Source organism: Colobus angolensis, unplaced genomic scaffold, assembly GCF_000951035.1.
Source record: "Colobus angolensis palliatus isolate OR3802 unplaced genomic scaffold, Cang.pa_1.0 Scaffold58, whole genome shotgun sequence".
Taxonomy (NCBI): Eukaryota; Metazoa; Chordata; class Mammalia; order Primates; family Cercopithecidae; genus Colobus; species Colobus angolensis.
Window position 1 is genome coordinate 6,004,484 of NW_012119376.1, and position 72,089 is coordinate 6,076,572.

General features: G+C 40.5%; 1 protein-coding gene across 1 annotated transcript; it reads right to left on the reverse strand.

Moving 5' to 3' along the window:
- Window positions 1–30,599: 30,599 nt before the first annotated feature.
- Window positions 30,600–58,262, reverse strand: HECA (headcase homolog (Drosophila)). Its single transcript, XM_011962175.1, has 4 exons — window positions 58,166–58,262; window positions 44,135–45,175; window positions 36,868–37,022; window positions 30,600–34,476 (listed from the first exon to the last, which is right to left on the reverse strand). Exons 1-4 carry the CDS (start codon window positions 58,260–58,262, stop codon window positions 34,312–34,314), a joined length of 1,458 nt encoding a protein of 485 aa, XP_011817565.1. The 3' UTR covers window positions 30,600–34,311.
- Between the last annotated feature and the right edge of the window lie 13,827 nt (window positions 58,263–72,089).

Below are 72,089 nucleotides of genomic sequence, written 5' to 3' on the forward strand. Positions count from 1 at the left end.
GCAGTGTTTTGTAGTTTTCCTTGTAGACATCTTTCACCTCCTTAATTAGGTATATTCCTAAGTTTTTGTTCGTTTGTTTGTTTTTACAGTTATTGTAAAAGAGGTTGAGTTCTTGATTTGATTCTCAGCTTGGTCATTGTTGGTGTATAGCAGGGTTACTGATTCGTGTACATTAATTTTGTATCCTGAAATATTGCTGAATTCATTTACCAGTTCTAGGAGCTTTTTGAATGAGTCTTTACGGTTTTCTAGATATATGATCATGTCATCAGCAAACAGCTACAGTTTGACTTCCTCTTTACTGATTTGAATGTCCTTTATTTCTTTCTCTTGTCTAACTGCTCTGGCTAGGACTTCCAGTACTATGTTGAATAGAAGTGGTGAAAGGTGGCATCCTTGTCTTGTTCCAGTTCTCAAGGGGAATGCTTTCAACTTTTCCCCATTCAGTATAATGTTGGCTGTGGGTTGTCATATATGGCTTTTATTACCTTTAGCTATGTCCCTTCTATGGCAATTTTGCTGAAGGTTTTTATAATAAAGCGATGCTGGATTTTGTCAAATGTTTTTTCTGTGTCTATTGAGATGATCATATGATTTTTGTTTTTAATGATGTTTATGTGATATATCACATGTACTGACTTGTATATGTTAAACCATCCCTGTATCCTGGGTATGAAACCCGTATGAAACCCACTCGATCGTGGTGGATTATCTTTTTGGAAAGGCTGTTGAATTTGGTTAGCTAGTATTTTGTTGAAGATTTTTGCATCTATGTTCATCACAGATATTGGTCTGTAGTTTTCTTTTTCTTGTGATGTCCTTTCCTGGTTTTGGTATTAGGGTGATATCAGCTTTATAGAAAGATTTAGGAAGGATTCCCTCTTTCTCTATCTTTTGGAATAGTTTCAGAATTGACACTAATTATTTTTTAGATGTCCGGTAGAATTCAGCAGTGAATCCATCTGGTACTGTACTTTTTTGTTGGTAATTTTTTAAATTACTGATTCAATCTCATTGCTTGTTATTTGTCTGTTTAGAGTTTCCATTTTCTTTTCTGATTTAATCTAGAAGGGTTGTATATTTTCAGGAATTTATCCATCTCTAGATTTCCTAGTTTGTGTGTATAAAGGTGTTCATAGTAGTCTTGAATGATCTTTTGTATTTCTGTGGTATTCATTGTAATATCTCCAATTTCTCTCTCCCTCTTTCTTTTTTTTTTTTTTTTGAGAGTGAGTCTCACTCTGTCACCCAGGCTGGAGTGCAGTGGTGCAATGTCGGCTCACTGCAACCTCTGCCTCCCAGGCTCAAGCAATTCTTGTACCTCAGCCTCCCAACTAGCTGGGATTACAGGTGTGCACCACCATGCCCAGCTAATTTTTCTGCTTTTAGTAGAAACAGGGTTTTGCCATGTTGGCCAGGCTGGTCTCGAATTGCTGGCCTCAAGCGATCTGCCCACCTCAGCCTCCCAAAGTGCTGGGATTACAAGCATGAGCCACTGCACCTGGCCCTGTTTCATTTCTAATTGAACTGGTTTGGATCTTCTCTCTTCTTTTCTTGGTTAGTCTCACTAATGGGCTATCAATTTTGCTGATCTTTTCAAAGAAACAACTTTTTGTTTCATTTATCATTTGTTGTTCTTTTTGTTTCCATTTTATTTCAGTCTGCTATGATCTTTGCTATTTATTTTCTTCTGCTGGGCTTGTATTTAGTTTGTTCTTGTTTCTCTAGTTACTTGAGGTGTGACATTGGGTTGCCTATTTGTGCTCTTTCAGACTTTTTGATGTAGACGTTTAATGCTATGAACTTTCCTCTTAGCACTGCTTTTGCTGTATCCCAGAGGTTTTGATAAGTTGTGTCACTATTATTCATTTCAAAGAATTGTTTAATTTCCATCTTGATTTCATTATTAACCCAAAGATCATTCAAGGGCAGATGATTTCATTTCCATGTATTTGTATAGTTTTGAGGGTTCCTTTTGGAGTTAACTTCCAGTTTTATTCCATTGCGGTCTGAGAAGGTCCTTGATATGATTTTGATTTACTTAAATGTATTAAGACTTGTTTTGTGGCCTATCATATGGTTTATCTTGGAGAAAATTCCATGTGCTGATGAGAATAATGCATATTCTGCAGTTATTGGGTAGAATTTTCTATAAATATCTGTTAGGTCCATTTATTCTAGGGTGTAGTTTAAGTCTATTTTTTCTCTGATGACTTTCTGTCTTCATGATCTGCCTAGTGCTGTCAGTGGAATACTGAAGTCCTGCACTACTATTGTGTTGCTATCTATCTCATTTCTTAGGTCTCGTAGTAATTATTTTATAAATTTGGGAGCTCCAGTGTTAGGTGCATATATATTTAGGTGCATATGTAATATCTTCCTGTTGGACTAATCCTTCTGTCATTATATAATGTCCTTGTCTATTTTTACTGTTGTTGGTTTAAAGTCTGTTTTGTCTAAGAATAGCTACTCCTGCTTGCTTTTGGTTTCCATTTATGTGGAATATCTTTTTCCACCCCTTTATCTTAAGTTTATGTGAGGTCTTATGTGTTAGGTAAGTCTCTTGAAGACAGCAGACACTTGGTTGGTAGGTTTTAAAAAAATCCATTCTGCCATTCTGTATCCTTTTTTTTTTTTTTTTTTTTTTTTTTCTGAGACAGAGTCTCACTCTGTCGCCCAGGCCCAGGCTGGGGTGCAGTGGTGCGATCTTGGCTCACTACAACCTCCACCTCCACCTTTTGGGTTCAAGCAGTTCTCCTGCCTCAGCCTCCCAAGTAGCTGGGACTACAGGCATGTGCCACCATGCCTGGCTAATTTTTTGTATTTTTAGTAGAGATGGGGTTTTACCATGTTAGCTAGGATGGTGTCAATCTCCTGACTTCGTGATCTGCCCGCCTCGGCCTCCCAAAGTGCTGGGATTACGAGCTTGAGCCACCGCGCCTGACCCATTCTGTATCTTTTAAGTGGAGTATTTAGGCCATTTACATTCAATGTTAGTATTGAGATGTGAGGTACTGTTCTATTCATCATGTTAGTTGTTGCCTAAATACCTTGTTTTTTATCATTGTGTTATTATTTTATAGGCCCTATGAGAGTTATGCTTTAAGAATGCTCTGTTTTGCTGTATTTTCAGGTTTTGTTTCAAGGCTTAGAACTCCTTTTAGCATTTCTTGTAGTCCTGGTTTGGTAGTGGCAAATTCTCTAAGCATTTGTTTGTCTGAAAAATACTTTATCTGTCCTTCATTTATGAAGCTTAGTTTTGCTGGATACAAAATTCTTGGCTGACAATTACTTTGTTTCAGGAAGTTAAAAATAGGATCCCAATCCCTTCTGACTTGTAAGGTTTCTGCTGAGGAATCTGCTGTTAGTCTGATAAGTTTTCCTTTATAGGTTACCTGATGCTTTTGTCTCATAGCTCTTTAGATTCTTTCCTTCATCTTGACTTTAGATAACCTGATGACTGTGTACCTTGGTGATGATCTTCTGGTGATGAATTTTCCAGGAGAGCTTCTTATAGTTGGATGTCTAGATTCCTAGCAAGGCCAGGGAAGTTTTTCTCAGTTATTCCCTCAAATAGGTTTTCCAAACGTATAGATTTCTTCCTTCAGAACACCAAATATTCTTAGGTTTGGAGATTTTACATAATCCCGATTTCTTGGAGACTTTGTTCGTTTTTTATCTTTTCTCTTTTCTTTGTCTTTGTCTAATCAGGTTAATTCAAAAGCCTTTTCTTCAAGCTCTGAAATTCTTTCTTCTACTTGTTCTAGCCTATTGTAGAAACTTTCCACTGCATTTTGTATTTCGCTAAATATGTCTTTCATTCCCAGAAGTTCTGATTGTATTTTTCTCTATGATATCTATTTATCTGGAAAATTTTTCATCCATATCCTGGATTGGTTTTTAAATTTCTTTAAGTAGCCTGTAATCCCAGCACTTTGGGTGGCTGAGGCAGGTGGATTACTTGAGGTCAGGAGTTTGAGACCAGCCTGGCCAACATGGTGTAACCCCGTCTCTACTAAAAATAGAAAATTAGCCAGGTGTGGTGGTGCATGCCTGTAATCCCAGTTACTCAGGAGTCTGAGGCAAGAGAATCTCTTGAAACCACAGGGCTGCCAAGAGCTGCTGTAATGCCCTGAGTTGGTTGGCCTCTAGCCAGGAGGTGGTGCTTGCAAGAGAGCACCAGATCTGGCAGTAACAGTGGGATTTGAACTTGCCCTAAGTTGGCCAGGGGAAGTATTCTGGTTTCTCAGGCAATGGGTTCCCAAGAGTTTATGTCCTTTTTGTTAAACTGTCAGGGCAGGTAGAGAAATACCATCAGGTGACAGCAGGGTTAGGCAGATCTGAGCTCAGACTCTCCTTGGCAGGGCTTGCCATAGCCACTGTGGGGATGGGGGGTGGTTCTCAGGCCACTGGGGTAATGTTCCATAGGGGAGTACAACTGACTCTGGTGTACAGTAGAGTTTACAAGGGGAGTGGAGAATAGCTGGGTGAATGATAGGCCTCACCCAGCTCCCATGCAGTTGGCGAGGCTGTTCTCAATCCTGCAGTGCCCTGGCCAACATGGTGTAACCCTGGGTTTAGATCCAGGCAGCCTGCACACAGAACCTCAGACCTGCCCCAGGCTCTAAGCTTCTGCACTGAGAAAGCAAGCAGGGCTTTTAGGCTTTTAGGCTTCGCCCCTCCCACTTACCCACAATGCCAGGTGCCTAACTCCTGTGCTTGTGTCTGCAGCACACTTCCCACTTGCCCCCCCCCCATTCTAATCAAAGGAGTTCATGCCCACTCAAAATCATAACACAAAATTCAGTTGGGAGCTTCTTTCACCCTGTGACACCTCCCTGGGTTCACTGGCTGCCTTCCCCAAAAGCCCCTATGAGATATACTCAGGGATTGCTTCCCTGGGCTTGAGCTGGAGAATGGGAGTGCTGCAGAATGGGAGTGCCTCCATCCAGAAGAATATAACAATTAGGACATTAGGCTGGGAGCAGTGGCTCATGCCTGTAGTCCCAGTACTTTGTGGGGGTGAGACAGGTGGATCACGAGGTCAGGAGTTCAACACCGGCCTGGCCAACATGGTGAAGCCCCATCTCTACTAAAAATGCAAAAATTAGCCAGGCGTGGTAGCCCTAGCAGGCACCTGTAATCCCAGCTACTTGGGAAGATGAGGCAGGAAAACTGCTTGAACCCAGGAAGCGGAGGTTGCAGTGAGCTGAGATCGTGCCACTGCACCTCAGCCTGGGCAACAGAACAAGACTCCATCTAGAAAAAAAAAATAGGACATTAACGGAAACTTCATTTCAGCAAGCTGTCTAACATGTCAGAGAATAGAGAGATGCACTTCAAGTTTAGAGAAGCACAGTTTGCTCTAAACCAAGGCTTTAAATAGGAATTTTTTTAAAAAAATTCACATGTATACCAGAACACCAATGGTTTTTTTTTTTCCTCTTGCCCCAATTTCAACTCAAGCCCCAAGACTAAGTATAAGTGCTAAGGTACCTCATATTCTAGAGTGGAACTGGACTGTCTTTGCAGAAATTTTAGGAAGTGGCCTCAAATCACCATCACTGGTCTGTCAACCACCTTTAGCTTATATTTGAGAAAACATGAATGATGAAGAGGGGAAACACTGATGGGTATGGATGAATTTTAAGACAATTGTTAGACTGCTGAGCAATTTCTCTCTTCCTTTGACAGGGTGTATAGTATGAGAAGACTTAAGAGATGGGTAGTGAAAAACTAAAAAGCATCCAGAGAGGTAGGGGGAAAAAAAGCCAGAAGAGTACATTGTCATGGAAACCAGGGAAGAAAGTGTTTCAAGAAAAAGGGAGTAGGCAGCTTTATCAAGTGCTGCTGAGAGGTTAAGCTAAGAAATGAAAGCATTTATTGTATTTAGCAATTACGGGACACTGGCTTCCTTGATTAGAGCAATTTTCCCCAGCATGGTAAGGGTGGAAGTGAGATTGCAGTAGGTGAAGCGCTAATGAGAGAAAATCCAGACAATTCTTTGAATTAGGCTGTGAAAGGAGAGAGAAAGGCTAGTAACTGAAGGTACATGTAAATTCCAGGGAATAACTTTTAGGATTTAAAATTAAGAGTATATTTATCCAAATGAAAGAAAATATGTATAGCGAAGAGATATCTGCACTCTCATGTTTATTGCATCATTATTCATAATAGACATATTGTCATAATAGACAATACATGGAATCAACCTAAGTGTCCATTAACAGATGACTGGATAAAGAAAATGTGGTATTTATATACAAATAATGGAATACTATTCAGTCATAAAAAAGAATGAAATCCAGTCATTCACAGCAACATGAATGAGATTAGAAGATATTAAGTGAAATGAGCCAGGCACAGAAAGATAAATACTGTGTGTTCTCACTCATATGTGGGAGCTTAAAAAGTTCTGCTCATAGAAGTAGAGAATAGAATGATAGTTACTAGAAGCTGGGAAAGCAGGGAGGGAGGATAGGGAGAGGTGGTTTACAGATACAAAATTATAGCTGGAAAGAAGGAATGAGTTCTAGTGTTCTATACCACTATAAGGTGGTTAGCTAACAATAATCTCTTGTATATTTTCAAACAACTAGAAGAGAGGATTTTGAATGTTCTTAACACAAAGAAATGATAAATGTCAGAGGTGATGGATATGCTAATTACCCTGAATTGATGATTATACATTGTATACATGTATCAAAATATCACGCTGTACTTTATAAATATGTACAATTATTACAAGTCAATTTTAAAATATTTACTAGAAAAATAAGAGTATAAAGCACTCAAGGAAAATTAACCTGCAATGTCGTACGTACTACACAGAGACAATATCCTATAGCATAGTGAAAGCTGCAGGTCTTGAAGAGCTGTATGTACATACATGTAACCTTTTAATACTTTTTAAAACAAAGATCAAAGTTTATTTGTTTAGGTCCCATTACACAACCAAAATAAAAATAAAATATAAAAGAAACCAAATGATTGAAGTTTGAAATTCCTAAAATGGCCAATTTGTACAATAGTGGAAAATTTGATCAAGGGTTCTGAGAAGTCCAGGACTTTTTCAGCTAAACCAGAGATCACATGATTTGCATCACTGAAATGGTTCTGGGTAGTCCAATAGAAAAGAATGTATAACCATGTATACATGTATATGATCTATGCCAATTATATGCCTGATAAAGTCAGTCTGGGACAGGTTTCTGAGCTGTACTATGTAACTAGATACAACTGAGAAACTTTCAAATGGAAATTTCATATGGCATCATTTCAATCAAAAGAAATAATAAAACTAAGAATATGTATCACTGTTAGAGGAGAAAGCAGTGTGTGGGTACTGTGGTAGGTGACTGACCATAGCATGCTAGGAAGGTAATATTATAACGAGTAGGAAGCAGTTGATTTTCCCCAGTGCTTTCAGCTTTGAGGCCAGTCTAAGGCCTTTCTCCAGCATGTTTATCACAAAGTGTTTGAGTCAGCCAGTGTGAGCAGGGTAATGGTTTCTGTCTTCCATTTCTTTTTTCACGCAGCCAAATAAAAACACAGACAAACCAACCAACCAAGCACTGCCGAGCTAGTAAAGAGGGAACTGTGGAGGAACAGGACTGAGAGAATCTCTGATACAGCAGCGGAAATAGGTAAAAGGTACTAGCATTAGAGAAGTGTCAAAAGACAAAAATCTCAACAAATTTAGTTAAATGATTTAATTGACATTTATTTGCAATTCATGAACTGGGCAGCATCTCACCTAGAAATAGGCACTATGCTGGGGGCATGTTGGAGCAGTCAGTTTTTGTAAGGTAGCTTGAGCAGGAACAAAACAACAATGTAGTACAGAGAGTGGATTGGTTAACATCAAGTTATAAGGGTTAAAGCAGAGGGGATTTCCTTATCATGCCGGCTAACACTGGCCTACTCCAGGATTTGTCTATCATCTCTCCTGATTTTTTGGAAGGTCAGATTACCAATTTAGTTTCAGTTTGGTGATATGGAGCTTCAGCGTGAGTGACTCCATTTTGATTCCATGTGTTCTATTGGGGCCTAATGCAGGAGCTCAGTCCAGAACACTGGCCTCCATCAATTTCACTTCACAGGAGATTGGACAACTCTTTAAAGATAAGAAAGATGGAATAAAGTTCCAGATATTGTGAAGTTTGGTAATTTGGTAGCAAGAAGTTGAAGAATTTTTAAATTTATTTCAATGTAAAGTAAAAGGCAAGCTTATCTCCTGTGAATGAGGAGGAAGGGCTGGTGGGTTGGGTTTAAAGAGAATAGAGAAGAGATTTAAATATAAAAGCTGCCAGGAAGAATAGGGGAGGAAAAATGATTAAAAGAGCATGAGAGTGCAGATCTATTGAGACTGGATAGAGACCAGGAAGGTAAAATGACCCAGATGCACGGTGTGGGGTATTCTCCAGCAGCTGCCCAGGCCATGACTAGGCTCAGAGAAGGTAACCCAAAGTTGTTGTTTTGTCACTACAGTCACAAGGGGTAACAAGAAAAATATTGACAAGATGGGAATTGAAACACTAGGTCATGAAATTTAGGCTGGAATGGGGTATCAGTCCCTCAATAAATCTTTGTTAACAGGGAAATGAAAGAAAATTGGAAACTAGAAACCTAATGGAGACATCCCACCAACCTAATCCCTGAGCCCTACTGATTTTACATCCCAAATCTCTGTCCATTCTCTCCACCTCTCTCCACTTCCACCCTCACTACATGGTCACCAGCATCTCTTACCTCGTGACTCATCTCCCGGCATCCATCATTGATCACAGCATCCCAAAATTACTTATTAAACACCTAAATCTTTATTGTTTTTCCCTGCTCAATATCCTTCCATGGTGTGCCAAGACAGGGTCCTCGCTAAATGCGGAGGTCCTTTGACCACACTACATATGGCATGGTCTTTTATTTCTCTCACACTACAGGCACTCTTATTGCCATGCTCCAGGTAGCAAATGTCCCTCTTAAAATATATAGCCCAGATCCTAGACACCAAGACAGGATTAAACATGCAGTGGTGTTATTAGGGGAGAGGCCTGTGAGAGAAAATAGAGAGAGAAACAGAAGACACTGGAAGAGCTGTCGGTACACAATGCAGATCTGACCCCAAGTGTAGAAGAGAGGGAAGGAAGGTAGGGAGCCTGAGGAAAACCTGGTGAGGCTGCAGGGGAGTCCTCAGCTAAGGATAGCCTTCAAAGGAGTCCCGTGTCTTTCAGGAATGGGCTTGCCTTGATCATCTGGCTGTGCTCAGCTACTGGCTGGAGCTACCTGTGAAAGCCTCAGAGCAAACACACTGATAGATTTCAGAGCACTGTTGCTGGGCCCCGGTATGATTTTGCTTCCTGTCATTGGAGGTCTGTGAGGCCCATTCTTGGAGCCACAAGAAATCACTTCCCATTAAGGTCTTAAAATTGAGTCTTAAATTCTTAAAAAAGCATCATGAACCCTATAACTTTTAGTCTCCACCCACCACTCCAGCCTTACCGCACCCCAAGTTTTTACTGCTCCAGTCATACCAGGCTTCTTTCAATTCTAGAAATGCACCATGCTCAGTCTCCCCAATCAAAGCCTTTATTAATTCAGCATCTCTTACCAGCAAAACTCACTCTGATCCCATCTCCACCTATGCCTGGCTATATTTTTACTGAGCCTTTGCTCATATCTTTGCTTAGATGCCATCTCCCCAACTCCTCTGCCTATCTCCCCCAGCCTGGGTTCAATGCACTATTATGTGTAGCGGTGAGTTCTTCTCCTTTTTAGATGAGTCACTCGAGCAATGGTCTATCTGGCACCTGACTTTCCTACCAGATGAGGTGGCTCCACAGCAGCCGAGCCTGTCTGCTCATTCACCACTGGACCCCAGGGCCAAACCCAGGGTGATGCTCAAGAAATGTTCAATAACACATTTGACTGACTGGTAAACGGACATCAGGTAGAAGGCAGCTGTTAGCAAGAAACTGGTAGAGTCGCAGGTTTAGAATGCTAGATAAGCTTGAAGCTTAGGAGAAAAAACTTAGTGAAAAACCTACAACAGGAAGATTAGAAAGGAAAATCTTAAAAAATAATTTAGTTTGCAAAAAAAATTAAGCCAAAGATCTTACTAACAATGTGATCATTTTGCTGAACTGCGTGTGAATCTAGGATCTAAATATAGATATTTTTCTAACAACATGGGCCCTGTAGGCTATAGCAGTCAGGATTAAATTTAGCTGCATACAGCAGGAAACCTAAATATGAACCTTTATCGGTTGGGGATCCCAGCATGAAAGAGATAGCACATTGACATTTTGTGCTGGATGATTTTTTTTTTGAAAAAAAAAAAAAAGAAAGAAACAGATGGCATATTCGAAAGAGTTTAGCTGAAACAAAGTTTAAAGAAGCCAGTATTTATAGAGGTGTGGACAGGGTTAAGGAAACAAAAAGAAATGATGACACTTCCTGGGGTTAACAGCAGTGGGAGGCCATTACCACCCCTAGGCTAAGGGGATGGTGTGAATGGTGCCCATCAAGAGCTGCAGCCTGGGAGGAGGGGCTGCTGAGTGGGTGCTATGGCCATAGAGGAAAAGAGCCTCTGCTAGACCCAAGACAATACAAGCAGGGAGTGGGGAAAATAATCCTTCCCTTCTCCTGCATTGATTTCCTGCCATGCGCCTCAGTTGGCCAAACCCAGTTGGAAGCCAGAGAGCAATGGAGCCTCCTAGGGCACAGATTATGGAAGAGAGAGTGGAGGAGGGATCTTGGGGAGAGGGCTGCAAAAGGAAAATCATCAATTCAACAGCTTATCTGTCTCGCGTCATAGCAATCTGGAGGTAGGCACTCCTGGCCTGAGATGCTGGCTCCACGGTCCTCAGGAGCCCAGACTTCCTTCCTTATAGTCACCTCCCATTCCAAGATGACTTCAGGAGCTCCTGACCTCTCACTATTTTTCCAGGAAGCAAGAAGAAGAAAGGGGAGAAGTGGTACCTTCCAGTTGAGTAGGGCCTCTGTAAGAAGTTCCCTGGCAGCCCTACCCAGGACTTCCTTATGAATTTAGTATTTTGTCTGGGCATGTTGCTTCCCAGAACAAAATCCCGGTTTATTACTTTAAAAAAACAAAAACAAAAAAGGTACAATGGATATTGAGTAGGCCCTCCTAAAACAATGCTTGAGGAAACATTGCCAGAAATAGTTTTACGGAAAGATGGTGGGAGTTTTCTCAGGGATTTTTTTGTTTGTTTGTTTATGCTGCCTCTTATACCAACTGATATGGTTTAAATGTTTGTCCCCTCCAAAACTCATGTTGAAATTTACTTGGCCAGTATAACAGTATTCACAGGTGACATTAGGCCATAAGAGTTATGGCCTCATGAGTGGGATTCATGCCATATAAAAGGAGAGTTCAGCCCACTTTTACATCTTGGTCCTTCTGCCTTCTGCCACGTGAGAATCCAGGCTTCCTCCCCTCCAGAGAATGCAGCATGCAGGGCACCATCTTGGAAAAAGAGAAAGGCTTCACCAGACACCGAACTTGCTGGAGCCTTGACCTTAGACTTCTCAGCCTCCAGAAATATGAGTCAATAAATTTCTGTTCATTATGAATTATGCAGTCTCAGGTATTCTGTGATAGCAGCACAAACAGACTAAGACGCTGACTTAATAACCTAATATGTGTTTGGATCCCTCAGATTCCTGATTCCTCTGATAACTTTCCTAGACTACAGAGACCTTTTTCTTTACATCTTCTTAGTCACATAATTGTCAAGGAATATTTGTCACTCAATGATTGATTGATTTCTGTAACTGATTATAGTGTATCATACCTCCAACTAGTGAAAGATGAAAAGTCTTCATTCACTTACTCAAGAAATATTTATTGAGTGCTTACTAGGTGCCAGGTACTACTCTAGATGCTGGGAATACAGCAGTGAACAAATAAACAAAAATCTCTGTCTACATGGAGCTTGCATTCTACTGAGGAAAACACACAACAACTATGATACATGAATACAATATACAGGATGTTAGTTGGTCATAAGTGCCTTGGACAAAAATAAAACCAGTAAGGGAAATAGGAGGTTAGGCGGCAGCTGCAATTTTCAATAGTCAGAAAAGACCTAATTGAGAAAAACACATCTCAGTAAAACTCTCTAAGTGCATGATCTAGAGATAACTGAAGGGAGAGTAGAACAGGAAAGAGAATAGTAAGGGTGGTTTCCTAAAGGGATATAATAGGCAGAATAATAACCCCCACCCCCAAAGATGTCCATCCCCTAATCCCTAGAACCTGTGAATATGTTAGGTTATAGGCAAAGATTAATGAAAGTTGCAGACAGAATCAAGGTTGCTAGTCAACTGACCTTAAAATAAGGGAATTATTCTGGATTATTGGGTGGGCCCGATATACTCACAAAGGTCCTCAAAAGTGAACATGGCTTGAATTCATTTATTTGTTTTCAGAATTGGAATTAAGAAAATAACCAAAGATAGTATAGAACTCAGTGTTTTTGATGTCTTAGAAACTGCTATCTTGGCTGAAGTTTTAATTTACCTTTTAATTGAATATAAGGGACATTGCAATAAGGTTTCCTATAAGTTCTATATATTTATTAAGGTTTAAAAAGATCTGGACCGGGTGCAGTGGCTCATACGTGTAATCCCAGCATTTTGGGAGGCCGAGGCAGGTGGATTGCCTGAGGTCAGGAGTTAGAGACCAGCCTGGCCAACATAGTGAAATCTCATCTCTACTAAAAATACAAAAAATTAGCTGGACGTGGTGGCGGGTGCCTGTAATCCCAGCTACTAGGGAGGCTGAGGCAGGAGAATCGCTTGAACCCGGGAGGCGGAGGTTGCAGTGAGCCAAGATCACACCATTGTACTCCAGCCTGGGCAACAGGAGATGGAGAGCAAAACTCCACCTCAAAAAAAAAAAAAAAGATCTGGAGATACAGTAGCTATGACTTCCTTTATTATTATAAAAATAGTATGATAAGGATTAACGACAATAGCAATAATCATTACTGCTACTACTATTTTCTTTCTTTTTTTTTTTTTTTTAAGACGGAGTCTTGCTCTGTCGCCCAGGCTGGAGTGCAGTAGCACGATCTCAGCTCACTGCAAGCTCTGCCTCCCAGGTTCACGCCATTCTCCTGCCTCAGCCTCCTGAGTAGCTGGGACTACAGGTGCCCACCACTATGCCTGGCTAATTTTTTGTGTTTTTAAGTAGAGATGGGGTTTCACCGTGTTAGCTAGGGTGGTCTCGATCTCCTGACCTCGTGATCCACCCACCTCGGCCTCCCAAAGTGCTGGGATTATAGATGTGAGCCACCGCCCGGCCTGCTACTACTATTTTCGAAACTCTTATGTGTCAAGCACTCTTAGTTTTTGTTTCAAATATGTTTTAATGTATCTCTAATCCATGGAAGACTTATTATATGGCTTAATTGGAGCATTTAAGATTACTGCAGCCTGTATGGTAGATTCCTTTCCTTTTTTTCTTATCTCAGCCTTTCCTCCCCAAAGAAAATATTTGCTGCTGACAACTATTATGTCTTACCTGTGCATTTTCAATGTTAGTTTTGAGGTCTGGTGTCATTCATAGTAGAGTGGTTAGGGACCATCAGCAATTTCCTAGAATAGTATTCTTTCTGTTGGATTCTTTAGGAGATCCCATCTGGTAGATTTTTGGAGAACATGATGGAAAAATGTCCTCTTTAGTTCATCTCAGCAGACATATTTGGGGAAAACAGGAAAACAAGTAGAAGAACAAAAGGAAAATTGACCAATTCCTCAATATAACCATTATTGAAGGAAATAACTAGGGTTAGCATGCAAAGTAATCATTGGGCTTTTAGTATCCAATATTTTCTCAACCATACAACTACAATTATGGCATCAGCTTGAAGTTTATCATTTGTGATCACTTTGTTTACATTAGGTTGTCTTCACTTTTTAATGTGATAGAATTATTTTTCAATACAATTTTGTAAAGATGGACCTCATGTAAATCTGTCACGGTTTTTCTGGTTCTTTTGAAATTTTTCACAATATTTGGATGAAGGTATCTCTTGAACCTTATTCAAATGTACTGCACATATTCTGGATAATTCCATGTTAGACACTCTAGCTATGCACAGGCTTCTCAGACTTCACATCGATATCACATATAGGAAATAAAAATATGTGACACATTGGGGTACATTTTGAGGAATTTTAGGGATATCTTACATGGGCCTAGGTGAAAATAATCATTGTGTTTTCTTTACATTATGTAACTATCATAAAACTACCAAGTGAAAGGAATGATAATAAATGTTGTTTCTATAAAACTTGCAAAATGTTTTAAATTTTTTAAAAAGTAGACATGGGAGACAGAAAATGAGGTTAGAGTGCTGCAATGTGAGAAGGACTCAATATACCCTTGCTGGCATTCAAGATGGGGGAAGGGGCCATGAACCAAGAAACATAGATGACTTCCAGGCATTGGAAAGGGCAAGGAAACAAATTCTCCCTGAAGGCCCTTTAGAAAGGAATGAAGCCCAGCTAATGCTGTGATTTTAGCACAGCAAGACCTGGCCTGTGTCAGCCTTCTGACTACAGAACTGTAAGATAATAAGTTTGTGTTGTTTTAAGCCACTGTGTTTGTGGTAATTTGTTACAGCAGTGAGAGAAAACAAATACAAGTGGCAACACGCCTGGTATGTTAGAAGAATAGCAGGGAGACCTCACTGAGACAGAGCAAGCAAGGGAAAGAGTAGTAACACTTCCCTAAGAGTTTACAGAAGTAACTGGGGGCTGGAAGATGTAGATTCTTGTTGGCCATTTCAAGGATTTTGACTTTTACTCTGAAAGGAAAACATTATGCAGTTTTGCAGACAGGGCTGTTGCGATGGAAATGCATTGAGAGGCCAAGGCAGAAGCAGTTGGATCAAATGAAAGTCTATTGCAATAAGATAAGCAAGAGACAATGACTCGTATCAAGCAGTAGTGCTGAGTTGTGTGAGGTGGTTGAATTCTAAACATATTTTGGTGATTGAATTGACAGGATTTTCTACAAGTTTGGGTATGGAATACAAAAAAAGAAGAATTTAGGATGATTCCAAAAGTTCTGTTCTAAGCAATTGGAGTTGTCAGTAATTGAAATGGGGGAGAATGTAGAAGGAGCAAGTTTGGAGAGAAAGATCAAGAACTCAGTGTTAGACCTACTAAGTCTGAAATGTCTAATAAATATTCTGTGAGACTGTATTGTTATTGAAAATCATTCACTCCCTTTCCAGTTGATGGAGTATACTCCTGTCTCATTGACTTTGGTCTTGGCCATGTGACATGCTTTGACCAATAGAATGTGAGAAGATGGGCTAGGCACGGTGGCTCACACCTGTAATCCCAGCATTTTGGGAGGCTGAGGCAGGCGGGTGATGAGGACAAGAGATATAGACCATCCTGGCCAACATGGTGAAACCCCGTCTCTACTAAAAATATAAAAATTAGCCAGGCGTGGTGGCATGCACCTGTAATCCCAGCTACTCAGGAGGCTGAGGCAGGAGAATTGCTTGAACCCAGGAGGCGGAGGTTGCAGTGAGCCGAGATCACACCACTGTACTCCAGCCTGGTGACAGAGCAAAACTCCATCTTACAAAAAAAAAAAAAAAAGTGAGAAGATGTGACATATGCCATGTTTAGAAGCATCAAAAACTTCCACTTGCCCTCTCGTTCCTGCTCTCTGGTGCAACAGAATAGCACAGACCAGATACAGATAGTGCCTTTGGCCTGGGGTCCTAGAATAAAAAGATTGGCAAAGAGATCCACTTATGAAATGGAGAAAAGGTAAACCCAATCCACAGCATGGAGCTGAGACGCAGCTGAGCTGAAAACCCATGAGCAAGAAATAGATGTTTGTTTCAGCCACTGACATTTGAAGGTTGTTTTCAAACTAATACAGTCTAGACTTTAAAGGAGAACTCTAGGCTTAATATATCAATTTAGGAGTCTTCACTATACAGTTGTGATTTAAGCTGTGAGACAGACTGAGATCACCAAGACAATGACTGACAAAAGGAGAGGGTCAAAGACCAGGCACTGGAGTATTCCATTGTTGAGACTGGGAGAGGAAGAAGGACCACTTAAGGGGGACCTGAGAAGGAGCTAGCCAGTAAGTTAGGAGGAGCAACACATGGAGTCCTAAAAGAGGAAGTTATTGTATTAAAAGCTTTTAAGAATTTAAGTATGATGAGGACTGAGAAATGACCACAAGTTTTAACACATGGAGGTAACCAGTCATCTTCACAGAAGGTTTTTGGTTTTGTTTTTTTTTTTTTTTGACACGGAGTCTCCCTGTGTTGCCCAGGCTGGAGTGCAGTGGCGCAATCTCGGCTCACTGCAACCTCCGCCTACCGGATTCAAGTGATTCTCCTGCCTCAGCCTCCCAAGTAGCTGGGAATACTGTCGCCCGCCACCACGCCCAGCTAAGTTTTTGTATTTTTTTCAGTAGAGACGGGTTTTCACCGTGTTAGCCAGGATGGTCTTGATCTCCTGACCTCATGATCCGCCTGCCTCGGCCTCCCAAATGCTGGGATTACAGGCTTGAGCCACCGTGCCCAACCCACAACAGTAGTTTTAATGGAGTGATCAAGTAAAAACAATCACTCTTTGTGATCATATTCACTCATTAATTCATGCATTCAATGACTATTTCTTGAGCATCTCCTATGTGACAAGCACTATTCTAGATACTTGGTATCTATCAGTGAAATAGACTCCCCCAAATCAAACAAATACTCATGTCCTTAACAGGCTTAGATTTCAGTGGGAAGAGACACACAATAAACAATAAGCATGCTAAATGTGACAGAAGGTTATACGTGTCATTGAAAAGGAGCCCAAAGGGTCGCAATTTAAATAGTGTGGTCAGGGTAGGCTTCATAAGAAGGTGACATTTAATTAATAGCTTTAAAGAGCTGGCTTCTTGATCCAAGACTGTATTCAAGGATTTTATTTCCCTTGATGCGCTCAGTTTACAGTCTTCAGCTGGCATTAAGCCATCAAGTATGTCTGTAAGACTTGTGGCTCCAGAGGGTTCTCAAATTGTTAACTTGTTGAATAAATAAATCAGAAGTAAAAAACCAAGATTCAGCCTCCACTTATTTCACTGTTATACTTAGAATAATCCAATTAGTACTGTGATCTATGAGAACCACTCAACAAAGAAAAATCATCATGGATTAAGTTCAATGAAGGTTCATAAGGGATTATCAACTCAAAAAAAGCCATTAATATTAGGTTATTAAAAAATGAATTAACTGTATGCTTAACTGCTCACAGAAGAGGATAAATTGAGCAGGGATGTTAGGAACTCCAGCTTTGGGAAGTTACTTTCACTTGACACAGACCTGAATTAGCCTTGTGTTTCTTAGGAGGCCAGGTGTGCCCTTTTCCATTCTGTCTCACGTCCCTGTGGTTGCTTATTTAAGGCCATTGATGTCTGAATGAACTCAACACAACTCCCGGAGTCTCCCAGGTACACCACCCCACACCCCGGGTAACCAAAAATGAATAAGTAACAAATATTCCATACATTGTTTCTAATTTTAATTCATGTATTGAAATATGTGAAACAGTGTTAAGGGCTAATCATTCGGAACCCACTCATTAAGGTTTTCACAGCAGAGAGGAAAGATTTTGGTGAAAAAAATCTAGCCTAGCACTGCCCAATAGAACTTTCTCCAGTAGTTGAAACGTTGTATAATGGCTGCAGTCCAATATGGTAGCCACTAGCCACATGTGACTACGGAGAACTTGAAATATCATTAGTGCAATTGATAAACTGGATTTTTAATTAAAAAAATTAAACTTCATTTGAATGGCAGTATGTGGCTAGGCAGCTGTACTGAATGACACAGCTCTAGAGGTCTTGATTCTAAGCAGTTCTTGTATCTGTCCCCCTTTCTATACAGTACAGGGATTGGGAAACAGGATTTTTAAGGTGCCTTCTTTTTCTGCCGTTTTCTAACTTTTTAATCTTCACTACTTAAATAATCCCACACAGGAGCACTGCTATGGTCTGAATGTTTGTGCCTCCTCCTCCTCCAAATTCATATGTTGAAACTCTAAGCCCCAAGGTGATGGCTTTAAGAGGTGGGACCTTCAACACCTGTGAAAAGAAGAGAAAAACAAGCAAAAAACAACAGAAGGGGTGGGGCCTTTTGGGAGGCCATTAGATTATCAGGATTCTGATCTAATCAGAATGAGTTTGGTGCCCTTAGAAGTCCAAGTATGCTTTGTTCACACCTTTGCCATGTGAGGACACAGCTAGAAGACATCATCTATAAGAAACAGGCCCTTGGCCAGGCGCGGTGGCTCACTCCTGTAATCCCAGCACTTTGGGAGGCCAAGGTTAGCAGATCACAAGGTCAGGAGTTCCAGACCAGCCTAGCCAATATGGCGAAACCCCGTCTCTACTAAAAATACCAAAAATTAGCCAGGTGTGGTGATGGGCACCTGTAATCCCAGCTACTTGGGAGGCTGAGGCAGGAGAATGGCTTGAACACCGGGAGGCGGAGGTTGCAGTGAGCCGAGATCGCGCCACTGCACTCCAGCCTGGGCAACACAGCAAGACTCGTCTCAAAAAAGAAAGAAAAAAGAAACAGGCCCTCACCAGACACCAAATCTGTTGGTACCTTGATCTTAGACTCCCCAACCTCTATAACTGTAAATAAAACATTTCTGTTGTTTATAAGTTACCCAGTCTAAGGTATTGTTATAGCAGCCTGAACAGACTAAGAATCACTTTTATTATAAATGTGTAAGATATGAAGTCAGTTCTTATGATCCAGGTATTTTCTTTACTGTTAATATTTTGACATTTGGTTTTCTGAAAGGAATCCCCAGGGAAGTAGCCACCAAAAACACAAAACTAGGAAAGAAAATTATCGGAATTCCCCACGGCTGCCAGCACATTTGTTTGACAGACAGCTAATGGACACAGCCCTATAGTAGGCATTATGGATAGAAGTTGTCAAAGACATAGTCCCTGCCCTAGAGGAGAGCCTACTTGGAGTGATATTTACATGGAATCCCATCACGTGATTTCCACAGTACAACAGCTAGCAATATCTCTGTATGCCCCATCTGAGTGACTTCATGCTCGACAAGATCAACCTTGCTAAATGCTGACATAGATCCTATAAAACTCTGTTTTCATCTGGCTCTGACCTCTCTCTCCACAAACCCCCACAGCTGCAAAGACAATATTATCTTTGAAGAGGTGAAAGCTTACTTCCTTGGCCCAAACTGGAAATCTGACCTGGAAGTTTGTATTTTCAAAAAGAGCACATCTCTACAAGTTGAGAACTCCATTTATTTCATACCTTTCTTATATGCTTTCTTTTGGGTTTAATAATAAATTCTGAAATCCTCAGACTCATAATTAATATCTTGTTAATTAAAATTATATGTAAACCAAGAAAACTAAGTGCCAAATTACTTGCTCTAACCTCAATATAGAGGCAGTTCTAATAATAAAAAACATGAATTTGACTATTTTAAATGTTCTTCTTAGATAAAATCATCACTTTTGAATTTTAATGCTTAGCAGTTTTGAATAAAGCTTTCTCATGTAGCTTAATTAGCTAGATGTTTTCTTAAAACTTTCAATTAATGCAAATCCAAACATGCAACATGAAAAACATCAAAAGAGAAATCATAAACTTTCTGGCAACAGAATATGCCTGTCACCTCCTTTACAATGCTTTGACCCTGAAAGCTATAATAAAACATTAGTGCTTCTTACACTACGCATCATATGATTGCTTACTGTTAAAACCCCAGTTATGAAGAACCACAGGTTATATCCCACCTACATAGAATACCAGGCTAAAGAACTCTGGGCCGGGAGCGGTGGCTCACGCCTGTAATCCCAGCACTTTGGGAGGCTGAGGTGGGTGGGTCACTTGGGGTCAGGAGTTCAAGGCCAGCCTGGTCAACATGGTGAAACTCTGTCGCTACTAAAAATACAAAAAATTACAGGCACACGCCTGTAATCTCAGCTACTCAGGAGGCTGAGACAGAAGAATCACTTGAAGCCTAGAGGCAGAAGTTGCAGTGAGTCGAGATTGTGCCATTGCATTCCAGCCTGGCCAACCGAGCAAGACTTCGTCTTAAAAAAAAAAAAAAAAAAAAAAAATGAAATCTGGAAAACAATTGAGATTCCAACACAATTTTTCAAAAAACTCTTGCTTCCCTGCGTACATACAAAGTGCTACATATGCATTAATAAATCTAACAAAAATGTAAATGAGCGACGTTAGGAGTGAAATTTCTCTTTCAGAAATTTTTCAGTTTCAATAAAATTCTTAATATAAAAATGCAAACCTTCTAAGTCAAATGCTTTGTCAGAATTTCAATTAGATTTTTAAAAAATAATCTACATTTAAAATTTCATATTAGGGTAGATCACAGATGAACCAGCAATTCTCAGCAAGAACTATTTTAGGTGTCTATACCACCAGGAGTCTTGTCATCTCTCCTGGAACACCACCACCACTTCAAAATTAGAATTTGGGGCCCCGTGCAGTGGCTCACACCTGTAATCCCAGCACTTTGAGAAGCCAAGATGGGCAGATCACCTGAGGCCAAGAGTTAGAGACCAGCCTGGCCAACATGGTGAAACCTTTTCTCTACTAAAAATACAAAAATTAGCCGAGTGTGGTGGCACATGCCTGTAATCCCAGCTACTCAGGAGCCTGAAGCAGGGAGAATTGCTTGAAACCAGGAGGCAGAGCTTGCAGTGAGCTGAGATTGTGCCACTGCACTCCAGCCTGGGTGACAGAACTAGACTCTGTCTCAAAAAAAAAAAAAAATTGGCTCTTTTTTTTTTTTTTATTATACTTTAAGTTCTAGGGTACGTGTGCGTAACGTGCAGCTTTGTTACATATGTATACTTGTGCCATGTTGGTGTGCTGCACCCATCAACTCGTCAGCACCCATCAATTCGTCATTTATATCAGGTATAACTCCCAATGCACTCCCTCCCCCCTCCCCCTTCCCCATGATAGGCCCCGATGTGTGATGTTCCCCTTCCCGAGTCCAAGTGATCTCATTGTTCAGTTCCCACCTATGAGTGAGAACATGCGGTGTTTGGTTTTCTGGTCTTGTGATAGTTTGCTAAGAATGATGGTTTCCAGCTGCATCCATGTCCCTATAAAGGATGCAAACTCATCCTTTTTTATGGCTGCATAATATCCCATGGTGTATATGTGCCACATTTTCTTAATCCAGTCTGTCACAGATGGACATTTGGGTTGATTCCAAGTCTTTGCTATTGTGAATAGTGCCGCAATAAACATACGTGTGCATGTGTCTTTATAGCAGCATGATTTATAATCCTTTGGGTATATACCCAGTAGTGGGATGGCTGGGTCATATGGTACATCTAGATCTAGATCCTTGAGGAATCGCCATACTGTTTTCCATAGTGGTTGAACTAGTTTACAATCCCACCAACAGTGTAAAAGTGTTCCTATTTCTCCACATCCTCTCCAGCACCTGTTGTTTCCTGACTTTTCAATGATTGCCATTCTAACTGGTGGGCTCACGTTTTTTAAAGAGGTTCATAGGTATCGAAAATGATCAGATTTCTGAACAAATGATCATGGCACCTTTTAGCCTCTGGACATAACATGTGTTCATGTGCTTAATAAATGCTGAATTGAATAGCATTTAGCATGTCACGTGAAAAGACTAAATTTGGTAGGACAGCTTTTTGTTGTTGTTGTTGTTGAGATAGAGTCTTGCTCTGTTGCCCAGGCTGGAGTGCAGTGGCACGATCTTGGCTCACTGCAACCTCTACCTCCCAGGCTCAAGCGATTCTCCTACCTCAGCCTCCCGAGTAGCTGGGATTACAGGAGTATGCCACCACGCCCAGCTAATTTTTGTATTTTTAGTAGAGACGGGATTTCGGCATGGTGGCCAGGCTGGTCTTGAACTCCTGACCTTAGGTGGTCCGCCCACCTTGGCCTCCCAAAGTGCTGGGATTACAGGCGTGAGCCACCACACCCGGCCTGAGACAACTCTTTATCACCAAAGATCAAAGGTGTCTTAATCATTCCTCATGCCTATTTCTTAGTGAATAGTTTATAAATTATTTTAGATGAATAATTCATTAGACTTCCCTATGAATATCAGAAATAAGGTATTTGCGTTTTCATGCTGTAGCAGAAAACATGATCCAAAGGCTAAGTGATTTGCTTGAGTATGTGAATCACAATTCAAACCCAGACTTCCTGTCTGAGTCCAGCACTGTTGCCATGCATCGCACTGGCCCTGGTTGGCTGAATGAGTTCAGATGCCTGTCAGGGTTTAGCAGCCCTGCAGCATTTCAGCAGGTGTGTCTTGCAACTGAGAGCTCTTGTCTCAGTCCATTCAGACTGCTACAATAGGATACTTTTGAATGGATAACTTAAACACAGTAGAAATTTGTTGATCACAGTTCTGGAACCTGGGAAGTCCACGCTCAAGGTGCTGGCAGATTCGAGGTCTGGTGAGGTGCATCGTCCTCATAGGTGCACCTTCTAGCTGTGTCCTCACATAGTGGAAGGTGCAAACAAGCTCCTTTGGGTCTTTTTCAGAAGGGCATTAATTCCAGTCATAAGGGTTTGGCCCTCATGATCTAATCACCTCCAAAAGGTCCCACCTCCTAACATGATCACCTTTTGGGTATTTCAACATAAGAATTTGGGGGAGACAGAAACATTGACTCTAACACTGCCCAAGACACATAAGACCAGGATAATGCTAGAAGGCATTGATAATGCTAGAAGGCATGATCCTGGCCAGCACAGAATGACCATAATCTGCTTCCATCGCATTCCATGCATTATTGTTGGTGACATTCACTGCACTAACTCAGGAGTTTGGATGCCATAGTTTACAGGCATACTTCAGATGAAAAAAAAACAAACCAGTATAACTGATGCGCAGCTTAAATGGATCATTTTTCCAACCAAAGAAGAAATAGGTTTTTGAGCACAGGTCTCAGTCTGAAGCTGACCCAAGTAGGGAAAAACAAATATGGATTTCACAAAATTTCTATTCTTCCTTATTAAGACAGATTTTATCTACCTACCAGTTGCACAACCTTCTCAACCCTCTTCTCATCTCACTGCCTCACTGAGGCCTGGTTTTATCTCCCTTTTTGTCAACACACCCATCGATTTGAGCGACATAAAGCAGCTCTCAGAAGCTGCTGTATCCATGACACAGGGTCTGCAATTCCTCCACTGCTATTGGAGAACTCTTCAGGAGCCTCTTAGTAAGAAGGCCCCTGGGAAGCTTTCTTAGGGGTTACCAACTGGTTGGTGATGGAAAAGGCCATCTAACATTGAGCCATTTTCCTCATCCGTAAAATAAAAGTGTTGAGTCAGACAATCTTGCCCTAACATAAGAATGCTTCCAGAAATAACATAAATGATCCTAATATGGAACATCTTTGGCACTTACTCCATGCCAGTGACTGCACTAAACACTTTATTTATATTATTTCATTTAACATCCCCAGGTAGGGACTCTCAATATTTACAGGTGAGGGAAGTAAGGATTTAAATGAGCTTGAGCAGTAGAATCTTCTCTCAATCAACCTTTCCTTAACCAATCCAGCAATTAACTGCCTCTAAATTGATTTGTAAAGCCACATTGTGATGAATGACCTTGGCCAGATGAATGCTGGGAGCTGGGAGCCTCCTCACTATCAGGCACCATCTAATATGGTTTCCCCCAGTAGAGTTGTGTACTTACCAAAAGTTACTCAGGTTTATTCCCAAACTTGCTTATGCCACAGTTATGTTTGCCATTGCAATGATGTAATTTAATAAAACAGTGCATAAACCAATGAAATATAATTATAAAAAGAAAATACTGTTTCAATAACTCAGTAGGATGCTTTCAGCAGATGAGGCAAATCATATACACAAAATACTGAATTAAACATGGGGAAAAGAACAGCAAAAGATTATAAAAATGGAAATCCTACAAGTCTAGAGAGGTTCTACATTTATAGTATTTCTCATGTGTCATTAAGTTCTACTTCCACTTTAAAGAACCAAATGGGAAGCATTCTTAGAGTGCATCATAAATGAAGGCTTTGCAGCAAAGTGTAGTCCTACAACTAGAGGGTCCTAGTTAAAGAACCAAATCTGTCAAATGAAAGTGTATTACTGATTTACATATAAATAAAATGTTTATGATATACAAGTTATCCTGGGTAGGGAGGTGCAGTGGGGAGAAGAGGGTATCTTTTTCTAGCTGATGGAGGTATAATTGACAAAGAATAAACATATTTAAAATATACAATTTAATAAGTTTGACAGATGTCTACATCTGGGAAACCATCACTACAGTCAAGATAATGAAAACATCAGTCATCCCCAAATTCTCTCATGCCCTTTGCAATCATTTTCTTTCCCTTCTCATTAATATTCCTCCACCCATCTCCAGGCAACCACCAATCTGTCACCAGATTCGTTTGCATTTGCTAGAGCTTTACATAAATGGAATCATATAGGGTGTAGTCTTTTTCTCTGGCTTCTTTCACTTCAATGTAATTATTCTGAGGTTCATCCATGGTGTTGCATGTATGAAGAATCTGTTCCTTTTTATTGCTGGGTAGTACTCTACAATTGCATATTGCACTTTTGTTCATTCTTCTGTAGATGGCTATTTGGATTGTTTCTGTTTGGGGCTATTACGAATAAAGCTGCTATAAACGTTCATGAATGAGTCCTTGGGTAGACATATACTTTCATTTCTTGAATAAATGCACAGGAGTGGAACGGATGGAACATAGGGTGGGCACATGTTTAACTTTTTAAGAAAACTGTGGAACTGTCCCACCAGCAGTGTTAGAGTCCCAGTTACTTCACATCTTTGCCAGCACTTGATATTCTTTTTAATTTCAGTGATTAAAATGGGTGTGAAGTGGTACCTCATTGTGGTTTTAATTTGCATTTCTGTAATGACTAACAATATTGAGTACCTTATGTGTTCATCATTCCTTTTTCCATTAATGTGTTTGTTTAAATGTTGTTTGGGGCAACTTTTTATGTATTCTGGATACAAGTTCTTTTCTTCCAGTCTGTGGCTTGTCTTTTTATTCTCCTAACAATCTCTTTTGAGAAATTCTTAATTTTAATAACATCTAATCTACCCATTTTTGGATTTTACATTTATATCTGATCCATTTTTAGTTTTAAAAATATGGTGTAAATATGGATCCAGATTGTGTTATTTATACATCTTTGCATATGCATATCAAATTGTTCCAACTCCATTTCTTACATTATCCTTTATTCAATTATCTTTGCACCTTTGCCGAGAATCAACTGACTATAGGGTCAACTTGTTGATCTTCTTGCTGATTGTAGGTAACTATTTTCTTTTTTTTGGTAACTATTTTCTCAACTAACTTCTTTTTTGATTTGCCAACTAACAAATGTCTGGGTTTGTCAAGGAGCTTTTACTATATCCTAATGGTTAAGAAACTTGTTGCAACAGGAAGGACAAGAGAAAGGACAAAGCAGGAAAGAGAGAGAGGCAGGTAAGGATAAAATGAGATAGGCAAAACTATCACAACAGGTAGGAGAAAAAGGACTAGAAAAAAAGTGGAGGACATTTGTTTAAATGGCATTTTCCCATCACCAAAGACCACCCTTAACCCAATATGACTCTATCCCATGTTGTTGTGGGTCTTTTTGTTTGTTTGTTTGAGACGGAGTCTCACTCTGTCGCCCAGGCTGGAGTGCACTGGGGCGATCTCAGCTCACTGCAAGCTCCGCCTCCCGGGTTCACGCCATTCTCCAGCCTCAGCCTCCCAAGTAGTTGGGACTACAGGCGCCCGCCACCACGCCCGGCTAATTTTTCATATTTTTAGTAGAGACGTGGTTTCACCGTGTTAGCCAGGATGGTCTCCATCTCCTGACCTCGTGATCCGCCCACCTCGGCCTTCCAAAGTGCTGGCTGAGTCACCATGCCTGGCCGCAACTCTATCCTATGTTTTGAAAACTTATGTCTTTAAAGTAAACTGCATTTATTAGGTAGTCCATTTGCTTTCATATATTATTCATCAAAGGCATACGCTACTGCCAGTGTTTCTGAGCAGCTTGATAACCAAGATTGCTGCAACTCCTGCCAAAAGTAAACTGACCTTTTAGGTATCCTGTGCAGCCTTGTCGTGGGTAACTTTGTGATCTCCATTAAGTTTTCTGAAATATTCACAGTAGCCCCAGGACTCCCACTATCCCACTCCCTTCCCAAATCATTCTCTTTTTAGAACCATGGGGTTCTGGAGCCTCAGAGGAACATAAGCCTATAGGCTTCACCCGGCTTTACTTCCCTCATCAATCACCTGCAGTGTCATCAGAGCTTCAGAAAAATATGCAGTTTGTTAATGTGATGAAAATAACAAAAAGACATAAAGCACTTATTCAACCAATGGTTTGGCAGTAACTCAGAATACTGCTAATTAGCAAGGGACAGCCCCTAAACCATAAAAAATTGTCATTCCTTAGGAGAAACATGTAACCAGCACTTTTTCCAAGACTTTATGGAATTGCAATAAACCCTAATCAAGTTAAGCAACCCTAAAAAGTCTAGGATACCAGATCTTCTAACAAGATTGTGAGAAATTGAAAATTAAACACACCTAGAGGAACTGTTAGAAAAGTTAGTCAAAAAGGAAAAGCCTGCCCAAACTGGATAGATCAATGCTATCAAATCCGACAGCTTGACATGTTTGAATCCAAAAATAACTCAAAGCCAGATCCCCAAGTGAATAAAATGAATTCTTGTTGTAGACTGTGAAAACGTCACCTTAAGCAGTCATCTACCTTAACAAAAGAGAACAGATGTCAACAAATTAATGCATTAAAAGATGAGGTTAAAAGACACAACTATTGATTTCAAAATTTTTCCCTTTAGAAAGTACATCCCCTCTTTCTAAAACGGGATGCTTCCAATGTGCTCATCACTCCAATGCAGAGGGCCCAGCTAGGCCTCACAGAATTACTTCTATATTGGCACCTGTGTTGCTGAAGCATGGGCTATAGCTTTTAAGTCTACTGCCTTGTCACAAGCCCAAATTATTTTTCAACTGAAAACAAGGTGCCCATCCAGATACATATATTGACTATGTCTGTAACTTCTACATTGACAAGGCTCCTCTTACTTCTGGGGACTCGCTGCTCTGTACAATGTCCAGACACTTCTCCTTCCATGTTTGTGTATTACACCCAACCTCCTAGGAGACAAAGTAGCAAACATAAGCAGCCATGTCTGCTCATTTCTGCTTGCTAACATAATTTCACAAAGCTGTTGACTCCACGACAATGTGCAGCGCTCTGAAAGGATACTTTGAGGACAATGCAGTATTAGCAGACGGTCCTCCATGTCTCTTGCCTGGTCACTATATTCTTCAAGAGATAAATGACCCTAGTCCTTGCCTTTTCTGACATATAATGTCTGACAGGCTTAGTGATTATACTTCTGTAATCTATAACCAGATGTACTCTTACACCCAAACTTTGATGTGATTTTGCACGTACCGAACCTCCAGCATCTGTATATAAGCAGTGGGTTGAAGTATCTCTGCTGGAGCAGCCTGGCAGAACCTCTCGCAAAGGCTGCTCGTGGGCTACAGGCCTCAGCCTAGTCTTCAGTAAGACTTCTGAATAAAACTAACTTTAATTCTTTAAAAGGTTGATATTTTTTCTTTAGTCAACATCAAGTTAGATAGATATCTTATTTACATATCTGGTAAAAGTGTACATGGCTGTAACTGACATTTTCTTTCCTTTATAGCAAGTCTAAGTGCCATTCATATAGGCTCCCCGATTTCTTACCCTTAGCATCAGAAAATGAAATCAGTAAACACAAAATGAAAGCAACAACAAAAAAATTAACTTCAGGATCTAAAGTTCACATTTAAAACAGCTTCAAAAGTAACATGGACAACTGGCAACGATCTCTTCAGGCTACTGATGTCTAGATCTGACAATTAATATGCTAAAGGTGGCCAGTATGCAAATGGTAACAGAAAACAGAAGGAAAAACTGAAGAAAGCTCATGGATTCTCTACCTCTGAGCAAGAGTTAGCTACCTGAATATGTTACCGAATCTCACTCTGAGGACTAGGAGTGGGAATCCAGGTTGAATTCCTACTTAGTCATTAACTGTGTGAACTTATTTAGATGTAACTTCTTTGGGCTTCAGTTCACCTCTAAAATGAGTAAAATTGTCAATGAAATTTAACAAACATTTACCATGTGGGTAAAACAAAAAGCATAGCCCTTGCTCCAAATTCTGACACATCTAAATTCTATGACTGTTATGGCTATGACTTTCTCACTCTTAGAATAACTGGGTTTATTAGGAATTACAATTAGACAGTTCTATGCTTGATTTAGATATCTAAATTTTTAATCAAGTGTAACAGAACCACTTGAGATGGTGCTTATCACCAAGAAATGGTGCTATGGTAGCCAATTCCATTTGAACACTGATGAATGTAACCAGTGTTGTTTTACTGAACTTCGTGAGACAAACTGCTTTATTTTTACTTTTGCTGTTTCTGAGGCTTAGCAATGCCAGGTACAGCTAGTATAATTACCACAATGCTAAAAGTTTCCACTAAAGAAAAATATGCCTTAAAAAAATTACTATTTCAACTATTACATCTGTACAGCACTTTATTGTCCTCAAAGGTAGTTCACATTCAGCAGGTAAGGTTTACCTCACTGTAGACTTGAGAGAGCAGAAAAAAGAAGAAAAGCTCAAGAATTTTTCCTCCTTTGAAAATTTAACCCTTTAACAGCCTACATAATTAGCAATCTAATTGCTGCTGGATTTGCCAAATTTAACTCAAAACAATATAAGCGAGATCTAAAGTAACAGAAACCACCAAGAAGAAATAAGAATTTTCTTCCATTAAACTTAATGCTTACCAACCACCATTTAACTTCATTTTTTTCTGCAACGTTTTTCCTTCTGCAGTAAGAACTGTACTTTCCTTAAAATTTCAAAGGAATTTTGCTGACCATAAATTACATCAGTAGAAATCATATCCCAAGTCTTTTATAAGGCTTTAAATAAAATAAAATTTATGCCTCAGACATTTGCATTAGTAAGTAGCAACACAGGCTTTGAATCCACTGGCAGACTCAAGACTTTCTTTACCCAGGTTTCCCCAACTTACCTTGTGTTCTAATGTTTGTGGATTTCAATCCGTTGGTCAAGAATGACATTTGAATTGAAGAGGACAAGGAGATTTAAGGATAAACTATTCTTGATCACAGTATATGAAGTCAGCAAGACGTTCAATGACTGTTTTCTCTTTGCTTATAATGAAGAAGCATACGATCAAGTCTTTTCATTATGAAAATTGTTACAGACCTAGGAAACAAAAACATCTGTAGAATAATCTATCGTCAAAAATAAAATCAGATCAAATTTTAAAATTGTATGTTTATTGTGCATACAAAAGAACAGTTGGCAAACTTGGAGACCTCAAACCAAAATAGTTAGAAGTCTGTGCACAGCAGTTACAGCACCATTTATAAAACATAAGGGAGGAAGTATCTTCACCCTCTTTTATAACTGGCTATTACATGTTAACATTCTTTATAAGAAAAGCAGACCAGTTGTCGATTTGTCTACACAGTAGGCACACCCTTATCCTTAGGGGATCCTTTCTAAGACCTTTCCTATACATTCATACCTATGATAAAGTTCATAAATTAAGCACAGTAAAAGATTAACAACAATGACCAGTAATAACACAGAATAAGTGTATGAGTACACCAGCATTACTCTTGCGCTTTGGGGTCATTTTTAGGTAAAATAAAGGTGACCTGAATACAAGCACTGCAATACCGGGACTCATCTAGCAGCCTCTGAAGTGACTAATAGGCATGGGACATCTACAGCACGGATCCACTGGACAAAGGGATGATTTGCCTGCTGGACAGGGAGGCACAGGACTTCAGATTTCATGATGCTACTCAGAATGGTGCACAATTTAAACCATGTGAATTGTTTCTGGAATTTTCCATTAAGGTTGACCATGGGTTACTGAAACTGCAGAAAGAAAATGGCAGATAAGGGGGGACTACTGTAGCTAGTAAGTTTGATTTTACCAAATCATGCCGACAAGGCCTTGCATTTTGTTTTGTTTGATTAGAACTAGCATTTCAGGGAAATCAGGATGACTTAAGTTTTGGCTATGTGGCTATGGGTGGTTGATCTTGGGGTATATCTAATCTTTAACACTATACCATCTATCCAATAGAATTCCCTAAAACCAGAACAACAATTTTGGACTATTCATATAGAATCAACTTTGTCATACAGAAAGTTTTTATTGCAAAGTGAGTTTACATGTGATACATGACTTGTAAGCAACATAAAAAGTTGGCAGTTTTTATTAGCTGCAGGAGTGACTTTGAAATGGTTATCTGAGTAGTGATCAAAACCTCAGAAAGCTTTCTCTTCATCTTTTCTGACCAGACAATCCCACTGCTCAAAAATCCCAAGGAAAAATAAAGTGACAAACTAAAGACAGAGTACAATGTTAGTTTCTGGAATTTTATTATTTTTAATACACACATTTCACAAACAGAAACCCTCTAAAACCACACACAATTCCACAACCAAATGTTTCAATTTTATCAACATTCTTTAACTATTTACACTGTCTTTCCTCAACAAAAGTGCAATCCAAGACATCTTGACAAGAAATCTTTACTGACAAGAATTTATTTTTGAGCTGGTTTTAATGGAGCCCATCCATTTTATTTTCTTTCAATTACCTGGAATATTTAGTAAACAGGACATAAAGATGAACTGGGTTAGGCAGCATCCTATTATAGGAAATAAAACACTAAACAAGAACACTTTCTCCTCACTTCCTTCCCAATCTCCAATGAAAGTTACTCAACAGCTGCTACCAGGATACAAAGCAGAAAAGCAAACTGGAGTTCTTGACCTAGACACAGGAGAACAGACTGTGTATTAAGCATCAGTCTTGCAGGACTAAACGAAAGATTTTAGCAAGTTAGTTTTAGTGCTCTAATAAGGTACGTATAAGTCTTATCTGTTAGTTTCAGAGTTCAAATACCTAATAAGATTCTTTTTTGATGAGTTAATTTTCCCCCAACATATATGAAAATAACTTTTACTCAGAAAATGAACTTCTTTCACAAAACCTAGAAGTTAAAGGGCATTTGAGGAAAGCTCCTCTGTAACTAGAATAGGAAAATTCACCCAACTCCCCAACTTCATGGCACCATATCTCTTTTAAAGTATAAACCCATTATATCAACTGCTTCAAATGTAACAAGACAATGAAGAGGTGAAATGGCCTGAAGAGAAAACAATCAATCAGAAATTGTACTCTCACTAAACTAAAGCAGATCACTGTATTTGTTCACGGTATAAAACTCTTAAAAATAAATAATTAAAAAATATTAAGAGTAGACGAAAAAACACTTTGAAATTATTAGTCACTCTTAAGACTGCTTCATTTCACTGAACACTATTCATCAGAAAAACAGAAATTGGATCTCTTGGGTAACTAATATTCTTTTAGTATCCTAACTACAACAAAAATAATAACCTTTTTTGATATATTCCAATTCCAATCAAAGTATCCAGGGCAAGCTTGGGGTATTAAGGTCAGTAGATTTCCAAAATAAGATTTATCTTCATGGTGTTGAATACTCGATTATATTTTATTCCCAAATCAACCAAATTTTCCCTCGAGACAAGAATGAATCGCCTTAAAGGCGAAAGATATTCTCAGATATGCTTCATGCTCTCATTATTTTCTCTATAAGTAACTGAAGACATCCATAGAATCTTTAATTTAGCATTGAAATAATGTCCAAGAGTAAACTTTATCCAATTACAGTAAAACCTCACCCTATTTATTGTTCAGGGGGTAGAAAACCATCTAAAAAGGCAACATGGAACACAGTATACACTACACCGACAGTAGTTCTAAATTCAGGAGCTTGCTGAATGCAATGTATAGGTCAATTGTAAGCTTCAGAAAAACAATATAAAGCAGGTTTCACTATAAAATTTTAGGTGGGTTAAAGATCAGCATCATCAATATTTTACTATTTAAATTCAGAAATAAAATCCAAATGGTATTACGAGGACAAGAGAAACTTAGCACTTTTTGCATCTGGGTACATGAGAGAATCAATAAGGAAATAGTTAATTCACCACTACAGCTTTGTGCATTAAAGACAAGTTTGCAGAAAGCTATGTCTTACAATCCTCCTCCTTTAGTTGCATCAAACACTGTCAGTTCAATGACTTTCTACCTCTTATAGGCATTTTATGCATTTCTTCCCACTGAAAAGTTTTTTCAGATGATCAAACACTAACCTAGATGCAGCAAACCAAATCATCCAAACTGAAAGATAAAAACTATTAGTCAATAACATTGGTTCTTTAATGCTGCATTGTTTCAAACACAACATCAAATACTTCATATAGAACTGAAACTCAGCCAGGCGCGGTGGCTCACGCCTGTAATCCCAGCACTTTGGGAGGCCGAGGCGGGTGGACCACAAGGTTAGGAGATCTAGACCATCCTAGCTAACATGGTGAAACCCTGTCTCTACTAAAAATACAAAAAATTAGCTGAGGGTGGTGGCATGCACCTGTAGTCCCAGCTACTCGGGAGGCTGAGGCAGGAGAACTGCTTGAACCTGGGAGGCAGAGGTTGCAGTGAGCCGAGATCGCACTACCACACTCCAGCCTGGGTGACAGACCAAGACTCCATCTCAAAAAAAGAAAAAAGAAAAAAAGAACTGAAACTCACTTGCAGTATTGCCTAAATACTTCTGAAAAGAAAAAACACACAGGAAAAAAAAAGGTATAAACTAAATGAATAATATAAAATGTTCACATCAACCCCAAATTTGGCTATTCATAAAATGATTTTCAGCATTTTTAGCATATATGCACATCATACATGAAATTATGAAATTAACTTTTGAGAAATCATATTCCAGTTCTATAAGGGTATGGGATGTCAGTCTATTTAAAGCATTAAAATCTACTGAACCAAAGGCTGTATTTTGGAATGCCCAATGCTCTGACTAATCAAGTTCTATATATATGATCATCTTTTTTCATCAACAGTAAGGTATCATGGGCTTTTTAGAATGGTCTATTTTTCAAACGTACTGCTATGCATTACAATCATTGATTTTCCAAAACGTACTTAAAAAAGAAATAGTAAAATTATTTTCTTCATCATCTTTTCATACTTTTTTTCCCCTTCCTTTTAAGGTCAAATCTTTGATTTTGGAAACTCAGAGTTGAATGGGTTAAACATGGCCATAAGTAATTTTGAGGACAATAAGTGCGGCAATTATTGGTTCTGAAGCTCACCAGTTAGATTCTGTGGCTGATTTACCTGTGAGAAGAATATGACACCAAATGACACTTCAACAGTGCAACCTGTAATAAATCATCACTGCCCAAATCATGTTATTCACGGGTTCTCCTTAAGAGCTACTTTACCAACTTCAAAGACACAATTCAAACGATTTCAGTTCTGTCTTCTTGCATTATTTCCAAATTCATTTCACATATTCTGTTATAGGTCAGTTTACCTAAATATAATTTACAACACTAGTATCTTTCATATGTCTTACAATTTGGATATTATTTTCGGCATGAAAAATGAATTGGCAAATTACAATAGCGATAGAAACAGCACTTGTGCCACTTTCAGATCACCTGTCAGTGTGAGTAAACTGCCTGCCCATGTGTGCTGCAGAACACTAGGCTGAGATAGACTAATGCACTATTAGCTCTCCAGGCACAGACTTACATTCACTTGTCACATGTTTTCCCAAAGGCCCAAGGAAGATCTAAAAGAAGGTTTTTAGAAAGTTAACATTTTAGTAAGAGTTTCCTTCCAACCCCTATCAAGCTCTTAGTTTATAACCATAAATTCCTTTCCTAAATTCACCCCATCCTCCCCACCATCTTAAAGCTGCATCAAAGACTCTTGGTAAGAGTGAACCCCGACCCAAATGCACAGGATTACCCATCTGGGCTCTGGTCAAAACCACAGACTAACACTCGGGAATCAAGACAGGGCAAGGGCAGCCCCTATTTCAGTGGCACACATACAACAAAGTAACTCTCCTTTAAATTAGAAAAGAAATTAATGTCACAGAATGTTTCCCTATAAAAGATATGTAATAAAGTAATAATATCAATAAAATAGCTATTACTAAAGCAAAGCTTTCATCAATAAGCTTCAAGAACTTTGAAGGAGGAAAATGGCTTCACGAAGTGGTAGTCCAGGTTCCCACAGTGTGGACACTGCTGGACGTTGCTATATTCTGAGAAGTACTGCATTCCAATCCTCACGTCGATCACCGGCTTCCCACAGTGCTTACAGTTCAGGCGGGCCTGGGGGAAACAGACACCATCAGCCACAACACCTCTCCGCTACCCAACACTTGTCAAAGCCATCCAAACCAAAATGCTGGGAAACTGATCAAGGGCTTCGTAAAGGATCCCTTTTATTACCAAAAACAGGGAAACAGGGTATGCCTGAAAGACTCCCAACTTCTCTCCTGATATGCAGCACTGCTAGTTGTTTCACCTACTTATGAGAAGAAAATTCTAAACTAGTACTGCCTAACTGAAGTTCCCTAACAATCAGAAACCCCTCCCCCTGGATTTTAAGACAGAGGCTGAAGCTGACTTCCCTCACCCAAACCTCCACGAAACTTCTTTGAAATTTCATTTTTCATTCTACTCTATATAAAACTTGCATTTTCTTTGATGTAAAAATAAAATTTCCCAAGATACTCAAGTAAAATTAGCAATCCAGGAAGTGCGGTGCTGGTCTGAGGCTTCTGGAGTTCCCAGCACCCTGCATCTTCACTCATGCCTAGCCTCTCCTTAACAGCACAGTCCTGGAACCTTTCAGCAATGGGTCCAGGACTTAAGTGAATAACCAGAAATTATAAATAAAACAGACTAAATTTAGACTCATTTTAAAAATGTACTTACAAAGTATAATCTCAACTTGTTCTCAAAATACTCCTGGGAGGTAGGTAGTATTAGCTGACTTTTAGATAATGCAACTGAGGCACATGTGATAAAGCACCATGCCCAAGACCACACTTAGAAAGCAGCAAGGCTAGAGTGAACCAAAGCAGCCTGCTGATCCTCAACCACTGCAGGAACTACTTTTCTGTAACCTGAGATAAACACTCTTTTAACTATGTAATCTCTCTGATTAAAAGTGTGATTCTGAGCAAACCTGTCTTCACCCTGTTATGCCTTTCTAAGAATCAATTATTGCTTATTTTTGGCTACATCTTATTGAAGACTTCTCTTGATTCATTAGCAGCGTCTAACACTTGTATCCTCACAGATTTTTTTTAAATTAATAGTAATCAAACATATTTTCCATTTCAGTAGGGTGCCACAAAAGAAAGGTCTGGGCTTCAATTGTTTTAAGGAAGAAATACAGTGCACGGTGAATACCAAGAGGCTGGGTATGGCAGGGTGCTGTTCTGTTTTCCTTCCTAAAGACATGGAAATAATCTCATTGCCTTTCAATGGTGTATCAGAAAGAACACCAGACCAGGAGTCACACGGTGCAGTCATGGCTGTGACACAATGTATGTAGACCCGGGTAAAACATCCCAAGTTTGTAGGCCTCCGTTGTATGAGGAAATAAGGAGGTTGGTCTAGATCCCAGGTCCTTTCCAGTGCTAATCTTCTGAGTTAACAGGCTCAAACGTTCTTTCGCTTCCTTATTTCTTTAATTTAAAAGATAATCCTCCACGCTGTGTGTGCAGAGGAGAGCTACCTCCTCTGGTTTCTCTCATGAGCTGGCATTAAGGCATAATAACTATCATAAAATGCTATAGTGAATAACTACTGATAACAGTAAAGATATTCTCTTTACAAAATTCAAGCCATAATGCTAAAGACATAAAACTATACAGTAACTAATAAAGTATGTATCAGCTATTTGCACTACAAAACCAGGCTGGAACACTTCAGAGCAAAGAAAAATTTCTCTCCTGCCCATGACAGTATCAAGGAATTATATAACAAGCTATTTTCTTCCCCAAGCACTTGGAAATAAAGCAAGATATTTCCAAGGATTTTGTCTCCTGTGATTCTATAGGTTATTTGTGTTTTCATATGTGAATACCTCCCTCTTTTTATGATGACAGCTAAATTTCAGATGTTCTCATAGCATGAGACAATGCCTCCTTTTAGTAGTGCTTTAAGGATTACAACCTCAAACACCTTACAAGACAGGCAATTCCTAGATAACTGTGCTATCCCACAGAAAGAAAACAACAAGAAAATCCTGCCTATTTAAGAAAGTGACTTTCTTCCTTTTAAGTAACTTTTTTTCTATTATAAATTTAGTATAAGCTAATCATACAGAATCTTAGAAAATATACTCAAGGAAAAAGAGAACTAAAGGCATCTTTCAGCCTCCTACCTCTGAGACCATCTGGTAACAGGTTAGCAATTCCCTTTTCATGCTCACTTACTTACAAATGCAAGCATATTATTATGCCATTTTATAACCTGTTCTTTTGACCTAATATACTGGAAATGCTTCCCACATAATTATATATTATTCTATACTATCCCTTTTAATGACCGCATAGTATTCCACTAAATGACTACATTACAAGTAGTAACTCAGCCATCATTGCTAGCCTGAATTTCTTCTTTATTGCCAGAAGCATCTTCCCTACATTCACTTGGGGACAGAAGCCTAGTATCACCCAGTGCTCCCTCAGTGTGTTCAATACCTACCTGACAACATGGAGAGGCAGCCAGGATGTCGTAGGTGTACATAGTGCCCAGCTGGTGCCAGCTGCCATCCCACCGTGACTTACACTTGATGCAGATGATCTTGTGAACCCCTTCCAGGCAGTCCACGCACACCGCATACAGGTGCATGAGTCTCCCTGTGCACAGAAGACACAAGGCTCTGAGTGGCCATCATGGAAATCACGTTTCATCTCCAAGGGGATAAAAAATGTTTCATCTACCAATTATAAGCAAAGATTTTATCTTTTGGATAAATATAAAAAGAAAAATCAATATTTAGTACACAAGCTGTCCTTTCAGGATAATGATGAACTACTAGTTATTGTCAATAAAACATGTATTTTAAGTTCAAGCATATTAAAAACTTGGCTTCAATTTGCTTTTCCAAAAGGTGCTGCTGGACTTACATAATGGGTCCATCCAAATTCAAGTAACAAAGCCAGATATACTCAAAACCAGCCTGTACTGTATTTATGCAGGACTTCCTGCTCAAAACTTTATGTTTAGCATATAGAGACTTAACCAATAACATTGGTCTTGTCACAAGCTCTCACCCCCTGACAAGTCCCATCATAAAAATCAAGTCTGTCTTGGGGACTGATAGCCCAGAAGTACACCACAACCAAAATTACTATGTTCACTATCCTTGTTCTCAAAATGCTCAGCCATCACCACATCTAATTTAGGAACCAGAATTGTATCTTTCTTGTAATTTTTTAAAAGAAGTTCAACGTCCTATTCACTGAGCTCTTAAAAGTTACAACATGATCCCCCTCCATTATTTGATAACATCTTAATGTTTATAAAGGAAGGATGTCATCCTAGTGTATATGGAAGCATCACAGTTTAAATAATTAGGGAAGAGTCAGAATGCCCAGAATCTGCCCAGGCAACATATAACAGCAACATTTCTGCTCTCTGTGTGGGACCCAGGGCGCTTCCCCACATAAAAAACTACCATCAGGAGAACACATAATCCTAAGTGGCCTCATATTCAGAATGTGCTGCTCACTGCCATCAGTCAGACTATGGGTCTTCAGCACTCAGTAGTAAGGACCAACCTGCTCCCTACCCAATGGAAAGGTATATATGTTCCATCTACAGTACTTAGGGGGAGCCCTTCGTTTGCATTTGCTTGCATGACCCCCTTCCTCCTTCAGTGCAAGGACCATGTCTTATTCAACCTTGTAGACTCAGTGACTATCACGATGTCTGGGATGTGGAAAGCACTTTATAAATGTATGTTGGGTAAATGGATGGGGCATGTTAACAGCCAAAGACAGCATAACCTTGGGGGCCTTTATGCCCAAAAGAGGAAGGATGACAAGAACTTCTTGAAATGCCGCCCACCTCTGCTCTATGACATTGAAAATAAAAGGGTCTCACATGCCACATCTACTCTAGCCTTGGGGCATGTTAGGAAGTCCATTCAAGGATCCAGGAGCCACTGGAAACAACTTCATTTGCACTCTCCATCCTGCTTACTCAATGCAATTCCCAAATATTCACAGGTACAGAGGTCACAGCTAAGAAGGGTAAGGGCAGCCTTAGACACAGAAGTCAGGTGTTGCTAACAATGACCATAATGATGAAGACAGAGTAATTTTTACTAAGAGTTAACCGAGGGTATGGCACTATGCTACCAGCTCCATGTGAATCACTTCATTTAACCCTAACAGCAACATTACAAAATAGGCATTACTGTTGCTCCCACTTCTGAGAGTAGGAAGTGAGGCTTAGAAGCTGAGCAGCTTGCCCAAGTTCATGAGATAATTAAGTAGCAAGTTCAGACTGATTCATGTCTCTTGGATCCATAACCAAGAGGTAAACTCACAGGAACACTTGGTCTGGACTCAGTCTAGATTTGTTTCAGTTCTACTAAACATTGTCCTGACCACAGAGAATTCTGAATTTCTAAACCGTTTGTGAATTTAAACAAAAAGCCGATTCTCTGGAGAACAATCACATGTGGTTCAAGGTGGTAAAGAAGCCCAATAAGAACTTCTTAATTAGATCAATCTTAATAAATTATTAAAGCTAAACAAAACCTATTTTCAGAGGAAAAGAGAGCAAACAAAGTCCAGAGACAGAGTCCGGGGAAGGCAGTGAGGGGTAAAGGGCAGGGCGAGGGAGTAATAATCCAGAGAGGGCCACTGGACACAGCAAGTACTGCAGCATTGTGTCAGCCCTGCACGCTATGCAATCCTGTGGCCTGCAGTGTAGTGTGGCCGTTCTTGAAAATGCTTTTAAAAACACGTTTCAGTTCTACTAAACATTGTCCTGACCACAGAGATGCACTTTGGGAGGCTGAAATGGGATGATCGTTTGAGGCCAGGAGTTCAAGACCAGCCTGGGCAATAATACAGTGAGACCCCATCTCTTAAAAAAGTTTAAGGCTGGGCACAGTGGCTCACGCCTGTAATCCCAGCCTTGGCCTTGGCCTTGGGAGCCCAAGGCGGGTGGATCACCAGAGGTCAGGAGTTTAGATCAGCCTGGCCAACATGGTGAAACCCCGTCTCTACTAAAAATACAAAAAAATTAGCTGGGCGTGGTGGCAGGCTCCTGTAGTCCCAGCTACTCATGAGGCTGAGGCAGGAGAATCACTTGAACCCAGAGGCAGAGGCTGCAGTGAGCCGAGATCGCAGGATTGCACTCCAGCCTGGGCAACAAAAGCGAAACTCTGTCACAAACCAAAACAACAACAACAACAAAGTTTAAAAAAATTAAATAAGCCAAGTGTGGTGGCTTGAGCCTGTAGTCCTAGCTACTGGAGAAGCTGGGCAGGAGCACTGCTTGAGCTGAGCAGTCCAAGGCTGCAGTAGCTATGATCACTCTGCTTTCCAGCCAGGGTGACAGAGTGAGATAGAAAAGGAAAAAAAGAAAAGAGAAAAGAGAAAAGGGAAGGGAAGGGAAGGGAAGGGAAGAGAAGGGAAGAGAAAACAGAGGAGGGCAGGGGAGGGGAGGGGAGGGGAGGAAAGGAAAGGAAAATGGAAGAATGCATGGTCAGTAATTGGTGATTAAAGACATGATTTACATTTTCTTACTACAAATAAGATGGCATGGATTTCGCAAAGATGTGGCAATAAAAATGCTGACATGTGGTCAAGGCAATGATGACTTCTCTGGTAATAATTAAACACCCTGATCTTCAGGTTTTATATCAAATGTTCAACTTCTCAGTATCTTTGTGGTGCACATCTAATTTGCGCATTATCTATTTATGTATGTCTATGTTTTGATGTGTATATACACACACACAAGTACTCAGGCCTAATTTTTACCTCTTTCTTCATCTGCTCCTTGCAAAGTACCCTCAAGATTTGGTCATGGGTTTATCATATCCTCCTTCCTTTTCTTTCTCTTTTCTTCCTATCCAAGAGCTCTTCCACCCTTAGGATTTTAACCGCCACTGTTACAAACTCCCCAGTGTTCAACTCAAACTTATTTTTAACCGTGTCTGCTAGACATCTCCACACAAAAGTCCCAACATCCCTTCAAACCCAACACTCACGAACCTCATCTTCTGCCCCCAAAACCAGGCCCTTTCCCCACCTTTACCTACCCATCTCCTTTCTCTACTCTTCCACCATTTATCTGGTTTAGAAACAATGTGAATTTTGTTTCTGAATTCACAAGCTGTAATTTTTCTTTAAAATAACCTGTTGACAATATCCCCTCCCTTCCATTCTGTCCACACCTTAGCATTCTTTTATATCCTTGCATCTAGACTACAAAGTCTCAACTCTGTCTGTAGATTCCACCGCTTTCAAACCCCTTTCCTGTCCCTTTCCTCCACGTGACTGCCTGCTTTAAAAAAACATTGAAAACCTGTCCATTCACATTCATAAAGAACATATAGCAAAGCTCTTTATTATGCCTTGAAAGTACTTCTGCAATCTATTCTCTCCCTATCTTACTCCTTTCCCACTCTAGAACACCCTTGGCTCCAACCAGTTCTCTCCCTATCTCCTGATCACAACCTGCCCTTCTTCTTTTTAACCACCCTTCCTTTGCTTGCAGACACTCCCTCCTCATCAACAAACACCTGACCTGGGTAGACCCTCTGATTACCAAGATCCAGCCTACCTTTTGACATCAGCATTCATGCTGCCTCTTTTTATGAACCAAGCCAAAGTAGTCCCTTCCTCTGGAAATTAAAGGATACTTAATGTACATCATATCCAGGTGTGATACTAGAACTTGAAGCCTGGTAAGTTACATTTTATAAAAGCATCTTATCCTAAGATTATAAGTTGATGACAAACAAGAACTGATAGTACCCAGAATGTGTGAAATCCCTAAGTTTGATCAGCTGATGAATGGATTACACGAAAATAATTTGTCCATCACAGATAGAAAAACAACACTACTATTCTCATATATGCTGTACCCATATTCATCTTCATAAAAAATGTTTCAGGTTTTATGATGGAGAAATAAAGGTGTTTCCATCCACTTCCCTCTAAAATTACCCCCAAACAGGATAAAAAAACAAAAACACAAACTCCATCATAAAACAATGAAGTTATTTCAACCCTGAATCAAACTATATGAAGTCAGAAAGTGGACTGAGGGACAGTAAATGGTTAAGCTCTGAAACTGGACAAGCACTGGGGAGTTTGTAGGGAGATCATAGGGAGCAATAAATTACAAACAACCATAAATTCTATGCAGCACTTTCCATCAAAAAGCAGAGTATTTCAGCATCATCTGAACCTGGGCTAGACTTAGGACTTATGCTGATGAACAAAATGTGACAGGAGTGATGTTACTCAGTTCCAAGCTTAAGCCTCTAGAGACAGACTCTGCAGCTTCCACTCATATCTCTTGAATGCTATCCTGAGAGCACCATGTGAAAAAGTCCAAGCTAGCCTATTGGAAGATGAAACTACATGGAACATAAGACAAGCCATTCCGGCTGAGGCCCCCAAGCCAACCTAACTGTCCTAATCAATCCACCCACAGAATTGTGAGAAGTCATTAAATTATCCTTTTAAACCACTAAGTTTTGGAATGTTCTGCTTTATAACAAATGCTAAAAGATATAGGGTAAAGTTAGTTACAATTCTCAAAATGAAAGAGACTACTCCCTGCAATTTCAGCTCCCTTTCCTTGCTCAGAAAGGTAGCACAGGAAATTACATACATGAAACAAGAAGAGCATGCTATTAAAAGGAGCTCTTGGAAATTAAAAATGTAAGAACAGAAAATTTTAAACTCCGTAAAAACACCAAAATAAAAAGTCAAGGAAATTTTCCATAAAGCAGAAAAAAGAGATGAACAGGGCCATGTATACATTTATTATATATCCTTTATTATATATAAAATAAAGGAGTTCTGCACTCCAACAAAAGATAATCTCAGGGGTCTAATATCTGATTAATACAGAGTTTCACAGAATTTTTTAAAAGTGAAAATAGGGTAGAGGAAATTATCAAAGAAATAATACAAAAACAAATTTCTCCAAATGGAAGATGGTAAATTTATAGAGCCAAAGGGCCAAGAGAGTATAGAAAGCACAACAAACAGAGACAACTATGTAAAAGACCAGCATATTGTGAAATTTCAGAACATTAGGGATATATGAAGAAAATCTTAAAACCTTCATGGAGGGGTGGAGATGGAGGCAAAGACAGGAGTAAGAGTAACATCAGACCTCTCAAAATAATGACATTGTAAGATGGGAGACAGTAAAGAAATGTCTTCAAAATTCCGAGGAGAAAATATGTATAACTTACAAGACTACAGCCAGCTAAATAGCAATGGAGAGTGAAGATAAAATCAAGATATTCTCAGATGTTCAAAGTCTCAAATCACCTATTCCCTTTCTCAAAAAGCTCCTGGGGGATGTTTCCTAAAAGCTGAGAGAATAAACCAAGAAAAAATAAAATACTGAGATCTAGGAAACAAGATTTTAAAAAATAGGACAGAAATGAAGGCATTCCTAGAAGGACAGCTATGTGGTACATCAGGTCCTGAGTGCACCAGGACAGGTAGAAGCAGGAGGGTAAGAGTCTCCATGAGGGGTATTTTCAGGGGCAAAATTTTTTTTTCCAAAAAAATCTGACAGGTATGTGGAAATGTTTTTGAAAGATGGTTTGTAAAGCTGCTGGAGAGTGAGAACCAGCCAAGGTTATTAAAAAAAAAAAAAAAACTATGCAAATGAAAATAATCAACCCTAATAAAAACAAAAGGAGTCCTAGAATATACGGTACTATATAATAAGAAAAAACCCCATACTTCTTGGCTCAATATTAAATATATATTCACGTTAGTAAACATTAAGGATTTAACCAAGAATTGTGGTATCTCATGCTGGGAGGAAGGAGGAGGGGATGCACAGTCATCCACCTTCAAAGCCAGTCAATAAACAGATAATATGTAAAACTGGAGAATGAAGACAGCAGTATTTACAATCATGATGTTAAAAACTTGAAGCATAAGCTAAGATTTGAAAATGTTTGTCTGGGTACTGACACAGCAGGGTTGGCGGGAAGGAGACAGGTGGGGATATATCATTTTTACAACAAGCTTTTTAGCACACATTTAAAGTATAAACATGTTATATGTGATGTGTCTCACCTTTATGGAAATTCAGTAGTTGTACATGAACTGACAGATTTCTTATACTAACCAACCTCATGTTATTCAATTTATGGCTGAAATGTACTAAGTCCTTACATGTCATCCATAGGAATAATAAGCTTCCCCATCGCCCCTCCCTCCATCCACCACCACCACTAGGCTAATGCCTGAGCTTTCAATAATCCTGTTTACCTTTTGCTGCTATCAAGACAGTCTCATCTTTCATAAACTTCAAAATTAATTCAACTAATCTAAAAACACCTTGGCCCTTTTCTGACCACTGCTTTTCCTCACTGTTATAAGGATCAAAGAGGATGCATGGCTAGTTGGACCCATTAAACAGGTTTACAGTAAGTGACAAATATGCAACAACTCCACTAACTTCCTTCCCCGTTATGCAAAACCACACGCCAGCAATCCTCTCTTCAAATTACAGAACACACACACAAAATTATCCACTAGGACAACTGTACTTGGTACTGCGACATCAGAGTAAAAATTCACCGCGTCACTGGGTGAAGCTGAAATATTCAAATGTTACCTAGCACCTGACTAGAACAAAGAAACAACATTGGTGAAAACTAAGCCAAAATAGAGCAATCCGTCTTGTTTGCTGTTTGGTTTTTAACAAACAGAAAGCAGGCAAGGTGAATTAACACCTATACCTTGAAGGTGACAAGGAACATCATATTCGATCTCATCATGTCTCGACGGGCTTAGGAACAGAGTTCCATCCACCAGTGGGAATTGTTCGAACACCGGGAGCGCCCGGTGGCACAGGGCACAGTTTACTACGTTTCTGTGGCTGGCACTGAGCGCGGCCAGAATGAACTTCCGCAAGTCCTCCCCCTGGCCCACTTGGGCATCGTCTTCCATGCGCACGTGGAAAGTGTTCAGCTTATGCCTGGGGATGTGAGTGAGGAGCTCGGAGAGGTCCAGCCGCCGAAGGAACTGCACGGGGGTGTCGAAGTGTCCCCCCCTGTGAACTGACAACCCCGCAGGGCTGTAATCAAAGTGGGCATTTCTGAACACATGGCCCCCGGCCATGGCCTTCTTGTGAGGCTCCAGATGGATGGCGTTCTTTAAGAACTCCCCAAGGTATCTGGAGGAGCGGGGGCCGCTGAAGTGGGCGGGAGAGAGGATGGAGTAGCCCGTGGGTGGGGACTGGCCCGGGGAGCCACCGGGGGAGCGGGCACCGTAGGCCGCGGCACTCACTGCCTTCTCCTGGGAGTTCTGCCGGTCCATGGAATGCCGGCGGGGGAGGTCGTGGCTCGGGCCTTTCTGGGGCTTATTTGGCGGCCTGCACTTTTTTGCCTCCTCCGCCGCCTCACCAGGGGGCCTCCCTGTGTTCTTCTCGGAGCCAGACTTCTTCTTTTTCTCGTCCTGCATCCGCTTCACCTGGTACCAGTCTGTGTCCTTCTTCAAGTGGCCCTGGCCACAGCGGCAGGAGCAGAAGCGGAAGGCCAGGTCGTAGCCCTTCTTTGTCCACATGTTCTGGCGGCACTGCTTCTCGTTCCAGCTGCGCGCACGGCCGATGCAGTTGAACTGGACGAGGATGCTGCTCTCCCACTCGTAGAAGCACTGCAGGTGCATCCAGGTGCTGCAGGGGCAGTGTTCGTTGTTGCACACCACCTTCTGGTAGTCGTCCTTCTCCAGGTCCACAGGCCTCCCGAAGCTGCAGATCAAGGGAGTGGCACATGGGGCTTCTGGGGGAGAAATAGAGAGAGAACAGATTTCAGGTTTTTGGATTAGGGATACTCAACCTGTACTTGCAACAGTATGGTGTAAGGTTTTTCTAATACATGAATATAATGAAAGGCAGTTCCAGGGTTCCTTTAAAGATGAATCACTCCAGTGAACCAAGGAATAATATGATGAAGCTACTTAACCAACTAGTCCGGTGGAATCTCTAAAAAGGGCCTTCAAAGCCCTTCATCCCGACCTTTAGGCTGTCCTCAATACCAGAAAGATGCTGAAACATAGACGAACTCATGCCCATTTCTCATCTAAGGTGGTCTGACACCTAATGTCAGGGATATTGGATCAAACTAATTTGTTGGTTTAAACAAAATTACAAAGACAGGCTGTGAAGGAAAAAACCAGAATTCTTCCAAAGCTATCAGGACAGGAAGTGGGAATAACATAGTTGTACTCTATCTTAAGTACATGTCCCACACATGGTGCAAACAGCCAAGCCGGTTCCCAGAAAGGACAGAAAGTAAAATCCACTAACCCAATTCTTAAGAAATAAACATGATTCATGGATATGGGAACTCCACTGATTCCTTATAGCTATTCAATGATAACTGAACATCTGAACTTAGAATTTATTTCTAAAATGTCAAAAAGACATGATAGAGTCAGTGGAAAAAAAAAAAAAACAAGTGATTGCCACGGGGGGTGGGGGATGAGCAAGTGAAACACAGAGGATTTTTAGGGCAGTGAATCTATTCCTGATACTATAATGGCAGATACATGTCATTATACATTTGTCAAAATCCATAGGATGTACCACACCAAAAGGGAACCCTAATGTCAATTATGAAATTAAGTGACAATGATGTGTCATGTGTCAGTGTAGGTTCATTGATTATAACATATGTACCATTCTGTGTTCATAGAGGGGGAGGCTGGAGGAGGGCAGGAGGTATATGGGAACACTCTATACTTCCAGTTTTTCTGTGAACTTAAATCTGCTCTAAAAAATAAAATCTGTTTTTTTTTAATGAGAAATAAAGGACATGCATGTGTAAGTCCCAGTTCCATGGGACACTAGCTGTGTAAAAGTGAACTGGTTATTTCATCTGTTTAATCTTCAATTTCCTCAACCCTAAATGGGCATAATTATAGTAGCTACCTTATAGAGATTTTCTGAAGATTAAATAAGAAATGCTTATAGAGTTTAGCACAGTACCTGGCACATAAAGGATTATTAATGTAGTTGCTGCTGTTCTTGTCGTTAACTGACTGTGACACAGCTTGGGATATTTTTATTTATAAAAGAAGCTGTATAATGAGGTGGCCAGAGGTGGAAAGGGGCTAAGGCAGAGATGGCAAAACTGGCCAAATATGGGGCCAAACAGAGAGACTGAGAGTCTCATAGTGCAGGACCAAGGAAGCATACCTGTTGCCACAGGCCCAAAAGAGTGGCTGCCGGTTGTATGAGCGGGGGCTGGTGCGGCTTACAGGCCGGGATGAGAAGGGTGCTTCAGGGAGTCACACAACTAACAGACTTTCCCACTTGTGTCTTGGCATTTCTACAATTTTCAATACAATTCATCACTCCCTTACACTCTTGCTTGCATTTCCATAGTGTTTTATACCATGCAGTTCTTTTGCCTCCTGATCCCCAAAGTAAGTACTCTCCAGGACCAGTGCTCAGCATTTCTCTCCTAATCCTCTAGGCAGAAGCTAAAAACTACATCACCACTTCTTAATGAGGGCACTATTATTAAGTGCCCTCTTCCTGTAATCTGGACAATTCTCTTCCTGTAATCTGGACAATTCTCTTCCTGTAATGCACTGGACGGCCCAGTCCAGCACACTGCAGGAAGCATCACTGGGCCTGAGCACTCAGTATCTATAGCCCACCTACCCCACCTTCCCCATCATGATACTCCCAACGTTCGTAACACTTTCGAAGAGCCCCTTTTGGGGGCAATACTACTCTCCCAATTGGGAACCACTGGGCTTGGTCATGAAGCAGTTTAGATTATGTGTATAGATGACAGAAGCTAAAGTCAGACTCCCAGCCTCAGAGTTCTGCTCTAGAAAGCTTCCCCGGCGGCAGAGTGAGGCACAGGACTGGAAGTAGGGAGGCCAGAGGGAGGGTGCTGCAGGTTGAGAAATGATGAGTGCCTGTGCTTCAGGAGCAGCATAAGAAGACGCAGAGAGACAGAGAGAGAATGCTGCTGGACAGCAATGTGGGAGCGGGGCAGGGAGGATGAAGAAGCCTTAGGGCTGCCCTATTTAAGACCCACCGACTTGGAAGTGCCTGTGCACCACGGAGGTGGAGAAGACATGAATTTGACTGGAGTTCAAGACAGCTAAAGCTGTGAATACAGATGTGGAGTCACTCACTCACAGATGAAGGTCAAATCCCTAGGACTAATGAGATGCCCAAGAAAAATGTGAGGAGTGGGCAGAGACCAGAGGCCGGGAAAAGAATCCTGGGATGCAAGGACTGGAACCAAGGCTGGAGAAGATTCCCCTGCAGAGATTGGTAAGAAATGAACTCAGAATTTACTGAAAAACAAGTCAGGAGAGAATTACATCCAGGCAGTCAGGGGACAGCGCAGTGGCTCACACCTATAATCCCAGCACTTTGGGAAGCCGAGGCAGGTGGATCATCTGAGGTCAGGAGCTCAATACCAGCCTGGCCAACATGGTAAAATCCCATCTCTACTAAAAATACAAAAATTAGCTGGGTGTAGTGGCACACACCTGTAATCCCAGCTACTCAGGAGGCTGCGGTGGGAGAATCGCGAGACGAAGGTTGTAGTGAGTAGAGACTGCGCCACTGCACTCCAGCCTGAGTGGCACAGTGAGACTCCCTTTCAAAAAAATAAAGAATGGAGAACTGCAAAATGTCCCAGAGCACCAGGTAACATCAGTGCTTCTCCACCTCTGCACTACAGACATTTAGGCTGGATCATTCTCTGTTGCGGGAGCCATCCTGTAAGATGCCTAGCAGCAACCTCACTGTCCATCTCGCAAAAGCCAGCCCCACTCAGTGTCTCCAGGCACTGCCAGGTATCCCCTAGGGGGCAAAATCACCCCTGGTTGAGAACTCACAGGATGCAATAAGCCTGAAAAGTCCCAACCAAAATGAGCAGTGAGCCAGGGCACTGTCTCCTCAGGGATGATAGAGGGCAGGCAGAGGTGGACAGTGAGGTGAAAAGGCAGAAACAGGGAGACTCTAGGAAACTCTTTCCAAATGGTAACTGTAGGGCAGGGAAAGAGCATGGGCAGGGACAGAAGACAGCAGAGGCTGAGCCTTAACCATGTTCATGAGCTCAGGGAATGCAGGCCAAAACCTCAGGACAGCTTAAAGACATACGAGAGGGAACAAACCATGTGACTCCTCTACTCAACAACCTTCCCAACCTTATCCCTGCACACTGAACCACAGACACAACATTCCACCAAATCAATCAGCAGTGGGTGGTGGCAATGTGATTCCATAAAGCCTGTACAAATATCAGTTCTGTCATGTTACAATTATCCCCTTCAGGTGTGGGATTCCAGGGCCTTGGTAAAATGGCCCTAAACCAATTTGTCTACCTCTATGTATTAATATTTGATCACCGTGGCTTCCCCTTAATCTTCATTTGTCCAAATCCCATTCAGCCACTGACAGCAATTCACAGTTCAGACTCCGCAACCAGACTGCCTGAGTTGGAATCCAGGCAGGACCATTTATGAGCTGCATGCTCTTGGACAAGTTATTTCTCTTTGTGTCAGTTTCCTCTGTATAAAATATAGAAAACAACAGAATGTACCTTCAATGGTTCAGAAGAATGAAATGAAAAAAACTATACACATGAAGTACTGAGAAAGCACCTGGCATCTAGTAAACTTCCTCTCCACTCTTAGTGCTTCAAGGCCCACCTCTCTACACACCAATTTTACCAGGATTGCCCCCTATCCTGAGTCCAACCCTTCCCCTCCCCTCCCCGATGGTCTGGCCCTAATCTTACTTGAGTCCCTCATCGTGGGGACCCTCTTCATAATCCTCACCAGCTGACAACTCAGGAAAGGAAGCCTTTTACTCATCTTAGTGTTCCTGGCACCACTGGGCCCAGGCTTTGTACAACTCCAGTGTTGAATGAAGTCGCATTAAAGACACTGGCTCACCAAACCCGCACATGACAAGAGGAGCAGAAGGGAAAAAGAGAGCTGTGATCCTAGACAGACAGACCTGGATGTACTCAAGCACACCAAAAAGAAGTAGAAGAGTGGTTGAAACTGAGTAAATTCACCAGTCACCTGGGCTGTGACTTTTAGAGGCCTTTAAAATGTTAAGTGGTCAATTATTAAGTGTAGTTTTTTTAATCTTGATCCTTCAAATGAAGAGCCTTGAAGTGAATGTCACTGAAATGTAACCACAATAACCAAATATTACTAATCCAAGACCAATAAAATCAAATTAGGTCAAAGGAAGATCTAACTAACATTTGCATTCACAATATTCCAAGTGTAAATGCTGAGACTGACTTGATATTTCTTTGAAAAGTATTTTCGCATTAAAGAAAGGTGTATTAAGAGAGGAAAAATTCTGTATCTTTTCAAAAAGCAGCAAATATATCATTTAACCAATACTGAGCACTTCCTACATGCCAGGTCTTGAGCTCAGAGCCCTAATGGTCTAACAGAAGTGCACGCATGGAACACAGATAAGGTACCACAGCTGTGCCCGTCCCTGTCCCTTTAACAGTATTTGTCATGTTCACAGCCATGCTCCACTGTTTCCTAACCAGCAAGCCTCTTCCTTGTACAAAGAGCCCCCACTCTAACTTGCCAGCCCTGCTTGTTTACAGTCAGCCACTTTGATGTGGCCTTGTGGGTAGGCTTCAAAAATAAATACAAGGCCAAGAGCATGTTAAATATGCCCAGCAATATGCACAACAGACACCTCACCCTATTACACACCCGCAGGGCGAGGCTCCCGGGGAGACAGGCAAAATGGGGTAACAGGGTGGGCCTCGGGAATAGTCAGAGGACATCTGACAATGCTTTTGCCGAGGTGTGTTGGCCTCTAAACTCGGACAGTATTTCCTTCGAGGCTCGGTTCAAACATACTTTCCTCCCTCATTAGCACTGCCCCCCCGACCCCTCCAACACACACAACACACACACACACACACACACACACACTGTCCAAACTGGAAAAGCAGCAGGAAATAACAGAAGAGAGGTGTTTGGTGCCAGGTCTGCTCCTGATTAGTTGTTTGACATTGAGCAGTTTTGTTTCCTCATCTGTAAAGTGGGGATAAAATGCTTGCCCTATTCAGCTCATGTACATGGAAACACTTCATAAAGTTCCATAAAAATGTTTACTTATATGCTACTTCTACCATAATTTTATACTGGTGTATTCACTCCCCAGATAAATGCAAACTGCTCCAATGTTTTCTACTTTTTCTAATGTTTTAAACATGCCACACAGTAGGTGTTTAGAAAATAAGTAAGTATGGCCAGGCACAGTGGCTCATGCCTATAATTCCAGCACTTGGGAGGCTGAGGCCAGAGAATCTCTTGAGGCCAGGAGTTACAGAACAGCCTGGACAACATAGTGAGACCCCATCTCCACAAAAATTTTTAAAAATTAGTTGGGCTCAGTGGCATGTGCCTATAGTCCCAGCTACTCAGGAGGCTGAGGCGGAAGGATCAAGCGAGTCCAGGAAATTGAGGCTGCAGTGAGCCTGGGCAAGAGAGCAAAACCTTGTCTCCAAAGAAAAAAAGAGAATAGCAGTCCCACAAAGGCATGAATGGAATATAGATTGATCTGATACAACTAAATCTTCAACAGGAGAGATGGGAGAAGGGTATCACACACTTGTGCTACCAACTTCCCTTGGGGCATTAATCTAAACTGTGATAACCTAACAAGCAAAACAGAAAAATGCTCCTTTACACAGAGCTGGCATTGTTTTTAAAAAGTATATAAACCTTCTAAGGCCTGTATTTTAGGTTCATCATCAAGTATTCAGTACCCAGCTTGTTTCTCCTGCTCAAGTTAAAATAAACAGGGTTCATGTGATTCTGGGCAAAAATCTCAAGAGTTCAAGTCTGGACAACAGAGTAGCTAGGCTGAAGTCACCTGGGCCAAGACTGTCTTGTCTCTCCAGCTTTCTGACCCTGCATCCTGCCCTCAGCACTTCAGAACTCTGTGCTCCCCACTTATTGAAAGAGGAGGATCACACTGATTGCCCAATGAGCCCAAATCCCCTGACCACCTCATTCACTGAGGAGCCCCATAAACAGGACATTGCTATTTTCAGCTTTTTAACTGTGAGTTAAATATTTTTATCCTTCTTAAAACAGCTGCATCATAAGCAGGTGGGGAGTTGGGTGGAACGAAGGTAAGGAGGGTCTTCTTAAGTCATACGAGGTTTTCCAGGCAAAATCTAAAGTAGGGATGACCTAGTCACATTCATCCATGTAAACCCACCACTGTGTAAATAAGTGTTTAATAAATCTTCTGATGAAGGAAAGAATGACCCAACCTGACTTAGTCCTCTGGTTGTGACCATAGTGCTAGAGAGAGGGTGAATCCATGGGGAGAACCAACCCAGCTGCTGGGGAAGCAGCTACAGAGCTCCAGCCAGGTCTCCCAGACTCAGTCCAGGCCTTCTCTGTCAGGACAGAGTTTGGCCCTCACCCTCACTTCCTCAAACTAACATCACCCAGGTACCTTTTTTTTTTTTAAATGAGAAAAAAAAGGACATGTATGTGTAAGTCCCGGTTCCATGGGATACTAGCTGTGTAAAAGTGAACTGGTTATTACAAATGTAAGGTTTCATAACTGTTTTATTAGATCGCTGATTATTCCTCTTATGTGGAAACAAATCCCCTTGTTTGCAGAGAGCATGGTCCTCTTAGGGTATGAATTTCTGACCAGTGTCCTCCATCTCCAGCTTCCCGACTCCCGACTATGGGATATGACATAGAGCCAGCCTGCCTGGATGTGACTCAGCTCTGCAACTTATTAAAGACCTTTGGCAAATCACCTAACTTCCCTGTGCCTCTGTTTCCTTACCTGTAAAATCCTGTAAAATGGCAGAAATAATTTTTTTTTCAATTTTTTTTTTCTGAGATGGATTTTCGCTCTTGTTGCCCAGGCTGGAGTGCAATGGTGCTATCTCGGCTCACCGCAACCTCCGCCTCCCAGGTTCAAGCAATTCTCCTGCCTCAGCCTCCTAAGTAGCTGGGATTACAGGTATATGCCACCATACCTGGCTAATTTTCTATGTTTAGTAGAGACAGGGCTTCTCCATGTTGGTCAGGCTGGTCTTGAACTCCCGACCTGCCCACCTTGGCCTCCCAAAGTGCTGGGATTATAGTAGGCATGGGCCACCGCGCCTGGTCCAGAAATAATAATATTAATACCCTAATAACTAACCCTAAAGGGTTGCCATGAGGAATAAAAAAGTTATTAAAGTAGTTAGAACAGTGCTTGGCACGTACGCACAATTTTTTTTTTTTTTTTTTTTGAGACAGGGTCTTGCTGTGTTGCTCACACTGGAGTGCAGTGGCATGGTCATGGCTTACTGCAGCTTCAACCTGCCAGGCTCAAGCCATCCTCCCACCTCAGCATGGGACTACAGGTGCTGGGACTACAGGTGCACACCACCACTCCCAGCTGATTTTTTTTTTTTTTGAGATGGAGTCTCGCTCTGTTGCCCAGGCTGCAGTGCAGTGGCGTGATCTCCGCTCACTGCAAGCTCCACCTCCCGAGTTCACACCATTCTCTTGCCTCAGCCTCCCAAGTAGCTGGGACTACAGGCACCCACCACCACGCCCAGCTAATTCTTTGTATTTTTTAGTAGAGACGGGGTTTCACTGTGTTTGCCAAGATGGTCTCGATCTCCTGACCTCGTGATTCGCCCGCCTCAAAATGCTGGGATTACAAAAAATGCTGAGATTACAGGCGTGAGCCACTGTGCGCAGCCGATTTTTATAAAAAAAATTTTGTAGAGATGGGGGTCTCACTCTGTTATCCAGGCTGGTCTTGAACTCCTGGGCTTAAGTGATCTTCCTGCCTTAGCCTCCCAAAGTACTGGGATCACAGGTGTGAGCCACTGCACCTGGCCAAGCACTGTTTAACTATAAGCAATTGTTAATAAACACCATATCACTTTATATTGCTTGTCATAAAAATCAAGGGATTTTGAACAAGTTCAGAGCAAAGTCACAACCAGGAAGTGGCCATCCATCCTCCTTTCTCCACGTTAAGTGCAAGGCTGGCTAAGTCCACCAAGAGTTGAGCACTTCAGTATATTCACCTCTTCTCATTTGCCCCCTTTTGCTACATGCAGGCACACACCTTCCTCCACCTGTGCTTCACCTCAATCCTGTCCCAATCCCAAATCCCTTCCACATCTTCCCAAGCCCAGGGAGATGCCAGCCTCTCTTAGCTGGGAAAGTACCATCCTGCTCTCTGCAGCCCTCTATATTACTCTTGGGCCAAATGTTGCCACTTGCATGCTCTCCCAACTTACACTTTTGTCAATCATGACTTTCTATGTGTGCTTTAGGCTTATGAGGGTCAAGAAGTAGAGTGCTTCTTCACAACAAAGCAGTACAGCATGCATAAAGTAATTCACTCAACATTTACTGACTAGTTTCAAAGAAATAGAAGGAAAAGGAGACCTTCAAAATTATCTTCTTCTAACCCCGTGAAGATGTTCTTCCCAGTGTCAGACAAATAAGTGCTCTTGTTATATTGTCAAGAGGCGTGTGAACCAGAGCAACTCTACCTTAAAAATGAGCTGGGTAAAATGAGGCTGAAACCTACTGGGCTGCATTCCCAGATGGTTAAGGCATTCTAAGTCACATGATGAGACAGGAGGTCGGCACAAAATACATATCATAAAGACCTTGCTGACAGAAACAGATAGCAGTAAAGGAGCCGGTCAAAACCCACCAAACCCAAAATAGCGACGAGAGTGACCTCTGGTCATTTTTACTGCTATACTCTCACCAGCGCCATGACAGTTTACAAATGCCATGGCAACACAAGGAAGTTACCCTATATGGCCTAAAAAGGGGAGGCGTGAATAATCCACCGCTTGTTCAGCATATCATCAAGAAATAAACATAAAGTGGGCAACCAGCAGCCCTTTTATTCCTTTACTTTCTTAATAAACTTGCTTTCACTTTGCACTGCAGACTCACCCTGAATTCTTTCTTGTGTGAGATCCAAGAACCCTCTCTTGGGGTCTGGATCAGGACCCCTGTCCTGTAACAATATGTTAAACCTAAGCCATCTTTCCTTAGCATGAGTAACAGAGATTCATGAAGCATGACTGCACCTTATTCATGGGACGTGGTTCTGAAGAACTTACATAATTCAGAACAGATTATTCCATAGTCTAGAGTATGGGGAATGCACACTCAGAACACAGACACGTGCAGTTATTGTGCTGTATTTCTGCTTTACTCATACTTTTTAATTCTATCAGCATTAACTCTCATACTTCCGAGTTTATTTCATAAATTAACAGCGTGTCATGTCCTGGTATCTTTTATCACATCTAATTTCTGTTCCAAAGTTACTGATTTCCAGGATGTTTTTCAGCACCAGTATTAGCACACTTAGGTGATATTTTGAAAGCTACAGGCTGGACGCAATGGCTCACGCCTATAATTCCAGCATTTTAAGAGGCCAAGGCAGGAAGGTCACTTCAGCCCAGGAGTTCAAAACCAGCCTGGGCAACATGGTGGGATCTCATTTCTATCAAAAAAAGAAAATACAAAAATTAGCCTGGTGTGGTGGCGCATGCCTGTAGTCCCAGCTACTCAGGAGGCTGAGGTGGAAGCACTGCTTGAGCCTGGGAGGCAGAAGATGCAGTGAGCCAAGAACATGCAACTACATCCCAGCCTGTACAACAGAGCCAGACCCTGTCAAAGAAAAAAAAGAAAAAGCTATAATAAAGATTATAAATTATAATGGTGAGTGTAAAAAATAATAATAATAATAATACAAATGTCACCAAAATCCTTACAGAAGTTCTAGCAACGAGAAGAGTTCACATAATACTGCTACAAGTTACTATTTCTGTTTATAAGAAAATAAAAACATATAAACTATAAACATGTTTATAAAATATAAACATATAAAATATAAAAAATATAAATGATGCCACTGGGTAAGAAAGCATTTTTATAATTCAGTTGACCTTACAGCTTTGAAAATATGAAATGGCTTCACACATAATTTGGGAAAACATGCTTATTGAAATTTTGCACACAATGTGAAGCTTTTATTAATATTATTTGTATGTGATTAGTTGAAATTTGCATAATTCAATTTGCATATAATGGGATCACACTGTACTGGAAAACAAATTAGCAGGCTGCCTTTTCTCTTGTTTGGAGATTTAGATCTTGAGGGTACTAAATCATTGAAAACTACGCAGCATCCTAGCACGAACATGCACTGCATAATGTGCTCTGAAGAAAATGTAGATTCAGGAGCTCTTGGAACCAAATCACACTATCATAAAATGGGAAGAGGACTCCAGACTAAGCATATGTGTTAAATGTATGTGTGTATATTTACATGTGTATATACAGTCATGTGCCATATAATGACGTTTGATTCAACAATGAACTCCATACACAACAGTGGTCACATAAGAGTATAACTGAACTGACAAATTCCTATTGCCTAGTGACGTCCTAGTATACCTACCTCATTTTTCCCTACATTTAGGGTAGCCTAAGTGTACAGTGTTTATCAAAGTCTACAGTAATGTAATGTCCTAGGCCTTCAGATTCACTCACTGACTCACCCAGAGTAACTTCCAGTCCTGCAAGCTCCTTTCATGTGTAACTGCCCTACATGTGTGTACCACTGTTTATCTTTTGTACTGTATTTTACTGTGCATTTTCGATGTTTCTGTATGTTTAGATGCATAAATACCATTGTGTTCCAATTGCCTACAGTATTCAACAAACCTGATGTTCAGGTTTGTAGCATAGGAGCAACAGGGTATACCATCTGGCCTAGGTATGTAGTAGGCTATACTTTGTACAAGTACACTCTACAATGTATGCCTTTTGATGAAATAACCAAATGACACACTTCTTAGAATGTTTCCCTGTCATTAAGCAATGCATGACTGTATATGTACAACTGTGGAGAAACTGTCCAACCAGTTGTTAAACAATCCTATTTTTAAAGACTTCATGTCAGTCTTTAGTGCTGTATTCCAATATTGTCCTTGCTTAGGAAAATAATCTTGATTTTGATTATCCATATTAATGTCCTCTTTGTCAGCACAAATATTCAAAATGTGGCAATACTCAAACCTCTTTATTCATAGTTTATCTATGTGATTTTCATTTACCATGTAAATTACAACGTAGTGTCCCAAATGTTGGACCTGCTTCTTCTCCCTTGATGAGCTCCAAAATGGTGCTTGGAGGCCAAAGGCCATGGCCGATTTGGCCCCTTCCCCTTATCTTTGAAATCCCAATGACTTCTGCTGAAAAGACTAATGACTTTATCCCTTCCCTAGTCTGCCCAACAGGTAAAGCATATGACTGCATGATTAAATGGCAACATGGGTCATCTGTAGACCAGTTACTCGTTAGAAAATACAACTCACAACTCCCTGCTGTTCAAAATCTTCTAAAAGCTCAACTGATAATAGGTGATATGATGTCTACATATCCCCTAGATCAGAGTTCCAATGGGTCAGTTTGGCCTGCATTGTGTCTTATTAAACCAGTCCAGCGTTTTTGTTACGGAATGTGAATCAGAATGCTTTTTTGGTACAGCACACATTCTCCAGGTAGCTAGGCCTCCCTCTCCACCGCATTCAGATGCAGTCTGTCCTCCATATCTGTAGGTTCTACATCCATGGATCTGACCAACTGTCAATGGAAAAAAAAATGGATGGCTGTGTCTGTACTGAATATACACAGGTTTATTTTTCTTGTCATTATTCCCTCAATTTACAGTATAACAACCATTTACATACTATTTACATTGCTTTGATACCACAGAGCTAGGGAAAGCGGGTGGGACTAACACAAGTTAAAACGCCACAGCTCACTGTTTTTATTATGATTCAGTCCTTTCTCTTGAAAAAACGCTCTTAGAATTACTGTAAGCCTTTGGTTAATTTCCAGAGTTCTGAAAAAGTCAATTTTGGTAATTCTTGCCAGTGTTCTTATTGCTCTCATGGAGGAGCAAATTTCTGGAGGCCCTTACTCTGCCATCTCAGAAGTTCATCTTAATAAAAATTTAAGTTTATATATATGTATTTTGTTATAGGAAAATATGATAGGATGATCAATAAAATACTTTTAAGCAGGACAACACCTTGTCTTAGGATCAAATTCTGAGTACAAACTGAATGGAAATAAAGAAAAGAATGCAAAATTTCTATTATTTTTTTTAGGCCGGGCGCGGTGGCTCATGCCTGTAATCCCAGCACTTTGGGAGGCTGAGGCGGGAGGATCCACCTGAGGTCAGGAATGTTCAGCCTGATCAACATGGCAAAACCCCGTCTCTACTAAAATTACAAAAATTCGCTGGGCATGGTGGCACATGCCTGTAATCCCAGCTACTCGTGAGGCTGAGGCAGAAGAATCACTTGAACCTGGGAGGCGGAGACTGCAGTGAGCCGAGATCGTGCCACTGCACTCCAGCCTGGGCGACAACAGAGCAAAACTCCATCTCGAAAAAATATATATATATATAATATATATATATATTTTTTATATATTATTTTTTAAATGGATGATAATGGTTACCAAGTTACTATGATAATTAGGATTCTGTTTGCATAAAAGTAAATGACAATGTTTATAATGAACTGGAAACTTTTCATTGATCCTCAGCATCTATTTAAGCCTTTAAAAAACTGAGTGTGACAACTTAAAAATGTACAAGTACCCTGTTTTTTTTTCTAATTCTCTTAGGAGATACACAGCAAAAAAAAAGTTCGATTGATTAATACCTTCAGATCGGCATTCTGAAAACTTGACTATGATCATGTCATACACACATTCAGAAACCTCAGAAACTCGGACTAATGCTCCAAGTGCTTGGGTCATGTTCAAGGAGCTCCTGTAATTAGGCCCCAGCCTTGCTTTTCCATGTGATCACCAGCTACGGTAAAGTCTCTGCTTCAGCCTTGGCCCATCCCTGTGGCTGTAACATGGAAATTAGATGAGAAGAGATGGGAGTGGACAAAAAAGTTAACTGCAGCCCACTGATGCTCCACACTGTACCTCAAATTCACAGGGTGTTTAAGAATCATTTCCTATATACTACTGGGTACTCACAAAAATTAAAAATAAAAAAATTTTTAAAGAATCATTTCCTGATTAACTGGCAAGTATTATTTAAATGAAAACTCAAAAAGTTTTAATATAAATTTCCTCAAATATTTTTAAGATCTTTTTTTCTACTAAAAATAAAGACACTAAGCACTGCACATAAAGGAAGGCTAGTACTTACAAAAATATTTTGTCAACTTGTTTTAATTAGTATAGGAGCTACAATGAAATCACTTAAGCTTATCTGTCTTAACCTTTGATGTAATTTAACCTCCCCTTATGTTATTTCAGTGTGTGAACCTGCTCCAAAGTGGGTAGCAAATTGAACACAAGGCAGTTACATTCAGTTAAACATGTTTTTCTTTGCTTAGAGTAGGATTTAAACACAAAGCTTCTACTCAGGCAAACCACTCTGTCAAAATAAACATGGAAGCTACACACACACACACACACACACAAAACCAACTCTTCAATACAGTTAACAACTTGGGTTTTTAACATTCTCTTAATATATTTAGTCTGTCCTCCTAGACCCACCATTTTCTTACTTTGATATTAAAACCCACAAGTCTACCCAGCCTCAAATTCAAACTAAATAAAAAACTACAGCTTCTATTTTACCTGTTATTTCCATTCTGGCTCTGACACTCTGATCTCAGTAAGAAATCACATCAATAATGACTATAAAGTAGAAGATTCATATTTTCCTGTCTAATAGAAGCCACGTCAAGACCCAAAAGAATATGGACCCAGAATATGCCTGGTTTAGGCTGAACATTAGGATGAAGATAATGGTGTCATAGTCTATCCTAAACGTTTCTTAAAAGTATCAAAGTTTCACAGAATAGATATGGGACAAACACTTTGGTCCAGATTCCACAAACTTTTTCTGAGCACAGGAAGGCTCACCTTCGGTGATGTGCCCAAGGCCATTCCACTAGTCAGTGGCCTTCTCTCTTGTATTTCCACCCATACTGCACACAGGACAATCGAGAGCACAGAGCCAGCTTATATGGAGAGGCAGTGACCCCACAGCTTTGTGTAACCAGATAGTAGTATGTAGTTCTACAATTAGGAATAGGGTCTTATTCAAAATGTTCAATCCTCATATTAATCCTTAGAGTACTTAAAAAGTAGGTAAAAAAAAAAGTAATGGCAAAAATCACAAATTACTTTTGCACCAACCTAAGTAGACCACGTTAAAAAAGCACTTAAACTCAATTACAGTATAAAGATTTCCTGACCCCAATCTTTGCACTCCTTAAAAATAACGACAATCTGCTCTAGTTAATAGAATTGCTAAACTCAAAAGAGGAGGATTTTCCTTCGAAAGATCATTTTCTCAGTATGAAGAATATCAAATTAAGTAGCAGAAAAAGCACTGCCGGGAGAAACAGAAGTTCAGCCTGCCTTGCCTGCATTCTGTTTGGATCAATGGATTGAGTTAACACACCAGCTCCCAAGATGATTTTAAGACTACTGTATTTAAATCAATAAAATCTCAGCAAAATGTAGCTAAATTCATTTCTTTATCCTATGCATACCCTAAAATAAATGAAATCCTTACACTCCTTTGTTTTCCACAGGCCTTTTCTGCCCTGCTGAACTTCCTGAAATACACTCTTTCTGCTCCCTGCATCCCTTCAAAATAACCTGGTAAAATGCTTTATAGTGATCACTCTGGCAGTCATTTTGCTAGGTTCTGGGGAGAAAAGACAAAGCTTTTGCCTGGGGCCACATTGCACAGCCTATTTCTGAAAAGCTGCATCAGCAACCAACAGGCAAGTTATAGAATCTGTTGCAACAAGGAAAAACTTGTCAAAGAAGAGGGCATGTCTAAGTCTTATCCATACCTCAGTAAAAATGAAAACTAGACTCAACAATCAGTCATGACTATGTCTTAGCCTAGCAGTTCACATATACTAACTTGAAGCAACTTGCTATAATATGATTTGATTTCAAGGGAGTATTTCATAAAATTTGCTAAGGAAAACTAAGTAAACTTAGAGTTACAGACTCCCATTGATAGTTTAAGCTAGTGATATTTTAACTAAATGTTCATTCCTTTTCCAATTACTAACTTTTGTGGAACACAGATATAATTTTATGGTATGACCATTCTCAAAGACCCAAACCAGAGGGGAAAAATAATACAACATTTGTGAAAAGAGTTACCAAAAAAAAATCTAAAACTTACTTTCTACCATTAGAGAATTTGTTATATTAACTATGATTATATTCAACATGTATTCTAAATGAATTCTAATTCATATGTCCAAAATTCATCAAAAAAAATTTTAAATTAATTATTTAAAAATTATTCAAAGTCACATTTTTTATCATCTATTTCTTTTTTTCTTAGCCCCACTCCCACCCCCAAAGTCATCTTTAGATCACATATATCACAGAACATTAAAATATAAGTTGAGGAAAACTGATTAATTCCAAGGTCAAAAATTTCAAATCTGAATACCTCTCATGGATGAAGCTAACAAATTGTTTTTGTCAGGCTAACCCCAAGAAGTATAATGATTCCATATAAAATATTGATACATACACATGACCAGTATTTCATACCCACAGAAACTGTTTGGATAAAATCCACAATATAGTTTGGTAAATTCACAATTCTATAACCTAATTTAAAATGCAAAACCTAAAAGGGAAGTAAGGAAACCACGAAAGTCTGGTGAACATTTCAAAATGCTTTTACAACAACATGCAAACTTCCACTCCATATGGTCCTAGAGGCAAGTAAAGAGGAGAAAGCAGAAAAGTGAATCAAAATATAAACTATGTGAGGCATAATTACAAATCCAGATGCACACTGTAAATTATGCAGCACAACAGGCCAAAAACAAGGCTCTGCTGATCAAATGGTTAAAATCTAAGTGGACTCTGCTGTTATAACAAAATCCAGGAGAGCTCGGGAACAGAACTCATCCACAGATCACAACAAAAGAATTCCAAAGTCAGCTATGCTCACACTAGTGAAAGAACCCTCCTCAAAACTTCAGTTACCTCAGTTTCTCCCCACTGTGGGATCAAAAAGGCCGTTTGCAGTAGCTCCAGAAGGTCTCGTTCAAAAAACTGGACTTGCCCTGAGACCAGCAGGCGAATGAATACTACAGATTCTCTGGGCAAAATTTGCACAGCAAGAGCTCCCAGATCCAAACTTGCAGAGAAACGAAAGGCTCCCCCAGGCAGCAGAATACAGATTTGGAAGACCAGCATTCACTGCACACTCCCTGGGGGAAAGCCAAGGTCTGCACTGGTTCTTCCAACAAATCAGTGTGTGCATTCATCTCTGGTTGGGAAGCAGCCACCCTACACCACATTACAAACAGAGAACCAAAAACTCACCTAGAAAAAACTAAAATCCCCAAATCACAGCACAACAATTTGCTTTTCCAAACAGCTCTATGGTTTGAAAAAAAAGCTCGTCACAAACAGTATCATGTTATGCTCACTTTTGCAGATAAAACTTGGGCTTGGCAAGGTTCGGCAGTCTTGCAAAATGGCAGAGCCAGATCTTCACCTATAACCTGTGTCTCCCAAATCTCACACTCTTTAGAACAGGAATGAGTTTGGAAACCTCTTCCAAATCACAGACATCTGAGAAGGCACAAAGGCTGCCTGCATCAGCATGTGTGAATAAACTCTTAGTTCAGTCGAGTGCTATGTTCTCATTTTATTAATATACACATGTAATTTCAGTTCAAGTGCCAGAAGGAGAAACACAAGAACTTTCTTATGATTCAGCATTTAAGTCTGTTATCATGAGCAACTTATGGGCAATTTGGCCTTAAGAGGCCTCAGTTTGCAGCCTGGTTCTTGAGAAGAGGCAATTACAAGTAAATAATGAGTCTTTATCTACAAGTGTCAAAGTCCTACATAGCTGGAAAAAAACTACAGGGGATTTTAGAAATGTGCAAGAAGAGACGGGTATTGAGCACTGGAGCTCAGCTGTTGACTTGACAGCAGTGAGTGGCCAGAGACTCGGAGAGGAGGTAAGGGAGGACAGCAGGAGTTGCAACCAATTTTTTTTTTTTTTTTGAGACAGAGTCTCGCTCTAACACCCAGGCTGGAGTTCAGAGGCATGATCTCAGCTCACTGCAACCTCCGCCTCCCGGGTTCAAGCGATTCTCCTGTCTCAGCCTCATGAGTAGCTGGGGATTACAGGCAGGCACCACCATGCCCAGCTAATTTTTGCATTTTTAGTAGAGACATGGGATTTCACCATGTTGGCCAAGTTGGTCTCGAACTCTCGACCTCAAGCGATCTGCCTGCCTCAGCCTTCCAAAGTGCTGAGATTACAGGTGTGAGCCACCACACCTGGCGGGTTGCAACCAATTCTGAGAAACAGAGCCTTCCAAATTAAAAAGTAAACACAATCTCATAAATGTAATAGCATTACTGTGCACTGGTATACAAATGAACTCAAAGTTGCTAAACTTTATGCCATGCCCAAACTGCTTTGCCTACAAGTAATTTCACAACTTACCTCACGCTCCCTTACCTTTACCTTTATTTCTATATGGATGTTAACATAATCATACAAAATTGTAAAATTTCTAACCAGCAAAGACAACCATAAACAAGTCTGAAAAACAAACAATAAACTAGGGAAAGCGTATGTCAAAAAGTACCCTGAATATACAAACACTTTGTGAAAATCAGTAAGAACACAAATACCCTATTAGTAAAATGGACAAAAATCACAAACAAGAAAAAAAACACAAATGATCAACATAAATATAAAAAGATATTCACTGACGATCCAACAAATGCAAATATTATCACAATGAGATGTGATTTTTCATCCATCTGATTGGCAAAGATGAAAATGGTTATCGAAATTTACATTACAGAGTGTGAAGAAACTATCGCCACTGATGGTGTAAACTGGCAAACCTCGTCTGCAGGAGCAGTTTGGCAATATGTATCAAACCAGTGATCCTACTGCTAGGACTTTACTCTAAAGATAATCACATGCTAGTTATGAACTCTGGTCCATTAAGTACAGGAAGTGCCAGTTCAAATGTTCACAATCTCCCAAGCCAAGACCAGGAAGTCCTTCTGTGACGGAAGGATCAGATCAACATACGTGTACAATGTGTGAGTAAAGTGCTCCCTTGGTCAAGTATTTTGTTTTACAAATGTAATTTCAGTTCAAGTACCAGAATGACAAGCATAAGGCTTTTTTCTTTTTTGAGACAGCATCTCGCTCTGTCACCCAGGCCAGACACAGCTCACTGCAACCCCTTCCTCCTAGGCTCAAGCAATCTTCCCACCTCAGCCTCCCGAGTAGCTGGGACTACAGGCACGCACCACCACATCTGGCTAATTTCTATATTTTTGCAGAGGCGGGGTTTTGTCATGTTGCCCAAGCTGGTTTCGAACTCCTGGACTCAAGTGTTTCGCCCACCTCAGCCTCCTAAAGTGCTGGGATTACAGGCATGAGCCACTATGCTTAACCCACAAGACCTTTTAAAAGTAATGTAAATGTCCCTGTTCAGTACAAAAACCATATTGGTGTTTTTATACTGAATTTCAGTCCTGTCCTCTAAAAACCTGCATATAGTTTTTCATTATTTCTGTACGTATGTGTGTGAGTCAAGACGGACCCAACATCAACAAGATTCCAACTATACAGCATGGGGGTCAGGCACACTTCCCTACAGCCAAGCCTATTCTCAGAGCAAGAAGGGAAGGCCATCTCTGAAGCTTAGTGTCCTCATACTCAAATGTAGACTGCGGACTACAGGGGTCACACCTGACTCCTATTAAACACTCAAAAAGGGGAGCTGTGGCATCTTCACTGTTCCTGTCACTAGGAATGGCTGCTTCTCCTTTCTGTGAGTTCTACAGCCCCAACACACCAATCACCCAGGAATCTTCTCTAATTTGCTTCTGCACTACAGCACATCACCTTCACTACTAAAACTATATGCCTAACATAGTGGAACTGTATCACTACTGAGGTAAAGAAAGTCACTGTGACACATAGGCACTGCCCAGTAAGAACGGATCCAAGGAGCTGGAAACCATTTAGAAGAATTCTTTGAGCTTCCCTGTGTTTTCAGGCATGTACACTTCTGCCTCCACCACTGCAGGCACTTCTTATTTTTAATGCTAGGCCCTCTTCATGGCTTCTGGCAGCACTGTTCTGGGCTCTCTGTGTCTGTTCATTGACACCTATCACCAGCCATCTCGGGCTCCCACTCTCAGATTACAGACTGTACCTGCTGCCAATCAAAAATAGCCAGAACTTGATTCTGTACATTTCTTTTTCGACTTCTGCCCACTGAGCTGTGTTAGGCATAACAACTAGTGTGTTATACTAAATATTATACTGAAATAAGCATCACACTCAGGAGTGCTCATTTATAAAACGAAAACAAAACTTGTGATTCAGTTTCAACATTAGTGTCAAAAGATTCTCCTGAGATGACTTGATAACTTGAAGGAACATGATCTAAAGTATAATCAAACCTATGCTTACCCCTAGGGAAAAACATACATTTTCAATGTGGCAAGTAGCTGCTTAACTTACCTGAGCAATTTGATACCTTACTAACTTTTGTCTGAATTCATCCTCTTGATCACCGTTAGGAAGGAATAGACCTTAAGGCATTCTATTTTTAATGAATTTCCAATAAAATGAAATAAAGAGAAATGTGAATTATGACACCTGGACCATCTTTTCCTATCCGACTCTCTGTAATTGTTCTTGGTGGGAAGGGGGGTAATATGATTTGAGTGGCAATATATTTTGAAGGGGTCCAGAATATGCCACTGTGGCATAAAAATTAAAGAGCTGAAAGTGACTAAGTTCCTGAAATCTCTACTGGCCTAAAAGCAGAGGCTCTCAAAAAGAATTCGATTAACATAAATCCCCTCCCCAAGAGCAACCAAGGAAGAGTGACTCATCACCAGAGATGACAAGTCTTCACACCACACCAAGTTGATATTACCACAAAACAATCGTATCTTCCATGTATTCGCCAAAAGGCCCACTGATCTTTCCAAAAAGTCCTCTGTTTTCCCATAAGTTCTCTTTTCTCCCCTCTCCCTTCCCCTATTAAAATAACATACAAGCCCCTACTTCTAACCACTCCTTTGAGTCACATTTTTCTATGATTAAATGTCTTTTATCTTGCAATCTGTCTCTTGCCAATTTAACTTGCAGGTCCTCAATCACTAAGCCTAAGAGAGTAGAGAAAGTTTTTCCTCCTTGACAATTTAAATCTACGGAATACACTATGAGTATATATGAGAACAATGCTAACTTTCTCATTAAATGCCATCTAAGCAATTATGTGACTACATGCAACACTTGGTCTTCCTCTTTCCTCACTTTTTTTTAAGCTTCCTCTTAATATCTTTCTTGTTTCTCACTCTTAGACTTTTCAAGTATTACCCTTATCTGTATAATTTAGCCAAAATAATTTGTCTGAAAAATTGTAATATTTTAAAGTATTAGAAATGCTACTGACTTTTTGCTAGTTTATAAAAAGCTCTCAAGTGCAATTAAGCTAAAACATCCTGTTGATTAAATAAAGCAAGTTGCTATTTCACTAACCACTGAAAACTGGAAGCTTTCTAAAATATACAAAATTAAAACACACACAGTCACACTGTACAAAATAGCATCTCCCCTCACTAGAGTTTATTGTTTTAAAAACTGGTAAGATGTTGACAAAAATAAAATGACAAACCAAGATAATTAGTACAGCTTGGCACAGAGATATACACTTTCTACCTAGGTATGAAAAATAAACCATAGGGACAAGCCCCTGCCTCTAGAGAAAATCTTACCTGCTCAGGTGGTCCCAATCCCTCCCCCTGGCATCTAGTTCTCTGATGTTAACCTCAATTAGTAACCTCACATGACTCAGAAAGCATGGGGCTGCTGCTGCCCACAATTAGGACAGGCTTTCCATACAGCAGTCCTGGATCCTGCAACACTATCATCCTGATGGGCAGAAAAGCAGCAAGGGCCATGTGCCCTCTGCTTCACTGATCAGCGGACCCACAATTGAGGGTCCATGGCAGGCACCACCTCCAATCCTTTATTAGCTGTATTAAAAGATACTCATTCTGTTAAAATATATAATTTTACAAACTTGTCAACAACCTATGATTACCCCCTTTTCAAATTCAGCTGACTATGTCCTTGCTTATAAACCTAGGGGGGCGGTTCTCCACTGGCTACAAAACATCCAGATTTGACTGTCTGACCCAGCCCCCTTTTCAGCCTCCAGTCCTACCACAGTGCCTGACACCAGCCACATCAAACTCCTGGAGCAACCAGAACTCAAGGCCCTTTCTCACCTCCCTCTGTTTGGAACATCCTTTCTCTATCTTTAGAATTCACTGTCTCTCTTCCTGTAAGACTCAGCTCAAATGTCCCCTCCTCCAGGAAACATCATTTTCCCCACTGGGTACCCACAGTACATTATCATGGCTCCTACTGTTTCCATGTCTCTCTGCCAGCTTCACAGTGAGCCCTTGAGGGTGTGGATTCTGATGCCCCCAAGTATAATTTAACATTGTACTTCTCAGTCATAGGAGACAGTAGGTGCATAATAAATATGTAGTAAATGGAGGAGCGCATAAACAATGAATGAGGATCTAATGAATCCAGTAGGTGCCTGGAGAGAGGGAAGGGTCTTGTGTTTAATTCTCAGTAACACTAAGCCCTGGCTGATCCCCCAAAGTACAACCTGTGCTCCTCACCTCCTTCAGCTACACAACTCCACATACTCATGTGACTTCTCCATCTTCAAATCCAGTACTTAGATTTAACCCAATATTCTGCCATTAATATGTTCCTGCTCTTTCACAGTTGCCCCTGTTTAATACATGTAATAACTTACTTGCATTTCTTTCTCTTTTTTTTTGAGATGGAATCTCGCTCTGTCGCCAGACTAGAGTGCGGTGGCGCAATCTCAGCTCACTGCAATCTCCACCTCCCGGGTTCAAGCAATTCTCCTGCCTCAGCCTCCTGAGTAGCTGGGATTACAGGCACGTGCCACCACATCTAGCTAATTTTTGTATTTTTAGTAGAGATGGGGTTTCACCATGTTGGCCAAGATGGTCTCGATCTCCTGACCTCGTGATCTGCCTGCCTCAGCCTCCTGAAGTGCTGGGATTGCAGGCGTGAGCTACCACGCCCGGCAGCATTTATTTCTATATGAGGAAGATGTACCCATTTTTACATGTTGCTTTTTGCTTGCTTATTTTTAGCTAAATCATCTGATTTTTTTCTCAGTAAACTATAAGGAAGAAAAGATGGAGGAAGAGTAGATAATCATTTTGAGTCAAAGCAGTGCTTGAATAAAAACGTGCATGGTACTATAGTCTTTTTCCACATTAATGTCTTAGTGTCTGTTCTTAACAGCACAATGGCTTAACAAGTTTTTTAGTTGGATAAGGTTGAACAAACCACAAAATTTACAAAGTTGTTGTTGACAAGGCTCATATCTGCCAGGCCCTGTGCCAAAGTCTTTCACATATATTGTTTTCCTTCAAAAAAAACACCCCAAAGGATTGCATTTAGAAAACGGAGGCTGAGAAAGGTTAGATAGCTTGCCCCAAAGCCATTGTGCTAGTAAGTTATGGCACCTAGCTTTACATCCAGGCCTGAAGTACCCAGTCTTTTTTCACTAAAACTTTAAAAACTCCAGACCTTATTTTATAAGATTAGAATCATGATGCAGACAGAATTTCAAAGGTCTATGCTTTCATCTTCACTAACTCTATCGTCAGTTACTAAAATATTATCTACACATTATTACTTTTTTTTTGAGACAAAGTCTCACTGTCGCCAGGCTGGAGTGCAATGCTGCGGTATCAGCTCACTGCATCGCTTGAACGATTCTCCTGCCTCAGCCTCCCGAGTAGCTGAGATTGCAGGAGCCTGCTACCATGCCCGGCTAATTTTTGTATTTTTAGTAGACAGATCTGAGTTTCACCACGTTGGTCAGACTGGTCTTGAACTCCTGATCTTGTGATCCACCCACCTTGGCCTCCAAAAGTGCTGGGATTACAGTCGTGAGCCACCATTGCCCAGCCATCATTAATACTTTTTAAAATCTCTGTTTGCTACCAAATCACTAAAGACTACAGAAGTCTCCAACAGAAATACCTCCAGCCTTGGAAAGTCCCCCTATGTATGATAGCATCTGCTCCAAATTCCGGATGCAAATGGGGCCCTCCAGTTGCTGAGACATTTTGGTGAATTTGCTGAGCAATTCTCCAGCATGCCTTTAAAACAACCACGGAATGATGAGACCATGGGGAAACGTACCCTGACCACAGCAATGTCGAACTGGTACAACCTTTCAACAGGGCAATCTGTCAGCATGTATTAAAAGTCGTGAAAATATGCATATCCTTTGACATAGCAAGTCCATAGGAAGAATTTTTCCTCAGTATGTGCTATGGTTTGAATGTTTTGGTCCCTCCAAGATTCATGCTGAAACTTAATCCCCAGTGCAACAGTATTACAAGGTGGAGCCTTTAGAAGGTGTTTAGGCCATGGCCGGGCATGGCGGCTCACACCTGTAATCTCAGCACTTTGGGAGGCCAAGACAAGCGGATCATGAGGTCAAGAGATTGAGACCATCCTGACCAACATGGTGAAACCCTGTCTCTACTAAAAATACTAAAATTAGCTAGGCATGGTGGCACGTGCCTGTAGTCCCGGCTACTAGGGAGGAGGCTGAGGCAGGAGAATCACTTGAACCTGGGAAGTGGAGGGTGCAGTGAGTAGAGATCACGCCACTGCACTCCAGCCTGGCGACATAGGGAGACTCCGTCAAAAAAAAAAAAAAAAAAAGAAGGTGTTTAGGCCATGAGGGCTCTCATAAATGGGATTAGAACCCTCATAAAAGTGCTTGAAGGAACAAGTTCATCCCTTTCACCTTTTCTGCCATGTGAGGATGCTGTGATTCTCACCAGCTACAGAATCTGCTGGCTGTGACCTTGGACTTCCCAGCTTCTAGAACTGTGAGAAATACACTTCTATTGTTTATAAATTATCCAGACTGAGGTATTTTGTTGTGGCAGCAGAAACAAACTAAAACATGAAGTAATTAAGTAGACAAATGCCCAGAAATATATGAATAAGAACCTAAAGGTAAACAATAGTGGAATGATCAATTTTCCAAGGTACAGACATATGACGATGCACCGGTATATTTACTGCTCTGCTAAAATGTCCACAAACGATTCTATGTGTAAAAATCAAATTATAATATACATGACTTTCTTTTTACAGAAACTGTATACGTACTTTTAAAAGTTTTGTGAGAAAAAAAATTTAAGGCTGCAAGAACATATATCAAAATACTAATAATGTTGATCTCTTAAGTGGTGGAATTATGTGTTTAACCGGAAAGGCAAGGAAAGCTTTTTTCTACAATGTTTATTTTATTACTGGTAAAATAATAAAATTACACAGTATTTTCAAATAAATAAAGCCCTTAAAAATGCCAAAGAGTTGGTGATCAAAATCAGTCAGGACAGATTTTTTTTTTTTCTGTAAAGAATCTCTTCTGATACCTTCAAGTTCTTTAAATTATTCATAGCTAAAAGCCTGAAGTAAACTCACAGGAAGATTAAGCTGCAAGAGATTTTCCCGTTTTATCTCCTGTTTTCAATTCTCCATAGAATGAAATATATTTTTGGACTTACAGGAAAATTGACACTGAAGGTTTAGTTTCTAGAACTTAAGGACAGATCACAGGTCCTGTAACAAGTAAAGAATGAGAGAAAGACGAGACTGTGCATAGAGTACCATGAACAGCGCACAGAAGAGCTCTTCACTTTAATACACAAAGTGTACAGGAAGAATCTTTGATGCATAAGGCAGTATTTTCTGCCAATCTCCATTAAAAAGGTGAATTTCAAAAGACAACATCCAAAGGCAAATACTTCTCGAGACCCAAAAAACTGACTTCTAGATAAGGCAAGAAAATGTTTTCTAAGATTATAACGGTAGTCTATATACCTTAAATCCTCAACAGATACTCCTTGATTTGAAAACAAACAGCAAGCAAACATTTTTCATTTTCCTTCTGATGGATATAGGTAATTTAAATGTAGTAGGAATTAAAGTAAACATCTAAAAAGAAACTACTTAAAATATATTACAAACCTGGGTTATAAAAAGTGTCTTTAGTGACCTAAATATGCAGCAAAATACAAATCCTGTGCATAGTGAGCAGGTGGTACTCCAAAAAAATCTACTTGTAAACAGATATATGGAATTCAGAATGCATTTTCCCATGGAAACATTGTTATAAAGGTGGTTAATTCCCAGTCTTCTTCACAAAGTCTATTTAGTTGTTAGTGAGAAATATTTATCCCACACCTGTATTATGTGAATGGTACTGGTGGTCTAAATGAAGACACCCACAATGCTAGGGGAATAAGAATGGCTCTCCTTTCACTCAGAGCTGAAGCTTCTCAGTCGAGTCCCTCTCCACAAAGGGTTTCCAGGTAAAGAGATGCCACCCTTAAGGTCATACTCTCTTCCTGTGGGGAGCCCAAGTTGAAATGATCAGTCAACTGGGAGTCAGGGGAGTGTGTGGAAGAAGGCCCTGCCCCTATTATTTAAGGTCAGGTAATTCTGAAAGGCCATCCCACCTCCAGAGCTCCCCAAGAGAGGATCAACTGGGGTCTCTGTTACAGACGCAACACAGTTCAACTCCTGCTTCTGCCCAATTCTGCTTCCTTCCCTCCTCCACTAGGAATGATGCCAAGAGCACTCCCAGTAAACCTCCAGCACGTGTATCTCTGCTCAGACTATTTCCAGGATCTAAGACAAACAGCTAACATTTCATAAGCTGGTACTGTAAGTCAGACATTGTTCTAATCTATCTAGTGTATGCAATCTATTTATTTTAAATATACTATATAGATATTTTACTACATCTGTATGGGTAGGTACTACAATCCCATTTTACAAAGCAGAAACCAAGGCTCAGAGAAGTTAAATGACTTGCCCAAGGTCATTTGACAAGCAATTTGAGGAGCAGGAATTTGAATTTAGGTCCACCAAATGGAAAGCCAATCTCTATGCAAACGAACTCCATCTGCTAGAAACAGTTCCATGAATTAAGGCAGACTCTGCTGCCCACGGGTTCTGGTGTCAGTCAGGAATGAGTGGAGTGATGAACCATGGTCATCCAATAACAGGAATTTATAAAAGTACTTAAGAGCCAGGCCCATTGAAAACTAGATACACCATGATCAAGGTTTCAAATACTTTTAGTCCTGAAGCAAAATTGCAGAGGCCTAATGGAACCAGAATGAAACTACATATCTACCTTTTGATAACTAGATTCTAAATATAACCATTGGTAATCTTGTGTACCTACAATGAAAATGCAAACAGTATGTGCAGACAGATTACTATGTAAGAAGAGGATGGGGTGGTCTTTTACTCCAATCCCTGAAAAATAAGCCTCATAAACTAGTATCTTAAAATTAGTATCCAATAAATTTATTATTAGAGGTATGATATCCTAAGAATTAATATTAAACTTACTCAAGATGCACAACTGCAGCCAGTTCAACTTCTCCAACCAC

Excerpts from the sequence above, each read along its gene's own strand:
- HECA (XM_011962175.1), bottom strand. The coding sequence starts at position 58,262 with ATGACCCAAGCACTTGGAGCATTAGTCCGAGTTTCTGAGGTTTCTGAA. Across the intron at positions 45,176-58,165 it reads TTCAGAATGCCGATCTGAAG|AAGCCCCATGTGCCACTCCC; the intron begins GTATTAATCAAT and ends TTTCTCCCCCAG. Across the intron at positions 37,023-44,134 it reads TGTTCCTTGTCACCTTCAAG|GGAGACTCATGCACCTGTAT; the intron begins GTATAGGTGTTA and ends TTCTGTGCACAG.